General features: G+C 40.1%; 1 pseudogene; it reads right to left on the minus strand.

Moving 5' to 3' along the window:
* Positions 1–7508: 7508 nt before the first annotated feature.
* Positions 7509–34932, minus strand: LOC123460681 (annotated as a pseudogene).
* Positions 34933–72089: the final 37157 nt, after the last annotated feature.

The raw sequence follows: 72089 nt of genomic DNA on the forward strand, positions 1-72089 counted from the left end.
GAGGACTTGGACTTGATTCAGAAACTGGGGGCATCATATGATGCTGCCCACGGCAAATGGACTTACCTAGAAAGGACTATTGTACCTCAAAAGATTACAGCCCTCCTCATTAAGCAACTTCACAGGCTAACCCACATGAGTGCTCAGAAGATGAATACTCTACTAGAACAAAAGGAAACAGGACATCTATTTCTAAACAAAGGTTCAATCCTAAAAGAAGTTGCAAACACTTGCAAAGTGTGTGCTCAGGTAAATGCTGGACGAGCCCAGATGGCCCTTGGGTCTCGTCTGAGGGGACACCAACCCGGGGCTTGTTGGGAGCTCGACTTCACTGAGGTAAAACCGGGTATGTATGGTTACAAATATCTCCTAGTTTTTGTAGACACTTTTTCAGGATGGGTAGAAGCATTTCCCACCAAGCATGAAACCGCCAGAATGGTAACCAAGAAATTACTAGATGATATCTTTCCTCGGTATGGAATGCCACAGGCACTCGGGTCAGATAATGGGCCTGCCTTTGTCTCCCAGGTAAGTCAGTCAGTGGCCAAGACACTGGGGATCAATTGGAAGTTACATTGTGCATACAGACCCCAGAGTTCAGGTCAGGTAGAAAGGATAAATAAAACAATTAAAGAGGCTTTATCTAAATTAACGCTTGCAACTGGCTCAAAGGATTGGGTACAACTCCTACCCCTGACCCTTTACAAGGCCCGAAACACCCCAGGCCCTCATGGCCTAACCCCCTTTGAAATCCTCTATGGCAGCCCCCCGCCAGCTGTCACTTTCATGCTTACAGAAATTTCTAATTTTACTGATACCCCCACCCTACAGGCTCACTTGAACGCCCTACAGTTGGTACACCAGGAAGTTTGGAAACCTCTAGCAGCTGCCTATAAAGAGGCAACTAATAAACCGCTAATCCCCCATTCATTCCAGATAGGGGACTCAGTTTGGGTCCGTCGACATCAGACCAAGAATCTGGAACCTCGCTGGAAAGGACCTTACACCGTGCTCCTGACAACTCCCACGGCCTTAAAAGTAGACGGAATCGCCACTTGGATCCACGCCTCCCACGTCAAGGCTGCCCTGACAGAGTACCCAGACAGCACACCACCAAACCTCGCACCATGGAAAGCACATCGCACTCCAAATCCCCTAAAGATAAGACTCTCTCGATCTTAACATACCTCTTCTTAACTTTCAGTTTTGTGAGTAACGTCTCTGCTAGTCCTCACCTTCCCTTATCTTTGACTTGGCTAGTCATTTCTGAGGGAGGACAAATTATTTGGTCTAATACCTCCCCTGCCCCGTTATGGACATGGTGGCCCTCCTTAACCCCCAATCTGTGCGCCTTGACTGCCCATAGAAAACCTTTTTGAAGAGACTTTAAAAAAAGACTCACCGGAAGAGACACAACCCTCCTGTTAGCCCAGGATGTTACTCCAAACCTGCCAGACAGTTGTTAAACTCCACTCTATATGTTTGCCCCCAACATGCCCAGGCATCAAACTGTGGAACTAGAGTGGACTATTATTGTAAAAACTGGGGATGTGAAACCACTGGAAATGTATACTGGCAACCCAAATCCTCCTGGGATTTTATTACTGTAACTCGCCTAAATCAGGGTAACAAGATGCTTCTAAACATTACTTTCACTTCTCCCGGCAAGGCAGATAGGACATGGCTCAAAGGCCATACTTGGGGGGTCCGTCTTTACATAGATGGGCCAGACCCAGGTTTCCTCCTTACTATTAAGCTCCAATTATCGACTGACATAAGTCCAATAGGCCCCAACCCAGTTCTACCAGATCAAAAACCTATCCCCCGACTCCCACTTTCCTTGGCCCCGCCTTCTAAACCTACCAATGTTATAATTCCCCCTCCTAAAAGACCAACCACTCATCTCTATAAACCCCAGGGAACAGGTAATCGACTCTTTAGTCTAATACAGGGGGCTTATCTCTCCCTAAATGCCTCTGACAGTAACTATACCCAAGACTGCTGGCTCTGTTTAACTGCTGACCCTCCTTACTATGAAGGCATAGCCTTACCAGGAAACTTTACCAACTCCACTAACATTCCTACTCGATGTCTTGCTGTTGCGTCTCATAAATTAACTCTTGCAGAAGTAACTGGCCAGGGCTCCTGTATTGGGACCATACCCACTACTCTTCAACATTTATGTAACAAAACCACTCCTGTGTCCCCTGGAGCTTACTACTTAGAATCTCCAAATGGAACCTATTGGGCCTGTAATACAGGACTGACTCCTTGTGTTTCTGCTACTGTCCTTAATTCTACTGCTGATTACTGTGTCCTAGTCCAGTTATGGCCACGCACTACCTACCATAGATCAGAATTCATTCTTCAGGTATTTGAAAACAGACCTAGGCGGGAGCCCATAACCCTTACCATCGCCCTCCTTTTGGGAGCAGGAGGAATCTTAGCGGGGATAGGAACTGGAACAACTGCCCTGGTACACTCTGAGCAGACCCGAGCCCTACAAGAAGCGATAACCACAGACTTACAGGCCATAGAAAAATCTATTTCTGCTCTAGAAACTTCCCTTACTTCCCTTTCAGAGGTAGTATTGCAAAATAGAAGAGGCCTAGACTTGTTGTTTCTAAAAGAAGGAGGCCTCTGTGCTGCCCTTAAGGAAGAATGCTGTTTTTATGCTGACCATACGGGCATAGTCCGGGAATCTATGGAAATGCTCAGGGAGAGACTAGCCCAGAGGCAGAGATTGCTAGAGTCACGACAGGGCTGGTTCGAAAGTTGGTTTCATAAATCCCCCTGGTTCACCACCCTCTTATCCACTCTCCTGGGTCCTTTGCTCATTCTTGTGCTCCTATTAACCTTTGGTCCATGTATTCTCAATAGGCTGGTACAGTTTATACGGGACAAGCTCTCAGTTATCCAGGCGTTCGTCCTCACTAGTCAGTATCAGCCATCAAGCCAAAATGACATAAGATTATAAGTAAAAGATTTTACTCAGTTCCAAGAGAAATGGGGGAATGTAAAACCCATGGAAAAATACCAGGAGCCAAAAACAGCCCCAGATGCAGACAGCCTTGTGACCCCCAGATGCAGACAGGCATGACCACAAACTCCGCCTAATGTACTATAGATAACCCTGTCAGGATGCTTCCGAGAAGAGAAAAAAAAAAAAAGAGGATCCCCACCGACTCCAAGTCTATTAATAAGTAACCAGTAACCAGTGCTGGGACTGAAATCATGCTTCTGCTTCTGTAAACCTGCTTCTGCTCTCCCTAACTCTATAAAAAGAGACCCTTCCCCTTGCCCGGCGCGCTCAGCCTCTCGAAGGACTGGAGTGCCCGCAGGCGCCTGTGTAAACAATAAAGCTGCCTCTTGCCTTTGCATCCAGTGGCTCGGTCTTGGTTCTTGGGCGCGGGTCTCCCACCACGGAAGATTCCCCCTCCCCCGGGAATCTTACACTCACTTGTACTGAGAGACCAAAAAGAAATAACGCATAAATAATTAAACATTGTGAACAAAAGAGGAGCCCAGGTTCGGCTCAGATAAGGAACCAGCTGACTAATGTGCTGATCTTTACTTCTGTAACTCATGCTCACTTGCTCAACAGGACACTCCAGAAATACTTAGCTGTGGGGGCCTCCGGCCTCTTGCAAAAGATAGGTTCTGCAAGCAGTCTGCTGACCAGAGATAAGCAACTAGAAATGTCCCCACGCATGCCTTCTTGGAACCAATCATTTTAAAAGGTGCAATGTGATGTAACCCCTTTGTCCCCTTCCTGCTCTTTTCCTTTACAAACCCCTACTTTTAGAAGGTTGTGGCTGTCTCCCACTCCCGCTGCATCAGTCTATGTGGATAGAGACTCTGCTTAAGCTTTACATTAAAAGAAAACTGTTGCTTTTACATTCAAGTGTCTTGGCTTCTGTGGCAGTTCTCTGGGTGACTGGGGGTCTTGGCTCCTGGTCACGGCTCTTGGCACAACAGCACAACCTTGTCTACCATGTCTGAGGAGTTGACTGCCTTGGGTGGTTTCTACCCCAAGATATTGCCATGCCTAGTTCTCAGCACCCCCCAGTGATCACCAAGGAGAACAAAACATGTATGCAAGGACAAGGAGCTTTATTTCAGGCTTAAGCTTGGACTCTTGACTTCACCAATGCAGTGGATCCATACAAGAGGCCCCAGTAGTAGGAAGGTAGGGTTTTTATAGGGATTTGAACAAAGAAGGGGATGGGTACATAATTGGTTGATTCAGATAGCAATTTGTACTTATACTCTTCTGATTGGCTTAGGGTATTGGTGGGCAAAACTGGTGAGCAGGGGCTACAGGAATTCCAAGCAGGTTAGGTAACCTTCATTAAGTGGGCAACAGTAACATTTGTATGCTCCTGATTGGCTGGGGCAAAGAGGTAGGAAGGACAGGTCTTGGGTAAGTCTCAGGCATGTCTGGGGCCTGCCTAGGGACTGGCTTTGGCTTGCAACTCAGGCCTAGTCAGGGCAGCGCCATACTGAAGGCTGTCATGGCATCAGTCTAGTCTCTGGGTCCTTCAATATCTCCTTCCACCATAGTAGTGGATGTACAGGGGACCACCTGTACTTTCCTGTCTTATACTCTTTCTTTCACCCCCTGGTGAACTGCTTCTTAGGCTTTAAAGCCTTCCAAAGATTCATTAGCATAGCATTTGGCTTTCCATCATTTTCTTCCTTTAGGAACTTCAGTTCAACACAAATCTTGATACAGTTGCTGTTTGTAAATATTATTTATTTATTTATTTATTTATTTATTTATTTATTTATTTATTTATTTATGAAAGAGAAAAAAAATGAGAATGGATGCACAAACTCCAGATGAATGTGATACCATGTGCATCTGGCTTATGTGGGTGCTTAGGGAATTGAACCTGGCTCCTTTGGCTTTGCAGGTAAACACCTTAAACACTAAGCCATCTCTTCAGCCCTACATTTGCTTTTGAGTAACCCATATAGGATCCATTACCTGCTTTCTTTAAAAAAAAAATCAACTCATCAAATTTTTGGCATCTTCCAAACTTTAGTCTCTCCCACCTCTTAAAGATCATGCCCACCTGCTACAGGGGTCAGCAAAACCACTAAAGCCTCATACATATCTCAAAGTCCTTTCTAAGTCAATCTCAATTTTCTTAACTCTCCAGTTGTTGCAGGCAGTCTTGTTTGAACCAGGTGTTTCCACACTCTTGGCATGTTGGCATCTTACTCAAAGAATTGAAAAAATGCATGCAGTGAAGCAGGAAGCTTCATTAGAGAGCAAGGCAAAAATACAACTTGGTTACACTACCAAAAAGCAGTGGGCTACTTGAGCTTTATTTCCAGGAGCAGTGGTGATTGTTTGGGGCTTCTTTTTGTGGGGTCCAGGAGGGGCATTTGTTTCTAGGAGACATAGTGTAAGGTTCAGGAGTGACCAAGACCACAGAGACCACTCTGAAGCAAAGAAGGAAGCTATTATTTGGGAAAAACACAAGCTTCCAGGACTGTCTCTCAAGAGTGGAGCAGTTAACTTTGAGATTATAGGTAGTGCACTATATAAACTCTTCAGTTGGGGGAAGGTGAGGAGAGGGAACTCCTTTGTTCTTTACATTATCCATAGGGTGTGAGACCAGAAAAGTGATTTGACCTGAGATACAAAGGGGCAAGATAAGGGGGAAGAAAACCTAGACCTGGGGCATTGTTAGGCAAGGAAAGGATAATGGCTGAGTAGTTCCTTGAGGAATGTGGATGACCCATTTCCCTATGTCTCTGTTGCCCTCTTGCTGTCCTTGGTGACTCCATTTTGTCCTGACATAACACACAGTATGTTTGGCTTTCTGTTTCTATTGACAGGATTAGATTATTGTTGTCCAGCAACTTCCTCCAAATTGAACCATTCCCTCCTAGGGGAAGGAGGAAAGAAACTCAGGAGACTCGGGAAGACAAGAAGTCTGGGGAAAGGTTGAAAGACACCTCTCTAAAGATATGTAAAGGACAAATAACTGCTGGGAAGAGAGAAAAACCACCAGCTAAACTGCCTGCAGGGTGTGCAGTGTGCTCCAGAGATGCAGTTCTTATGAGTCATCATCTATGCTGGGGTGGGTTTGCTAGGGATTTAGCTGCCTTTCAGTCAGCCATTGTTCCTGTAAGCAACCCCTAACCCTGCACTGTAAGTAAATACAATAAACTCATTGGTTCACCAAAACTTGTTTTGGTGTCATGGTACTTTGGTCTGGGCCCTATCTAGGGTGAAGATGTGTGTTGACATCTCCCCAGGAAAAGCTTGCTGGGACAATTATGTAAGCCCCTATTCACTGTAAATATCCTTTCCCATGATATGTCTGATTTTACTCATATGTACTTATCCAACAATGCATTGCATAAGAAGGTAAATAAGAGAATTTAAATTTTCTACAAGTTCACTCACAGGACACAGTTCATCTCACTACCCATGTACCCGAAACTAGTTCAGGCTTGATTGATTCCTTGCTTCCAGTTTTGAGATATGTTTCTGTATTAGTCATGATTCTCTAGAGGAACAGAACCAATATAATGAATTGTATTAAAAGGGAATTTATTGGATTAGATTATGGCAGTCCAACAATAGCAGGTGGCAGGCCTGAGAAACAAGGAACTCCATAGCTGCTCAGTCCACGAGGATGGATGCCTCAGCAGTCCCAATCTGACTCTGAAAGTATGGAGGCACCTTCAAGAGATGCTTATGTGGGTGCTTAGGGAATTGAACCTGGCTCCTTTGGCTTTGCAGGTAAACACCTTAAACACTAAGCCATCTCTTCAGCCCTACATTTGCTTTTGAGTAACCCATATAGGATCCATTACCTGCTTTCTTTAAAAAAAAAAATCAACTCATCAAATTTTTTTTCAGTCCACACTGGGCTTCAGTCTATGCTTGTCTTCAGTCATCACTGGAAAGCAGCAAGCAGCACTGACAGCCAGATCTGGGGAGAGGATACTTTCCTTCCCAGAGATTCTTTTGATAAAGCCTTCCCCCCTCTGAGAGGGGCCACCAACCCTGGGGGTTGGGCTCACCCTGGGGGAAGTATTCCTCCATTAGTTAATCCTTCCTGGAAGCAACTTCAGAGACCCACTTATGAGAAATGTCTGTGGATTCCTAAACAGATCAAGTTGCAAGTTGATACAAATTTAACCATCACAAGTCCTCCCCTTGTCAACTTGACACCAAACAATATGTCCTTGTGTCATACTTAATTTCCAAATGAAGACAGTAACAAAGTCATAATTCCACCTAACTATCCCACATACAACCAGAAATGCACAATCTCTCCCCCACCATAAAAGCAAGGTTTCTTGAGGAATGCTTAGTTTCTAAGATAATAGGTCAAATACAAATTCAACAGCAGTTAACTAGCAATATGATATTAATCTGTGTTAATTACCTAGTAGAGAAATAGAAGAACAAAAGTATCTTAATATTGGTGTAGATATATATAAACACTCTTAACAAGGTAGGACAGAAATACTCATGCCATTTACAGTCCTCATTTATGTAACTGGTCATGTGGCCTTAGCTGGTATTTGTAACTGCATTCCTCTACTACCCATTCTGTATTTCCTCCACCTTCATCAAACACCTCACCAGGTCTGGGTTCTTTACCTGGAGGAGTGACCCATACCTTTATTCCTGAAGGATCTGGGTCATTTGGCACACTGCTTGATTGGGTTGTTGCAGTTGTCCATTGAGTTTGGCAGGACATGATAAGACTAAGAGATGCCCTAAATGATCTCCTGCACTCAAGACATACTCTTCCTTACCTCCATTGTGGAGGAGTACTCTAATTTCCACGGTAGTCCAAATCAATCACCCCTGCTAACACTTTAATTCCTTTCTCGACCTGTTCACTCAAGGACATCAGGAGCCCAAAGTGGCCAGGGATAAGTCTGAGTTTCCAGTTCAATGGAATGTTCTTTGTACCTCCTGGCAAAATGACTCCCCCCTCTGGAATCAAGACCTGTAGGCCAGCAGAGAATAAAGTTGTGGGAACAGGAAGAAAAAAATTGGATAATGGGCCACTTAGTGTGATGGTAAGTGAGACCTTTCCCATTACCACCCCTTGGTTCCTGGACCCATGAATCTGGGCTATAGGAGAAACAGCATCACATATAGGACACTGATTCAGAGGATATATAATCTGCTGGAGGACAGTTCCCCAGCCTTCAAAGTTCTTGCCACCTAGTTGGTGCTCTAGCTGTTTCTTTAAAAGGCAATTCCACCATTCTATCAAGCCAACTGCTTCAGGATTGTGGGGCACATGGTAAGACCAGTGAATTCCATGATCATGAGCACACTGCCATACTTCCTTGGCTGTGAAGTGAGTTCACTGGTCAGAAGCAATACTGTGTGGAAAACCATGATGATGGATAAGGCATTCTGTAAGCCCATGGATGGTGGTTTTGGCAGAACCATTATGTGCAGAAAACAAAAATGCATACCCAGAATAAGTATCTACTCCAGTAAAGACAAAATGCTGCCCTTTCCATGATGGAAGAGGTCCAAAGCAGTCAACCTGCCACCAAGTTGCTAGCTGGTCACCCTGAGGAATGCAACCATATTGGGAGCTCAGAGTTAGTCTCTGCTGCTGGCAGGTTTGGCACTCAGCAGTAGCCAAAGCCAAGTCAGCCTTAGTTTATGAGTCCATGTTGTTGGGCCCATGCATAACTTGCATCCCTGACACCATGTCACTTTGTTCATGGACCCATTGGGCAATGACAGGGATGGCTGAGGAAAGATGTTGACCACTATTCACAAAATGGGTCAGCTTATCTTCTTGATTATTAAAGTCATCCTCTGATGAGGTCACCTGATGAGAATTAACATGGAACACAAGTATCTTTATATCCCTTGCCAATTCAGGGAGCTCTATCCACATATACCTTCCCCAAATGTCCTTCTCACCAATTTTCCAGCTGTGCTCCTTCCAAATCCTGGATTATCCAGCCAAACCATTGGCCACAGCCCAAGAATCAATGTATAACCACATCTGGCCATTTTTCCATCCAAGCAAAGTGCACAACCATGTGCACTGCTTGTAGTTCTGCCCATTGTGAAGTTTTCCCTTCACCATAGTCCTTCAGAGTTGTCCCAAAAAGGGGCTGTAATGCTGCAGCTGTCCACTTCTGCCAGGTGCTCACATAACATGCTGAACCATCTGTAAACCATGCCCTTGTCCTCCCCTTCCCAGTCACTTGATCATAAGGCACACCCCATGATGCCATAGTGCATGCTTGGGGACATAAGGCATTGTAACAGCAGTAGCAACCCTAGGCAACTTTCTCATGTAACTTCTTTGTACCTTCAGGGCCTGCTTGAGCCTGATCATGGATATACCACTCCCACTTGATGATGGACTGCTGGGTTCATGTCCAACTTATGGCCTGATGGGTCAGATAACACCCAGCTCATATGTAGCTCAGGTAACATAGTAACTTGATGGTCTATTGTCAAGTGTTAAGTTTCTACTAAGGCCCAATAGCAGGCCTAGAGCTGTCTCTCAAATTCAGATGACAGCAGGACATTTCTGCATAATCCCAAGGGCATTTGCTGTGATGCACCTATGAGGGCCTGCCAAAGACTCCAAACAATATCCCTATCCACCACTGACACCTCTCAAAAATCATTGGATCTGGGGCTGGAGAGATGGCTTAGTGGTTAAGCACTTGCCTGTGAAGCCTAAGAACCCTGGTTCGAGGCTCGATTCCCCAGGACCCACGTTGGCCAGATGCACAAGGGGGCGCATGCATCTGGAGTTCATTTGCAGTGGCTGGAGGCCCCGGCACACCCATTCTCTCTATATATATATCTGCCTCTTTCTCTCTCTGTCGCTCTCAAATAAATAAGTAAAATAAACAAAAAATTTTTTTGAAAAATCATTGGATCTGCTGGAACATATGGCCCAAGTGGCACAGCAGCCTGCACAACAGCATAGACCTGTTGAAGAACTTCTCTTGTTCTGGGCCCCACTGAAAACTAGTAGTTTTCAGAGTCACTTGCTATATGGGATGGAGTAACATGCCTGAGCGAGGAATGTGCTGTCTCCAAAATCCAAATAAGCCTACTAGATATTGTGCTTCTTTTTAGTGGTTGGAGAGGCCAGGCATAACAACTTATCCTTCACCTTAGAAGGAGTATCCCTGCATGCCCCACACTACTGAACTACTGGAAATTTCACTTAGGTGGAAGGTCCTTGAATTTTGGATGGATTTATTCCCCATGCCCTGATGGTCATATGCTGTACCAGCAACTCCAGAGTGGCTGCCACCTCCTGCTCATTTGATCCAATCAGCATAATATCATCAATATGATGGACCAATGTGACACCTTGTGGAAGGAACAGTTGATCAAGATCCCTGCAAACTAAGCTATGACACAGGGCTGGAAAATTAATATAATCTTGAGGTAAAACAGTAAAGGTGTACTGCTCACCTGGCAAATTGCTTCTGGTGGTCCTTGTGGACAGGTATGTAGAATAAAGCATTTGCAAGATCAAATGAAAGCTTCATACCTGGAGATGTGTTAATCTGCTCAAGTAAAGAAACCACATCTGGTACAGCAGCTGCAGTTGGAATTACCACCTGATTAAGTTTCTGACAATCCATTTGTCATTCTCCATGATCCATCTGTCTGCTGGACAAGCCAAATAGGAGAGTTAAAGGGAGATGTGCTGGGACCAACCACCTCTGCATTCTTCAAGTCTTTTATAGTGGTATTAATTTCTGCAATCCCTCTAGCGATGCAATATTATTTTGGGTTCACTATTTCCCCTGGTGGAGGGAATCCCAATGGCTTCCATTTGGCCTTTCCAAGCATAATCTCCCTTACTCCACATGTCAAAGAACCAATGTAAGGGTTTTGCCAACTCCTACATATATCTATCCCAATTATGTATTCTGGGACTGGGGAAATAATCACAGTATGAGTTTAGGGACCCACTGGATCCACTGTCAGTCTAACATTTGCCAAAACTCCATTGATCATCTGACCTCCATAAGCACCTACTTTAAGTTGAGGCCATGATGCTATTTGGGGTCTCCTGAAATCAATGTCAGTTCAGAGCCAGTGTCCAGTAAACCCAGAAAGTTCTGATTATTTTCTTTCCCCAAGTGTACAGCTACCCTAGCAAAAGGTCACATATCTCTCTGAGGAAGGATAGGACTAAGTTTAATAGTTAAAGTTTGGGAAATTGTGGGAGGGTCCTTCCTTGAGGGGACTCAGCCATCCTTTCAGTCAAGGGGCTCAGGATCTGTAAACTGGCTCAAGTCTGGAAACTAGTTAAGAGGCCTTGATTTTCTGCTGCTATATTTCAAATTGGCCTTTTGTTTCTTTGCTCTGGAACTTTTCTGCTTGTACAGATCAAGTGGGAACTTAGTAGGCTTTTTATCTATTTCACTCCTGGAAACTCCATGATTAATCAGCCAGTACCAAAGGTCTACATGAATCATATAGTCATAACATCAGTTTCCCTACGTTGTCCATTACAGTAAACAAGTTCATCTCACCTTTGGAGATTCAATGCTGCCACTTGGCCCTTGTTACTCCAAGATCCAGTTAGATCCATTGCATCTAAGTCACCTAATGAACCACTACAGCTCCCATTATGATGTCTTCTTTACATAAAAAAAACAATGATTGGGCACTGTAAGTAGGCTCATGGTCCCCACACAAATCCATTTCTAATAGTCTTAGTGAAGGGCACATCTTCTGGACCCTCCCATTGTTGAGGAAAAGATGAAATTACATGGAAAATGCATTCCACCCTTCTAAGTTCTCTATGCCTTTTAATCCCTTCAACATTAAGCCAAGGAATATCAGGCAGTTTAAGCTCATTCACAGTAGGGCATCTTTGGATCCATACTTCAGCCAACCAAATAAACTTTTCATACCTCTTCCAACTGCATGAGCTGCAGTGTTAAATCTAAAATCTCTGCTCAATGGGCCCATTTCAATAAATTCAGCCTGATCTAATCTTATATTAATTCCACCATCATCCCACACCCTTACTATCCATTCCCACACATATTCCCCATGCTTCTGCCTGTACAACTCAGAAAGCTCCTGAAGTTCTTTAGGGGTGTACCTCATCTCCTCTTGAGAGGGTAAAACTTCAGGGGTGTAGGTAGGAGGGGGATGCAACTGCCCCTAAAGAAGGGGAGGTCATACTCTCATGCAAAACAACTGAAAGTTCTGAGAGTTCAATGTCCCCAGATTCTTCAGCATCTTCCCACACATCCCCATCTCAAGTTATATGATTCCACTATTTTCAAATCAGTGCCCTCACTTTAATTTCTGATAGTCTGTGAGGCTGGGATTTGAGCTTATGTTGCAAGTTAGCCTACCTCACAATGAGAGTTTGTGTTTGGTTTTATGTAATTTGAGCCCTGTTCTGGCTAGAAAGGAGACTCTCCTCCAGGGCACCCTTAGAAACGTTCAGATGATGTATGTGAGTCTTAAGGTTTTTTTTTTTTTTTTCTTTATTAGCTCCTGCTTTTCTCTTTATAGTTTATCCAGAGATGATAGACATAACCATTAGCATCATTCATCTTACTTTTCCACAAATATTCAAAATTCTAGATACAGAGTCACTAAATTTCTTGCTCTTCACAAGATATGACTCAAGATCACCAAATACATCTATCTCATAGGGTTCTTTAAATACTTCACACCATGTATTGAGTGCCCTCCTTATTACCAGTAAAAATGCTTTCCCTATTACAAGTAAAAGCACTCTCCTTACTACCAGTAGAAATTTTAGTAGCACTGAAGTTGGAGAGCACCCAGCCTATTAGGAAGCTCCATTCTTACAATTCTGTTTCTCTAGAACCACTCCTGGTACCACAATATGTATTAGTCAGGATTCTCTAGAGGAACCGAACCAATAGAATGAATTGCATTAAAGGGGAATTTGTTGGATTAGCTTATGATGAGAGGATCAAATTGGCTGCAGTTTACAGCTAAACCTAAGTTTCAGTTTCCCAGAGAGGCAGACAAGACTTCTGGGAAAAACCATAAACAAAGGGCTGTTAATCAACAGTGACCCTGACATGTGGCAGGGAAAAATAGTCACCCAGAGGCCTGAGTCCTGAGTCAGTTCCTGCAATACCTCTGGACTATGACCAAAAAAAGGACTTGCCTGAGATAGCAGGCTCCAGGGCTGAGTCAGTTCCTTCAAATTCTCTAAAATATGTCTAAACATCTCCAAAGATGGTAAAATCTGGGCCACAGCCAATCAAAGGTGTACAAATGTAACTGCTGCTTGCTTAACCAATCACATTAGAAGATGACCTAACCCTCCTAAAATTCCCCTAGCTGTGTTTAAAGGGGCCTGCATGCTTCTCTCAGGGTCACCATTTTGTATGAATGGTTGACCCCCGCATGCTGGTTGATTCTGCAGAATAAACACTCTATGCTTTTACATACTATTTGAGGCTGGGGAGTTTCTTCCACAATTCTCAGACCCTTACAATTCCAACAATAGCAGGTTGCAGGCCTGAGACTCAAGGAACCTGGTAGATGCTCGGTTCACGAAGCTGAATGCCTCAGTAGTCCCAATACAGCACTGAAGGCCTGGAGACTTCTTGGAGAGCCACTGGTCTCCAGTCCATGCTGGTCTTCAGTCAACACTGGAAAGCAGAAAGCAGCACCCACAGCCAGTTGGGGGGAAAGGGTACTTTCCTCCCCAGAGCTTCTTTAGATAACCCCCCCTCCAAGAGGTCACCAACTCTGGGGGCAGGGCTCACCCTGAGGGAAGGATTCCTCCTTTAGTTAATCCTTCCTGGAAGCAACCTCAGAGACTCACTTATGAGGAATGTCTGTGGATTCCTAAACATATCAGGTTGACACAAACTAACCACCACAGTTCCAGAACATATTTTAATAGAAACTAATCAAGAGTAGTCAGCAAGTGGTATATAAGGGAAAAGAGACCTAATTTATTGTTTAGAGAGCTCAATGCAGGTGGGGGACCTCATATTGCCAAGTGCATTGTGAGGAAAGCAGGCATATGTGTAGCTCAAGCCAAGCAGAGTCCCAGGTTGCTAAGCTATCCTTAGGCTTGCCTATCTCACTGTGAACACAGCCTTGTCTGGCCCAGTGGACTAAGTATCAATCACTGTCTCTCTGAAGGCCCATTTCCTCAGTAACTCCTGTCCTTTCTCTATTGTTCTCTAGAACATGAACCAGTGCAAACTAAGTGTCCTTAATGTTTCATATGTGCCAGCTTCTCAGGAATCAATTTCTCTCACAGTGCCACAGATTATGCAGCCTTGTTCTTAAAGAGGGTAGTTATGCTTATCAGTTTCTCTACTTTCACCACAGTCAGGCATGACCCCTTTTTGACTCCATATGCCACAGGCTCTCTTGTTTCTTGTTTTAACATTTTTTTTCCAATTCAAATAGCTCAGAAACAGAGTATTCCCTGATTATCATAGCTTCCTGAGGTGGGCCAGTATTAAAGCCCCCATCTGAATTCTGTGTTACAGATTTCCCTTTCCTCTGAATTAAAGGTCTGACATGAGATATATCTTATATTATTTCTATTTCAACCCTTCATCAAGTTTTTGGATCCCAGAGGGAGTATTTAGCAGAGATCTAATTTGTACTCTTTTCCTTACTTCCACACCTATTCATAAGAAAGAGCAAACCAACACCTCCTTCTCATTCTTTTCTCTATTTCTCCTGTCAATTAAGAGGGTAACATCCATGTGTTGTCTTTTTTCCTTCTTATTGTAGTTCCTCCCTTGCATGGGCAAGTTCTTTCTAAGTGCAAATCTCAGCCTCAGTTGCATGTCTTACTGCCAAGAGCAAGGCACATGTGATTGAATCCACCAAATGGTTGCAAGCTCATATATTCTAGTCTGTCAGCCATCTTTTGAGGTACCCCATGCTTCCATGGGACTCATGCATTCACTAGGAAGGGTTGGACCATATTGCGCTGAAGTAGGTGGTCACTCTGGAATTCCTTCTGTAGTTGCATGTCATTTTCCTACAGCAAGGACAATGCACCTGTCACAGCAGCAAGATGGGATGTCATTCCATGCCACATGGGAGAAGAAGCCATATCAGCATTGACCCTGGGTCTGCTTCACCCCCAGACAGCTTAGCTTTAATTCCACATGTCATCCACCACAGCACAGATATGAGTGCTCCTCGCCCACTTTTCTTGAGTTCCTCATGCCCCACATTCAGGCACCAAGTGTGCACACTTTTCCTGGAAATGATCAAACATCTACTCACCTAGATAGAGCACCAATAGAAACTAAGAAAGCATTCTACCCATGTTTATCTCCATGAATCATTAACTCCATGAACATGGGTGAGGGGTAACATACAGGAGCATAGACAACTATAGACAGTTACAGCACTGAAGAAAAAAATGTACGTGTCTGTTCCCCCTTCAGAAGAGGTAGCCCCAACAGCCATTAGAGTATTAGGAATACAGCTCAGTCTGACTTCTTCAAGCTTAATGGGGCCAATGGGTGAGGCAGTTGGGGTAGCCCTCCAGTGGGTCTATTCTGTAGGGCCCCAAAAGTTTACTGGTGGTCTTATAGAGTGTGAAGATACCTGCCCAGATAAAGACTTTGGTGGGGGGGGAAACTGGAGAAATCAGGGAGAAGCCGGCATTGGGTAAATTGTGGTTTAGAGAGGCCCCCAGACTGTGGCTCCCAACAGTAAAGAGTTCCAATTGTGAGTTAGGAGTACTTATCTTTCAAATCCAGATGAAAGGAGAACACTTTCTCCATAACATCTTTACCATTACGGAGAGGTGCTCCCTCCTCTTCTGGTAAGTATGTGGCTGGGTTTAGGGTTAAAGTAGCCTCCACTTGAACCCAGGGTTCCTGTTCATGTAGAATTTCAGATCTTGGAGGATGATCCAGGGAACCCAGGTAGATGGCATTGGACTGTCATAGAACCACCTGAGTGTGGGATAACTGTAGATGAGAGAATACTAGGTTGAGATTGCAGTTAAACACACAATGTCCCCCAAATAGCAGAACTATTACCAGAAATGATAGGCATGATTCTCTTTCATCATAAAGATCTAGAAATTTACCATATGGTGTGGTCTGTACCTGTTCCTATAAAGCAAATGAAATATTAGCAGAATTAACAAGAATATATATATGTATATATATATACACACACATACATCATTTAAATTTAATAATGGTACAGATGCAATTGAGTCACAGTGAGCACATCAATGTAAAGTTACATTCTGAGCTGTGATGATTAAATTCTTTAAGATATACCTTACTTCCGGGCTATATTTTTCCATTGAGTGCTTAAAACCAAGTTGGTGGCCAAAATTTAATTTTATATTGTAACTTTGAAGGTCAATTGTGGTTTTTAAGGAACACTTTTAGGGATCTGAGAGGAGCTCTATGGCTCTCTCAGCATTTGTGCTCTCTGCTGGAATGAGTCAGGGCTGTGCTGACAATGTGGCTTCCCTTCCCTTGGAAGCATTAAGGGTGGCCCCATCTGTTTTGACTTTCCCTCTGCAGATTGTATATCGATTGGAATCCATTCCTGGGTCTCCATGTCTTCCCTAATCAAGAAGATAGGTGGCTTACCAAGAGCTTTAGGACCTTCTAGAGAAAGATGTGTCCCATTATCTTCTGAGCCCTTTTGACCTGGAGGGGTTGGGACCAAAATATTGGGTACCCTTTTAACCCTAAATTTCACATTGGTTGTTAAATGCAAGAGAAAACTGAGAATATACAGTATGTCTGCAACTTTTGTCTTTAACAAAACAGATCTACTTAAAGCATCATAGTAGAAAAATAAAAAACCTTAACATTCAGTTGTAACATTTAACATACATTGTTTAATGACACGGTAAACAGTTGTTTCCTAGTTATTCCTTTTTTTTTATGGGGGGCGGGTTTCGAGGTAGGGTCTCACTCTGGCCCAGGCTGACCTGGAATTCACGATGTAGTCTCAGGGTGGCCTTGAACTCTCAGCAATCCTCCTACCTCTGCCTCCCTGAGTGCTGGGATTCTAGTTATTCCCATTAATTCTATCTAAATTGGGTCAGTCTCACCTTAGGCACCTTTCAAGGTTTAACTATGGTCCCCCTTTCTTGAAAAATCAGGGCCCATTATTACCTCAGAATCCCTCTGAGGTTTAATTGCAGTTCCCTTTTCCTGCCTGATCAGAGGCCAGTGCCACCTCAGAATCCCATCCGGTCTTTGGATGGAATCTCCTGTGTGGAATCAGCCTGTGCCAGTCCCTGTCTGTCTATCCCCCATCTCAATTCAGCTGGTGAGAGCACCAGTCCCAACCCTTGCAGTCCTCTTTTGGCCTCCTGGAAGTAAACCTTGTAACCCTTTTGAGGTATGCATTTCTCTGTTCCATGGGTCATAGGCAAGTTACAAGGCCTAGGAGTGGCAGCCCCTATGACCAACTGGGATATGGCAGCAAAATCTTGCTGGGGCCTCCAGAAATATAGGAATTTCTGGGTGTCAAGAAAACAGCAGCCTGTCAGGTGAGAGAGAGGAAGTTTATTTATGCCAACAAACTCCTTAATGGCATAAGCCCTGAACTCAAGTTTGTTAGGGATTTTAGAGTATAAGCAAGCAAATGTTACAATAGCGCATATGTGACAATTGAATGAACAGCTTACAAAAGATTTACAAAATCTGAAGTTTGGGAAATAAAAATTACAATGGGGTGTATGTGACAGTTAAACACGCAATAAACCACTTGGGACAAGGGCAGCCTCCATTGCCATACCCCTTCATTCTTTTCTTATCTCATCTTGGGTGCTTTCCGCTTTCCAGTGTTCAAGTTTTTTGCAGCATATTTCTACTGCCACTACATTATAAAAATATCTTTCTGAACCTTATCCTCTGGTCTATAGACCTTATTCATTGAAATCATAAAATAAGAATTCAGGAACACTCCAAAATTATTGGTGCATTGGCAGAGGAACCACAAAATTATTATATCATCAGGTTCTGGGTTCACAATAGAGAACTCTGATACAGATAGTGTTTTGGGGACTCTAGGTTTTCTTTAATGCCAGTGAAAGAGTTGCAGGGCTCAGAGTAAGAGGGAAGGGGACTCTGAAGCAGGAGCAAAGTGGAAGTAGAAGGGTACTCTGAACTACCTCATGCAAGTAGAGAGGAATTTTTAAGCCCTTTGGGGGCAAAGAAGGAACAGGGGAATATCCTGCATTGCACTGCATGGGGTGTAGGAGAGAAGGATTGAAAGGCCTGCAGTGAGCAGGTTGGCTCGACTCCCTGTTGAATTCTTTTGGGAAAGTAGCACTGATAGCTGGGAAGAAGTTGCCGCTTTTCCTCTCAGTTCTGATGCAGGAAGGCTTAGTCAATTACCATGATAGAGGGTGAAGAGTCTATGATCCCAGACCTAGTCTAAGAATTCAGGGAGGCAGGAAAGACAACTCTTGAAATCTCATTTTCCATAAAAGAAGGTAGCTTCAGAATTCAAGCCTTGTTAGAGCATAGCTGGTAGAGAGCTCTGAGACTCACACCATGCACTGCTTCTGGTTGGTTGTTTTGTCCTAGCAGCAAAAACATTGACTGCTAAAATGGCCTATTTATGCTTGGAGAGGGGCAGGGCATCATGAGGCCCTCACGGCCTTCATGATGGACTGTTATAGGCCCAATCTTATGTAGGTCTCCTGTGGATAATCACAGCTTCTGACAGTTCAAGAGGATAAGGAGCATGTTGTATATGTATGACAGCATTCTACAATGTCTGTCTGGCTGTAGTGGTCATAGTCCACAAGTCCATGAGAGCAATAGGCAGCAGACAGCAGTGTAGATCTTATTCCTACTCCAGCATTGTCCTGGTTTTGGTAGGCTTTGGGCTCATAGTACAATGCATCTTGATGGCAATTGTGGTCTTAGTCATGACATAGAAGTCTGAGTATGGCTCATAAATGGTAACTCTAGCTATAACTAGGGAGAATACTGTAATGCCTGACCACGGGTTACTAATGGTATCTAATAAGTGAGAAATCTGAGCCTACTCTAGGCCAAGAAAGAGGATTTGAGATATATATTATTCTTCCTAGGAACTCTACTGGCTCTTTCTAAGCAATACTTAGTGTAGTGCAGGGACAACTGAGCTTGATCTACTGGCTCTTTCTAAGCAATACTTAGTGTAGTGCAGGGAAAACTGAGCTTGATCTACTCTTTAGTACTGAAACAATAGTAACAACAATAGGAGATTACTGGAAAATCAGAATCCAGGGGTTGGAGAGGTGGCTTAGCAGGTAAGGTGCTTGTCTGCAAAGCCTAATGACTAAGATTTTATTCCCTAGTTCCCACATAAAGCTGTATGCACAAAAAGTGGTACATGCATCGGGAGTTTGATTGCAGCAGCTAGAGGTCCTGGTGCACCCATTCATTCTCCCTGTTCTCTCTCTCCCTCTCTCCTTGCAAATAGATTAAAAAATATATCTCTTTAAAAATCGAGACTGGAACAATCCATTGCTAAAGTAGTATACTTTACTGAAAAAAATAAGAAGTCAGCTTAGAGGTTTTGGAGTAGGTAGAAAGAAAAATAAAGCCAGAATACCAATACTAGAGTAAATATAATCTGTCAATGTCCACATAAAATTGCATATAAGCAAATATCAATAATTTGAGGAGGACTTCTGGGTAAAATGGCAGCTTAGGAGAACCAGCCTAGGGAGGGATTTAAGTAAAACCCCAGCAAAATACACTCTTCTTCTGAAAAGTGAAGGTGTATAGGTTATTCTTAGGCACGGCCGAGCAGTTGGAGAGATCAAGACCCACCACAAAGGAAGAAAATGGCCAGAGTCCCGCTGAGGTGATCACAGCCCACGATTGGAGTGCACCCATGCAGGACAGTCCCACCAGGCAGGCCAGGCAGCGGCAGAAGCAGCAGAGATCAAGCAACAGATTTTTCAACTTCATCAGTCTTCTTGCAAAGTTAAGAAATCTGAAGGAAAGACAACTGAGATGAACTAAAGAGCTACTGAAAGTGCAAGCAACTCCAGAAGTCCGAATTCTCCCATCCCCCACCATCAAAACGGTGAACCTCCAGCATTCGTCCCCAGTGGCAGCTCATCCAGCAGAGCAGATCAGAGGTACAGCTGCACAGTACAATACAGAGGGATCAAGGCAGGCACTCAGAATTGGTGAGATTGGAAGCCAAAAGGTAACAAGGCTGACTGACCAAAAAAAAGGTACACAGTCCCGCAAGAGCTAATCTCTCTTTCCTTGTCAGGGCATGATATGGGATATATATTCTTGGATTGCTTTACCATTTTCAAATAACCTGTATTTGGGGGTTGAATTTTATTGCCTTTGGTATATATATAAGTATATCATTTTGCTTCTGTCATTATTGGGGGCAGGGTCTGATCCAGATCCAGATTGACCTGGAAGCCAATTCAGAACAGAAATATCTACCTCCCAGCTGATAAGATTAAGGGTGTAGAACAACACACACCCTCAGGGATTTTCGCTTTATATGACTATCTGTTTGTTTTAATCCCCACAATTGCATACTTTGTGCTGGTTTTTACTGATTGTGTATATTACTCAATTGAAGTTTAGAATTTGCCAGTAAATTATTCCACCCATTCCACTAGGATACTTGCTTAGCAAGCAAACTCATAACCTAGGATTACTCCTGTGGCTTGATTGGTGGACAAGAGCTACACCTGGCACCTGAGGGTATATAGAGTATACACCTGGCACCTGAGGATACATGGAGGTGGACTGCCATATCTGAAAACACTATAGATAAGTAGAACCCAAGCATCAAATGAATTCAGGATACAAAAGTCACTACAATATAATATAAGAAACTGAAAGAATAAATTTAACTAAGGAAGTGAAGGAGCTCTACAATGAGAACTTTAAAACACTCAAGCAACAAATTGCAGAAGGCACAAGGAAATGGGAAGATATCCATGTTCTTGGACTGGAAGAATAAATATTGTGAAAATGTCAATCTTGCCAAAAGCAATCTATACATTTAATGCAATCCCCATTAAAGTTCCAATGGTATTCTCCACAGGAATAGAAAAAAAAATTCATTTGGAAGCACTAAAAACCTTGAATAGCCAAAACAATTTTGAGCAACAAAAATAAGGCTACTGGTATCACCATACCTGATTTTAAGCTATATTACAAAGCCATAGTACCAAAAACAGCATGGCATTGGCACAAAGACAGACATGTAGATCAATGGAACAGAATACAGGACACAGATGTTAATCCAGACAGCTACAGCCATCTGATTTTTGACAAAAATATTCATTGGAGAAAAGACAGCCTTTTCAACAGGTGCTGCTGGTATAACTGGATATCTATATGTAGAAAGATGAAAATAGATCATTGTCTTTCTCCATGCACAAGAATCAAATCCAAATGAATCAGGGACCTTACTATCAGACCTGAAACTCTGAAATTGCTAGAGGAAAAGGTAGGGAAAACCCTTCAGCATATTGGCATAAGTAATGACATTCTAAATATAACTCCAATTGCTTGGAAAATAAAACCACTAATCAACCACTGGGATCTCATGAAATTACAAAGCTTTTGTACAGCAAAGGACACTGTGAATAGAGCAAAGAGACAACCTACAGAATGGGAGAAAATCTTTACCAGTTACACATCTGACAGAGGATTAATATCCAGAATATACAAAGAACTCAAAAAACAGAACAATAAGAAATCAAATATTCCAATCAAAAAATGGGCTATGGAACTAAATAGAGAGTTATCACCAGAAGAAATACAGATGGCATATAAACATCTAAAAATGTGTTCTGCATCCTTAGCCATCAGGGAAATGCAAATTAAAACTACCTTGAGAGTCCATCTCTCTCCCACCAGAATGGTTACCATCAAGAAAACAAATGACAATAAATGTTGGTGAGGTTGAGGTAAAAGAGGAACCCTTCTGCACTGTTGGTGGGAATGTAATCTGGTACAGGCATTGTGGAAATCAGTGTGGAGGTTCTTGAGACAGCTAAAAATAGATTTGCCTTATGATCCAACTATAGCACTCCTAGCCATATATCCTAATGACTCTTCTCACTACCTTAAAGATACTTACACAACCATGTTTATTGCTGCTCTATTTGCAATAGCTGGGAAATAGAACCAGCCTGTTGCTGTCCAGTTCGCATTGCTGGTAGAAATCACCCAACCAAGAGTAGCTTCTGGGAAAAAGAGGTTTATTTTGGCTCACAGGCTTGAGGGGAAGCTTCACGATGGCAGGGGAAAACGATGGCATGAGCAGAGGGTGGACATCACCCCCTGGCAAACATAAGATGGACCACAGCAACAGAAGGGTGTGCCAAACACTGGCATGGGGAAACTGGCTATAAAGCCCATAAGCCCGCCCCCAACAATACACTCCCTCCAGGAGGCATTAATTCCCAAATATCCATCAGCTGGGAACCTAGCATTCAGAACACCTAAGTTTATGGGGGACACCTGAATCAAACCACCACACAGCCTATATGTTCATCCACAGATGAATCGATAATAAAGATGTGGTACATCTACACAATGGAGTTCTATTCAGCAGTAAAGAAGAATGAAATTTGCAGGGAAATGGATGGATCTGTAATGATTATACTAAATGAGGTAACCAAGGCCCAGAAAGCCAAACGTCATATGTTCTCTCTTATATGTGGATCCCAGCTACAACTGTATAGACTTGTGTGTGATCTGGAACCAATAATCTGTAGCAGAGGCCCATCAGCTAGAAACAGGCTGTAAGGGATGGAGGAGAGGGAAGGACTTAAGAGGATGGTATTGTATATATGTAAGAAGAAGAACAGATTACAGAGAGGGGAAAGGCCTAAGCGAGGTTGGAGGAAGTGATCATATAAAAGAAAGATGGGGGGGCATCAATCAAAATTCAAGATATGCCGAATAAGACATATGAAAATCTACTTTTTTAAGTAATGGCACATCCAGCGGCCATAGATTGTTACTTGAGAGTTTTCAGTGCCTGGGATAGGATACCTCCCAGCAAGTCATTGGCCAGGGAGGTCTATGTTGCCTAAAAAACATTATAGACTATTGCCAAGGACATTGGTTCCCAGTGAGAAAAAGGTAGTAAGACCCTATTGCTGAAGACTTCACATGCCTGAGTGGCAAAGTCACTGAGAAATCAAGCTGGTGTTGAGCTGAAAACCTTCTCCCTGTAGCCCAGCCAACTGAAAGCTGGAAAAAACTGCACTGTATGCAGTCTTATGGGAGACAGAAGTCATCAGTGGTGAAAACAGTGGACACTAGAAACCTCTAGTTTGGCCAGACAGGCCAAATATCTGAATGAGTGGAATAGTGGCATGTCTTCTCTGGGAGAACCAATGGCTCTGTGATTGGACTGAAGGCCCATTCTATGGGAGGGAATATGTGCCTGGTACTGAAACCTAATCAAAAGCCTATGGCAGGAGAGGTCATGAGCCTTAGGGGTATAAAGCCCGCTCTTGTCTGGATAAATGCATATATTACTCTCACCAAATGCCCTGAAATCACTACACTTAACATTCATACTCATATATTAATGCTACTCTCACTTCTGGTTAGAGAAGTTTCTCTTTTCAGATGGCGATGACCACTGGGATGACCCAAAAGGCAACATAGTGCTGAGAAGAAGGGACGGAGGAGTGTCCAGCACTGTAACATCTCACACCCTTCAAGGCTCAGGGTCCATTGCGGAAGAGGTGGCGGAAAGAATGGAAGAGCCAAAGGAAAGGTACCACTCGCTACATACAACTGTCCAGACAGAATTTGGATTTGATATCCAAAACCTCACAGTGCCTAGAAATACCCACACAAGACCCTCATTATAGGAGGAAAAGATGATGACATCAAATTAAAAGAGAGGCTAATGGACAGAGGGAGGGGATATGACAGAGAGCAGAGCTATGGAAGGAGAAAGTGAGGGAGGGGAGGAGAGAGGAGGGGAGGGAGGGAATACCATGGTTTGTTGTCTGTATGTATAGAAGTTGTCAAGAAAATATACATACATATATACAGTTTGAGGAAAGCATAGCTGCACCAAACAAGGTGACAGTAACTGACCAGCTAGAGAGATAATAGTATGGGATAACTCTCAGAAAATTGAAAATATTCCTTTTTTGGAAACTCAATGAGCTTGAAGAAAATACAGAAACACTTCAATACTTAAACAGAGAAACTTGGCAAAGGAATGAAATTTTTAAAAAAGTGAGAATTCTTGAACTTAAGAATATGCTCGGAACAAAAGACATGATAGAAAACATCAATAATAGTATAAATCTAACAGAAGAAATGAGTAAGCAAAATGGCAGGCTATTTAAGACATAGCTGGAAGGCAAAACAGGAAAAAATGAGGAGCAATGAAAAGAGCCTGGAGGAAATCTGAGGCAGGATTAAAAGAGCAAGTATGCAGGTTCTCAAGATCCAAGAAGGACACAGTAATGCCAAAAGGGCAAAAGGCATCTTCAAAGAAAAATAACAAAAACTCAAACAAAGAAAAGTAAAAATACCTAGGTATAAGAATATCAAAGGGCACCAATCAAATATAACTTAACCAAGCTTCCCTCAAGGCACTTATAATAAAGCTTTCAAAGGTGAAAGATAAGCAGAAAATTCTTAAGACTCTAAGAGAAAAACATAACACATAAGAGCACCCAAATTCACCTGAATGTGTTGTTTCTAAGCAGAAAGCCTCTAAGCCAGCATGAGCTTTTTGTAGTACTGAAGGGGAAAAATGTCAACCTCTATTGCTGTGCTGACAGAACTTGCTCTTTAGAAAAAAAAATGAAATAATCTAGGTAAGCAAAAGCTGAGAAATGTGTCTGTACCCGCCAATTCCACAATAAATACTAAAGGACACTTTCCAAATTGAAAGAGACACTTAAACAAGAAGAAAACTTGGGGAGGTATCAAAGTCACTGACAAGAGTAACTATGCAAATAAAGTCATAATTCCCTAATATTGTAAGCATAGAACATAAACCAACCATAATGTTAATGAAATGGTAAACAAAATTAAAATAATAAGCACATTAATATGTTAAAAGATAAACAGCATAGTAATATGTAAAATAGCACATCAAAAATTGAAACAGATGGGCTGGAGAGATGGCTTAGTGGTTAAGTGCTTGCCTTGAAGCATAAGGACCTCGGTTCGAGGCTCGATTCCCCAGGATTCACAATAGCCAGATGCACAAGGGGGCGCATGCATGTGGAGTTCGTTTGCAGTAGCTGGAGGCCCTTGTGCACCCATTCTCTCTCTCTCTATCTGCCTCTTTCTCTGTCACTTTCAAATAAATAAATAAAAATCAAGAAAAACATTAAAAAAAAAAAAAGAAAGAAAGAGTCAGGCATGGTGGCACACGCCTTCAATCCCAGCACTCGGGAGGCAGAGGTAGGAGGATCACCTTGAGTTCAAGGCCACTCTGAGACTACAGAGTGAATTCCAGGTCAGCCTGGGCTAAAGTGAGACCCTACCTCAAAAAAAAAAAAAGAAAAGAAACAGAGCTAGAAATGTACCTCAGTGAATAGCCCTTGCCTAACATGTGCAGAACTGTAAATTTGATCCCAGAACCACAAAAAAATAAAATGTGGTGAGATAGAGTATAATTTTCTTTTTAGTATTGTTATAGTCAGCTTTGTGCTGCTGGCAGAAAGTACCTGACCAAAAGCAGCTTATGGGATAAAGGGTTTACTTTGACTTACAAACTCAAGGGGAAGCTTCTTGATGGCAGGGAAAACCGTGGCATGAACAGAGAGAGGGTGGACATCACCTACTTGCCAACATTAAGTAGACAACAGCAACAGGGACTCTGGACCTGAGCCCAAGCCATTGACAACAGAAAGACAGATTTGGGGTTGGAGAAATGTCTTAGCATTAAGGCACGTGCCTGTGAAGCCTAAGGACCCAAGCTCCATTCTCCAGGTCCCACATAAGCCAGATATACATGGTGGCACATACATCTCAAGTTCATTTGCAGTGGCTAGAAGCCCTGGCATGCCTATGCTACCCCCCCCCTCATCCTCTCTCTGTCCTTAATAAATAAATAAAGAAAAAGAAAAAGAAAGACAGATTCAAACTTTTCCCAATCAAGAGTCATCCTGGGGGACAAGAAATCCCCCGGTTTTCTTCCTCACCCTCCTCCTCCTCCTCTTATTCTTCTTTCTCCTCCTTACTTTTCCTTATCTCTTTTCTCCTTTTTGGCTATTATTATAGTGGTATTTATATTTTAATTAAATTTTTACATCTATTGTTATTCAATTCCACCTCTTTTTCTTTCCTTTTGTAACTCTTTTATGATCGCACTCCTATTACAGGAACTATAGTCATACTGACAAAAGGAGATATAGCACTTGGACGAGTTATATATAAATTTTTATGGGTCTTTTGCCTCCTGTTCTTTCCTTCTCTTTTATTGTTCCTTTATTTAATATCTAATTTTATGGACTAGCATTTTTCTCCCCTGGTGTCTCCTTCTCTATTTTTGCTTCTTTTCTCTCTTCATGAGACAAGCTCTTACATATGGCATGGGCAGCTCTGGAGCTACCTGCCTCCATCTCCTGGTCACTGATACTCTATAGGTTAGCAGATTGTGTTTCTTTTTCACTTTCTCCTCTCATACTACCATTAACTGGAGCTTCCTTATCTCTTACTTTTATTGCTCCCCCCTTGTATTTCCTTTTTTTCCTCCTGTTTTTCTAATTAGAATTGCTTACCATACTCTAATTATTTTCCCTATATTTGGTAACTAATATCTGAGTATATATCACAGTGTCCTTGTTACTCTAAGCCCTAAAAATTATTGGCATGGAAAGGTGATTGTTGTTAACTGAATGTTATGATAGTTTCAAAGCAGATTTAGCCATAAGTTCTGGCTGTTTCTAAAGTTGTTATCTATACTCAAATGGTTCTCAGGATCATACCCAGTACCCTAAGCATGTGGGCTAAGGCTTTAAATACTGAGCTAACTACCACTCCAGTGAGAAAAAAACTACACCCCAAGCCAACCACAACCTACTCCCACTTACACATTGGAAATACTGCAACTGAAAGAACATGGTTGATTTCCAATTAATTACCTAATCCCAGATGCACAAATCTCTATTCAGAAAGGTAAACGATGTGAAAATCAAGGCAACATGATTCCTTCAAAATTTACTTCTTTTTTTTTTTTTTTTTTTAGCTTTTTATGCACATGGTCACTTTTGGTGTCTGGCCTAAGTGCACTGTTTGGGAATTGAATCCAGGCCAACAGGCTTTGTAGCCAAGCACTTATAATCACTTAAACCATCTTTCTAGCCCTTTTTTACTTTTTTATTGAAACTTTCATCCATTTACACAATGTACCCTATACCTTGATCATAATACTCTCCCACCAGCCTTATTTGTTCCCCTTTGCTCATTTCCCTTCCAATGAACCTCCTTTTTCTTCCCAACTAGTGTCTCTTCTATTTTGATGTCACTTGTGTTGGGCTTCTCTATCATCCATGACAACATGTTCATGGGCCCAATGTCATGGAGGTCTTATGCAGGTAATGACAGCAGCTGTAAGGAAGTCATGAAAGCAACTAGCCACTATGTCTAGAACACAGCTTTCCAAAGCACTCCTTCCCTCTCTGGCTCTTATATTCTTTCTACCACCTCTTCCACATGGTCCCTTAGCCTTGGGGGTTTGACAGAAATGTTTCATTTATTACTGAACACTCAATTGTTACTTCTCAGCAAAATGATGGGTTGTAAGTCTCTCCAGTAATTGCTGCAATCTGAAAGAGAAGTTTCTCCAACCAAAAGTAAAATCAGAACTAATATATCAGCCTAAGCCTAAGTACTTAGAAGGCAATTTGGTGGGAATAATACACCTATTTAGCCAAACAACTGTACTAGCTTCCCCACAAGGGAATCTTCCCAACCATTGGCTTTTGACTAGGTTTTCAATTTAAAACAATATCAAAGGTGAATTAAGAGAGATTAGCATAGATTCCATTGAAATACAGAGAAACATTTAGAGACTACTTTGAAAACTTATACAAAGCTGGAAAATGTCAAAGAAGTAGGTCAATACCCTATGACCAATCAAAATTAAATCAAAAGTGTATAAACAACTAAAATAAATCCTCAATGCCTAACAAGATTGAAACACTAAAAAGCCTGCTAATAATGAAAAGCCCAGGACCAAGTGAATTCACTGCCAAATTCTACCCAAAGGTGTAAAGAACAAAAAACACAAATACTCCTCACACTATTATATAAAATAGAAAGGAAAGAATTCTACCAAATGTGTTATTATATCAAGCCAACCCTTATAACAAACCCTGAACAAAGACATAACAAAAGACAAAACTATAGACCCATTTCCATGACGAACATAGTTGCAAAAATTGTCAGTAAAAGTCTTGCAAATTGAATTCAAGAACACATCAAAAAGATAAGGACTGGAGAGATGGCTCAGCAATTAAAGGCACTTGCATGCAAAGCCTGATGGCCTGGGTTTGATTCCCTAGTACCTATCTAAAGCCATATGCACAAAGTTATGCATGCATCTAGAGTTCATCTGCAATGGCAAAAGGCCCTGGTATGCCCATACTTATTCTCTCTCCCTCTCTCTCTCTCTTTCTGTCTGTATTTTTCTCTCTGTCTCTCCCAAATAAATAAATTATTTTTTAAAAGATCACTAAGTTGTTTTCATTCCAGAGATGCAAGGTTGATTTAACATAGCAAATCAAAACTATTCAGCACATATATAGATTTAAGGACAGATTCCACATGATCATCTCAATCGACACAGACAAGGCCTTTTGACAAAGTTTAACATCTCTTTACTAAAGTTCTAAAAAATCTAGGAATAAAAAGGAACATGCTTCAATATAATAATTACAAGCTTATAGCCAACATTATACTAAATGAAAAAAATCAAAGAATCTTTCCTTTACAATTTGTAATGAGACAAGAGTACCCATTCTTTATATTCTTAATACAATTTCAAAGTCTTAGCTAGAGCAGTAAGACAAGACATAGAATAAAAAGATTACAAATAGGAAAGGAAAAGGAATTATTTCTATTTACAGATGGCATATTTCTATATGTAAAAGACTCAAAAGACTTCAAATTTTCAAGGAAAGTAACTTTTCTATATATCAATAATGAACTCACCAAGAAAGGAATCATGAAAAAAATTACAATCACAATATCTACAAAACAAATAATTTGGACTAGATCTAACCCAAAAGGTGAAAGACCTCTACAATGAGAACATCAAGACACTGAAGAAAGAAATTGAAGATGATGATAGAAGATAGACTGTGCAGGATGGAGAGATGGCCTAGCGATTAAGCGCTTGCCTGTGAAGCCTAAGGACACCAGTTCGAGGCTTGATTCCCCAGGACCCACATTAGCCAGATGCACAAGGGGGCACACGCATCTGGAGTTCATTTGCAGTGGCTGGAAGCCCTGGCGCGCCCGTTCTCTCTCTCTCCCTCTCTCTCTCTCTCTCTCTGCCTCTTAATCTCTGTGTTACTCTTAAATAAATAAATAAATAAAATTTAAAAAATAAAAAAAGAAGATAGACTGTGCTCACAAATAGGCAGAATTAATATTATGAAAATGGGTATATTACTAAAAGTTGTCAATAAATTCAAGGAAAGTTCCATCAACATCCTAGTAATATTCTTCACAGAAGTAGAAAAATCCTAAAATTTATGTAGAAATACGTAACAGTTTGAAGAGCCAGAGAATTCTTTAGCAGAAATTAATATCAAAGGTATCATGATACTTGATCTCAAATTTTATTAGTGAGCTTAGAAATAAAACCAACATGGTATTAGCATAAAAACCAGCATGTAGACCAATGAAACAGAATATATGTCCCAGGGCTGGAAAATGACTCAGCAATAAAAGGTTCTTGCTCACAAAGCAAGCCTGACAGCCTGGAGTTGAATACACCAGTACCCAGATAAAGCCAGATGCACAAAGTGCATACAGAATTTGTTGGCAGTGTCAAGAGGCTCTGGTTGGTCTCTCTCTCTCTTCCTCATTCTACTTGCAAATAAATAAATATAAACATAAAAAAGAATATAAGATCCCAAAAATATACACACAATTACAGCTACCTAATTTTGGACAAGCCTATAGAAACAAACACTAAGGAAAGGGCAGCCTTTTAAATAAATGATGCTGGGAAAACTGGGTTTCCACAAGTGGAAGAATAAAAGTAGGCACATATTCCTTATCTTGCACAAAAATTCTTTACTATAAGACCTGACGCTTTGAAAGTACTAGAGCAAACCAAGCTAAACACCTCAAGATATAGTCACAGGCAAGCATAGTCTCAAAAAGACTCCAAAAAGCACAGGAAATAATCCTAAATATTAACAAATAAGATAACATGAAATTTATCTCCTCTACAGTATAGTAAGCAATAACTCAAGTAAAGAGACAGCTTCCCATATGGGAAGGAATAATTTCCAGCTACATGCACATCAGACAGAGGATGAATACCAAGAAATATAATGACTTGCAAAATTTAAACACCAGAAAACCAAATCACTCAATAAGTAAGTGGGCTAATGAACTGAATAAGCGGTTCTTGAAAGAAGAAACATAGATGACCAATAAGTATTTGAAAAAGTGTTAGCCATCAGGGAAATGCAAATTAAAACTGCTTTGGGATTCCAACTTGTCCAAGTCACAATGGCTGTCATCTAGAAAACAAATGACAAGTGCTGGTGAGGATGTGGAGAAAGAGAAACCCTTATTCATTACTGATAAGAATCATTATAGAAGCTCCTAAAAAAAAAAAAAATGGAAAGATAAGCGTGTGGTGGCACACACCTTTAACCCCAGCACTTGGGAGGCAGAGGTAGGAGGATCGCTGACAGTTCAAGGCCACCCTGAGACTACATAGTTAATTCCAGGTCAGCCTGGACCAGAGAGAGACCCTACCTCGAAAAACAAAACAAAAAAAAAAAAAAGACACCACACAGGTACTTGTTTATCTATGTTTATTGCTGCTCCAGTTCTCAAGAACCAGGATGTGGAATAAGCTTTGATGTCCATCAATAGATGAATAAAGAAGATATCATACATAAACACAATGAAATTTTATGCAGCTTGAAAGAAAAAATGAAACCACAGTATGTTTAGGAAAATAGATGCAAACAGAAACCATTATGTTAAATGAAATAAGCCAAATTTTGAAAGACAGATACTATGACTTGTCATATACAGAATCTATATTTAAAATTATATACAGAAATATATAGTTACATGTTTGTATATTCATGTGTATTTATGTGTCTGTGTGTATATGTCTAAGTGACAAAACTAGAATAGAGGTCATGAGACAGAGATGAGATCCCAAGCAGATGGAAGATAGAGCAATAGAATAAAGGTTAAGGAAGCAAAAGTTGAAGCTAATGGGAAAGGAGGTGAAAGAAACCAGCTGGAAAGGAAAGAACACAGAGGACATGGTATAGGGGGAGGGGAACATTGAAAACAAATTGTAGCAGCACATTTGTATGAAGGTGTTGGGCTGAAGCTCATTTGTATGCTAACTTTAAATTTAAATTTTAACAAATAATTCTGAAAATAAACAATGACAAAGCATTTTTACCATCTATTGATACTGCCTCAGTGCCAAGAGTTCTCCCTTCATATTTATAATAGAAGATGTTCAGTACTATTTTCTTGGCTTACCATAGTTACACCATTTTACTATAATGTCTCCATAAATACCCTCCCCAAACTCATCTTTAGTTATAAAAGACAATGCTTTATATGCTTCAGGTAAAACCTTTTTAAGCATACTTTTTGCCTTAAAGGCAAGTATTATCATAGCATGTCAGTGAATATTTGTTGGGGAGCAAAAGAAAATAGCTCTTTTCTTTTTAACTTTATTAGAATTCTTGAACAGTTTTTTAACCTCTCTGGAATATTTCAACTATATTGAAGTCATTTGTTACTCTGGGTTTTAATGTCATGTTTCTTCCTGTAAAACAATAATTTTGTCATTTATTACCTTTATTTCATTCCTTATTAAATTTAGACTGGGCCAGCAGACTATTAGAGACAATGAAATAAAATATTTTTTTAAAATGAGATTTGCCACTCTTTTAAAAATGAAAAAGAGTCAGGGTAGATGGCTCAGAGGTTAAAGGCACTTGCTTGCAAAGCCTAACAGCCAAGGTTCAATTCACTAGCCACTTACATAAACTTGAACAGGCATATATTTGCAATAACAAGAGACCCCCACACACCAATAAATAGATTAATTATTTTAAAAGGAATGATTAGAGCAAGTCATGATGGCTCACACTTTTAATTCTAGCATTCAGGAGGCTGGGGTGGGGAGGAGTACTATGAATCTGAGGCCAGCCTGAGTTCCATGTCAGTCTGGGCTACAATAAGACTCTGGTTCAAAATCAATTTAAAAGGAGAAAAAAAAAAACCTAGACATGTTGGTTAAAATAATAATTGTACCAATTTCTGTTCATTTCTGAGTCAAGTTAAGCACTTCAATACCAATCAGACTCTCTTCCAATTCTTTGAATAGATTACAAAGGAGGAAAGTGGATCAATCATCACAGTTTCTTTTTCAAAGACAAGCCCAACCAAAAAACTTTAGGGGGAAATTATCCCTCCATCCAACTAGCAAAAGAGCAACAATGAAGACACATCCCATCATGATGGATAATGTAATTTCCTAATACAGACTTGAAGGATCTGTAGTGCAGGAACTCATGATACTGTTGGTGGAAATGAGTTCTCTACTTAAAGCACTGTCAGTAGCTTTCTTCTGACACAGAAACCCACCCCAGCACTGTGAAAAAAGAAATATTTTGGAATCAGACCTGCTTCCAATCCAAATCCCTAGTAGTTATGTGAACATAGCATATTCCTTTATCACCAATGAGAAAAGACATGGAAATACACATATATACATATCACATTCACCAAATGTGAAATAAATATGACAATATTGATTAAAACTGGAATTTTTATGATTCAATTAGATATTGTGCAAAAAGATGGGCCTTTACAGCTGTTGATAGTCATATTCTATGAAAACTATGTTCTTTACAATATAACTGGCATTGTGAAAAGAACAGCATCCAAAAACTTCTAAAATACTTAACACATGGTTTAATTTAAATGTTAAGTAAGGTTTAATTTAATAGAATATTAATATAGACTTCATTTAGAATTACTTTAATTTAAATATCAAAAAATAGGCCTTCCTGTGCCTCCCTGGAGTATGGACTCCTGGACTAATCACTAACAGTCCCCAGCCCTGGGCATTGGGTAGGCCACCCAGGGTCCAGGTGCGCACTCCTGCCCTTCCCCCCATGTACAACCCTGGCCCCTACTCACTGGAATTTGGTGCTGACCTCAGTCCACTTCCCTGAGTAGGGCAAAGAAAAGAACAGAAAGTATACCAACTCCTGAAGACTGAACAGCATACATTTGCAGTCAAATGCTCTATCACTGAGCTATACCCCCAGAACAGCATACATTTGAACAAATGAATCAGTCATTGAAAAATCGAAAAGTTCCTAGAACTGAATGATGATGGAAACATGAGATACCAAAACTTATGGGACATGATGAAAGCAGTCTTAAGAGGGAAGTGTAAAACTCTAAATGTCTGCATTACAAAAATAGAAAGATCTCATTCGAATGCATACACACACACACACACACACACACACACACACACACACACACACACAATCTGTATTGGAGCATAATCTGACTGGGCACATGGAGACTGGGCTAGAGTGGCATTGAAGGTGGTACTGTGGGCATCCAGAATGTGGTCTTTATATTCCTTCTGCAGTTTACTGTTACAATTGCTTTAGATCCCACTTCCAGACACAGTTTTTACTCTCTTTGCTTTCAATATCGTCTTTAAGACTGAGTCTTACCCTTGCATCTTCTGCATGACTCCAGTTTTTTTCTGACTCTGCTGGAAGCTTCTTCCACCTCTTTACAAGCAGCAAGCAGGCACTGCAAATGTCTCCCAAGTCACCCTGCAACCCAAAACATCTTGGAAGTCCTCCTTTTCATAACGCTTGCTGTCAGTGAATGGAGAACTGGTAGACTTTGCTCTGCAAATACAACTTCAGTGCATCTCTGGCTTGTGAAAGCCAAACATCTTTTCTTCTGGGCAATGGATTTCCAGAATCAGAGGGGTCCCCACAGTATTCTCTTCAATCTGCTGCCTGCACCAGGGTCTCACTCCAGCTCAGGCTGACCTGGAATTCACTATGTAGTCTCAGGGTGGCCTTGAACTCATGGTGATCCTCCCACCTCTGCCTCCCAAGTGCTGGGATTAAAGGCATGTGCCACCACACCTAGCAAGTTTTCATATTGTGTTTAAAATATTATCAACTATCAAGTCACCAAGCTCAACTTTACCCCTCTACCATGTAAAATTACATAGCAAAAGCAAATGACTGGGGTATTTTAGATTATCTAAGACACTGATTCCTTCCAACTGTATGTACAACTGAAGTCTGATTTGTTAAGTTAAAGATACACACTTTGAATTAGATAAATATGCTTGATACATTGTAAGGAAATATATTGTAAGGAACTATAGAAATTATCCCTGAAATTATAGTATATATTGTAATAAGTAGTAAAACAGTTACCTATAAGGAAGATATTTTTTACTAAAATGCTTTACCAAGAGATTTTCTAAACTTTTTCCTAGCAGTACCTAAGAAAATGATAGCTAATGATCTTTTCTATTTATTTCACTCTAAAATCTGGTTTATGAAGAGAGGGAAAAATATTCATCAATAGAACTATCTAGTGGTATATATGATTTACAAAGCTGAATATGCTCAAAATTTCTAGTCTCCTATTTAATCTCCATTATAAAAGACATACCTTACTTGCAATTTGCCATTCTATCTCCATGTTGACGGAAACTCATATTGTTCACTTACTTTAGAAAGAACTAAGGAAGAAGAAAAATAGAGAGAAGCCGGGTGTGGTGGCGCACGCCTTTAATCCTAGCACTCGGGAGGCAGAGGTAGGAGGATCACTGTGAGTTCGAGGCCACCCTGAGACTGCATAGAGAATTCCAGGTCAGCCTGAGCTAAAGTGAGACCCTACCTCGTAAAACAAACAAACAAAAAGAGAGAGAGAGAGAGAGAAGGAAATAGAGAATGAATAGAGGAAGAGACAAGAAAGGAACATAAGGGGAAATTAATTATATGCTCTTAGTCTGACATACTTTCCATGGTGACCCCTTCATCTTCTAAAGATAAAAATGAGAGCTATGCCTCACTTACCTTCTCTTAATAGTCCAAGTGCCTAGAAAACAGTTCCTTTCATTGTGAATGCTACTTGTGTTTTGTTTGAACCATTTGTTTACCAAACACAATAACATCTAACCCTTTTCCAGCCATGGAAAAAGACAGTTTAGCAAACCCTTTCTGTTTTTGACTCAGGATTACTCTTTACACAGGCTAGGGCAGCCCAGTTGGCTCCCACTCCAGGAGGTAGATCTCCTCCTTTCAAACATGCAGAGGAACATAAGCTTTGTATAGTGATTGCATTTTCAAGTAACAAAATTGTTTGCACAGATGTTATTTGTGATTTGCTATGGCATTGGAGCACCAATTACTGTTTAACCCAGTTTTGTATTTAACAATATAATAGAATTGTTGATTGAATGTTTGACCTACCACATCTCAACCATTTCACCTACATTCAAAGAGGCCTAAAGTAATTGTATACTAAGTGAAAGAGATTTCTCTCAGAGGGAGCCCATAACAATGCTACTACTAAACCCTGAGCCTGTGGCCCACTTTACTCTGCAGTTTGTTTTTACTGCATCCTTGACCCCCATGCTCACAATGGCCATCATGGTTAATTGTAGTCAACATTTATGGCACATTCTCTACTTTTAGGAGCATTCTTGAGAAAATGCTCAAGATTCTCAGGTAAAAGTAGTAAAATATGTTTAAACTATGCATAAACAAGTGAGATGATTTTGTGGACTACAGTATTCAATAAAACCAAAGAATAGAAGATGAAGATTAGCCCCATAAAGGATGGAGACCAGGTCAAAAATGCCACACCCCTAATTTTGCCTTTATTTGTCTCTGCATTGATTACTTTCACCTTTTCCTCACTATGTAGTTGGTAAACAATAAACTTTACATATTCAAAGTATAGACTTAATAAAATTTAATGTGTGTGTAATTGTGCATTATAAATATTTGCTGACTCCATTAAATAATTGTAATAAATCAAGATTTATCAGAATTTAAAACTTCTGCTCTTTAAATAACACTAATAACAAAATGGAAAGACAGCCAGGTGTGGTGGCACATGCCTTTAATCCCAGCACTCAGGAGGCAGAGGTATGAGGATCACTATGAGTTTGAGGTCACCCTGAGACTACACAGTGAATTCCAGGACACCCTGAGATAGAGTGAGACCCTACCTCAAAAAGCCAAACCAAAAGAAAAAAAAAAAGGAATGACCAGCCCTAGACAGGAAGAAAATATTTATAAATTACAAAGGGCATGAACTATGGGAAAGAACTGCAGAAGTTATTCTTATGGATCTTACAAATAACTTCCGAGAATATGTCTTCAGGATGTTTTCTTCTGCTAAATTCCTGTCTTATTACTTGCCCTGAGTTAATTTTGTAACCATGTAATCAGTCTGCTTAGAACAATGTAACTGATTTACTAGGCCTTAGATTATTTTTGCCCTTGTAATCAATATTGACAAGAAATTGACATGCTGAGGAGATCTTAAGCAATTCTCTTTGCCCTATCTCTTCAGTGACTTGATTGTACTCTTGACCAAGAACTGTGTTTGTGTGTGTGTGTGTGTTATGCTGTTGAAAGTAATAGATATTAAAAGTAATGAATTACCTATAGAAGTGGTAAAGCAAGAGGTGGGCTCAGAGTGATAGCATTTATGAAGAGAGCGTGCTCTGGATCAGCAGACTTCAAACAGTCCTGTTCTTAAACCCCTTCCTTTGAGCAAATACTTAAGGATTTTTTTTAAATCGAAGTTCTTTGTCCCCCACTCATGTGTTGCCTGTCCTTCAATCACATAATGCTGCTTTCTCACAAATTGCTGTTTGGACTGTTTAATAAAAACACCAAATGAGCTTGCCAGAGAGAAGCTTCAGCAGCAGGAGTAGCAGAAATAGCGGGCTCACTCTTTAAATGACTCATTTAAATGGTTTAAATGACTCCAAGGATCATTGTCTATATTACAATGCATATCACAGTTGGGCAGTAAATCATATATCCATAAAAGGCTTGTGTTCTATAATATATAAATAAATCTCAATACACAATAACAACAAGGAAAATAATTTTAAAATAATAAAAACAAGTCAATAGAATCTTTTCTCCAAATAAGTATGCAAATGAATACATAAAAAGATGACATTAGTTATTTGAGAAACGCAGATAGTACAAAGATGTATTACTCTGGCCCTATAAGAAAAGTTAAAATTTAACAGATTGAGTATTGGTACAGTTAGAAGCAAAACTATCTGAATGTACAGACAATATCACATACTTATCCAACTCCTATTTTCCAGAATCAATTTCTGTTTTGGTCAGGTATTTAGCTATTATTAAAATCAACCTCCAACCTGGGTGTGGTGACACACACCTTTAATCTCAGCACTTAGGAGGCAGAGGTTGGAGGACAGCCATGAGTTCGAGGCTACCCTGAGACTACATTCCAGGTCAACATAGCTAGAGTGAGACCTTACCTAAAAAAACAAACAAACAAACAAAAAAACTCCAAATCTCAATAGCTTACAATATAAACTTAATTCTCAGGGCTGGAAAGATAGCTTAGCAGTTAAAGTGCTTGCCTGCAAAGCCAACGGACCCAGGTTTGACTCCCCAGGACCCATGTAAGCCATGTGTACAAGGGGGCGCATGCATCTGGAGTTCATTTGCAGTGGCTGGAAGCACTAGTGCACCCATATTCTCTCTCTCTCTCTACCTGCCTATTTCTGTGTCTCTCTCTCAAATTAAAAAAAAAATAGTTCTCATCAGCATGAAATCATCCATGGTCTTGTGGCACTCTTGGAGTAGTTCTCATCCTGTGCTGATTAGGAAGTGAGGTTCTCTGCATCCCAAGGTTTCATTTCCTACAGTTATTTTTTACCTGGCCTTATGGGTAGGAGAGAGCATGAAGCAGAAATTTCTATTGTGAACCACATAGGAGTTAGTCTCAGAAGTAACACAAATCATTTCTGTATACAGTCTATTCTCTGGAACAAACCATATGGCTAACCTAATTATTTTCTATTACAAATAGTTGACAGTTAACTCATCTCAGTTATTTTCTTTGTGCTTTCTAGTCTCTTTCCTGTAGCTTTCTGAGAAAACTTTTTCTAAGCCCTTGCCTTCTCTTTCTCTACCTAATACCTCCAGCCAGTGACAACTATTTTAGTTTATTGAAAATTTTCATTTGTTATATTTTCCACTTTCCTTTTAGTCTTAATCTTTCACAGTTTCATGCAATGCTGAGGATAGAAGCCAGGGTCTGATGTATGCTAGGCAAGTGTTCTACCACTGAGCTTCATTCCCAGTCCACAGTTTCACATTTAAAAGGCTGATTTATCTACACCCTCTTCCAGTCTTAATGAGTATGACATTTTGATAGTCCTGTTTGTAGCTGAATGCACTATTTGGGAAAGTTGTGGAACCCTTAAGTGGAAGAGACTTGATGGAGGAAGTAGGTCACACGTCTGTGAGGCAGATTGAGGCAGCCTAGACCCACTTTGTGTTCTCCCTCTTTTCCTGATTATATAGCCAGCCCACCATGCCTTACCCACTGTAATGGATTCTATCTTCTCAAAACATAAGCCAAAATAAATGCTCTCACTTCTTAAGTTGCTTCTGGTCAGATACTTGTTCACAGCAATGTGAAAGTAACCAATACCACATATGAACTCCTCTTGTCATTAAGATTCATAAAGCAAACAAAACTTTCAAGGGTCAAGGTGTAAACATCTCACAAGTATAAAGAAGCTCCTGAGACAATATTCACAAGGCCTTCCCAAGGTTTTATAAGCAGTGAAAATGCTGGGGAAGAGGGGCTTCTTCAACTGGCTGAGCTGTCTGGAGGTTGTGAGAGGAGCATTAGAGGTACACCTTTCTTGATTCTCACCCATGCTGGCTGCTTCAGCTGCATTTGAATCATCCATGAGCCTCATAAGTAACCTTTTACCCATGCTCTGAAAATAAGTAAAATAAACTCATTGGTTTGCTAAGTTGGACTTCGGTGAAATTGTTACTTTAAAAAAATACATTTTTAATGTTTTTATTTATTTGGTGGGGGCAAGGCCTTTGGCCACTGCAAATTAACTCTAGACAAATGTGCTACCTTGTCTATCTGGTTTATGTGAGTCCTGGGGAATTGAACCTGGGTTCCTTGGCTTTGTAGGCAAGTGCCTTAACTGCTATGCCATCTCTCCAGCTGCAACATTGTTACTTTAATCTGTGCTGGGTTCATATCTGCAGAGGAAAAGTTAACGGTTGTATAGAGTTTTTCCTCTGGGCATAACATGATACCATCTTGGAGTGGAGAATGCTCTGTCCCAGTAGCCATGGCAACTTTGGGGAAGAACAATACAATAATAGCCAGGTTTCTGACCACTCTCTAGTTGAAGGAGGAAGAGAGGGTCACAAGACCCTCAGGTGAGATTCTAGCTACTGTTCTCTCCTGCTCTCCCCCCAGCTGCAAGTGAGCTTAAAAGAAACTAGATTATATAGGAAGTAGAAGGTTAACTAGACAGAGGACAGCATGATGCAGCTTCCATGAGTTTACCATGCAAGAAGGGGTGGGACATTGAGATCATGCATTTGCCTTTGAGTCATCCATACTCTAGTATAACCTTCCCCTGTTCTCTGTAAACAAACCCAGCAAACTCACTGGTTCACCAAAATTGGATTTTGGTGGAACCATGCATTAGTCTGTCACCTGAGCAAATCTGGAGCAAATAAACATATGTTCACATCTCCTTGGGGACAAAGTTTCATGCAACATTAACACAACACAGTTTATTTTCATTACAAAGTGAAACTAATTTCTTTATCACATATAAAATTTAATTTAGGGCTGGAAGAATGGCTTAGCAGTTAAAGGAACTTGCTTGCAAAGCCTGATGGCCCAGATTCAGTTCTCTAGTCCCCATGTAAAGGCAGATGCACAAAGTAGCATATGTGCCTAGAGATCATTTATAGTGGCAAGATTCCCTGGTGTGGCCATTCTTTATTTCTCTTCCTCTTTCTTTCTCTCTCTCCTTGAAAATAAATAAACAAAAACATATTTCAAGTTTAGTTTATACAGCTGAGAATATAGGTCAAGGAGAGAGCACTTGCCTAGGATAAACAAGGTCTGGGGCTCATTTCTCAGCAACTAGAAAAAATTATAAATTATAATTTTTAAACATTCCTTGAGCATAAAAACATAGGAATGCAATTTAATTTTGAGTGGTACTCTTCTGATGATTATTTTTTATGAAACATAATAATCCTCTCATGAATTATTAATTGAAATATGGTTAATGGATTTTATTTAGCTTTGTTTGTCTTGCTAGTCTTCATTATTTGTTCTAATAGGTTATATGCTATTCAGGTTTCCTCTGAAAGGGAAATTACTCTAGAGAAATAGACAACCTAAAATAACCCAGATAATGATTTGCCCAGACTAACAAATCAGAGATCCTACAGAAAAGTTACTGTTGGGTCAGAATGGGCTCCCAAGATAGAGTCACCAAGGACAGCAGAATGGTGACTGAGGCATAAAGAAGTAGGTTATTGTGATAGTTAAGGTGTTGTCAACTTGATCTGTTTAATAATCCACAGGTTCCTTCTAGGAAGGCTCAACTAAAGGAAGAAGTCTTTCCCCCAGGGTGAGCCCTTCCCCCAGAGTGAGCGGCCCCATTCAGAGGGGGACTTGATATAAGGAAACTCTGGGTAAAAAGAGTTCCTTCCTTCCTTCCTTCCTCCCTTCCACTTGGTTGCCGGAGCTGCTTGCTACCTTCCAGCATGGATTGAAGACCAGTGCAGACTGAAGACCAGCATCCACTAAAGACACATGTGGATTGAAACCCAGCGGCTCCTCAGGAAGCCACCAGGCTTCCCCGCACCTTCTGCAGTGCCGGGTCAGGACTGCTGAGGCTTCTGGACACGAGGACTGAGCAGCTACCAGGTTCGGTGATTCTCTGGCCTGCAACTGCTATTGGACTACTGTAAGCTTATCCAGTAAATCCCCTTTTTAAATAATTCATTCTAGCAGTTCTGTTCCTCTAGAGAACCCTGACTAATACAGTTATCCACATTCCTCAAGAAACCACTCAGCCATTATCTCTTCCTTGCCTAACAATACCCCCAGGTCATGGTTTCCTGCCCCCTTATCTCATAAGTGACCTGGTCACTGTGCTGGCCTCACACCTTAGCTATTTTAAATGACTAATGTAATGATCTTCCCTAAAGGAACTTTTTCTATTCAACTTAACAAACAGGTTCTTTTTCCTTTTTCACTTTACCACAACTGAAGAAGCCCTATGAAGCCCACTGCCTGAAAACTCAGGTTGGCTGGGCTCCTCTCTTGTGAGTCAGCCCTGGCAGCTCATGCTTTTCCTGAATAAAGCTTTCATCTTTGCCTCAAAGTGGTTTGTGTGGTCTTGGTCATTCCCAAACCTTACCAAATATTACCAAAATATTACATGCATTTTTTTCAGTAGTTACTGTGATAATGATAAAATATTGGTGCTTTTGTTTCTCTTGATTTAACTGTTGAACCCTGAAGACAGAAAACTATTAATGCCAAGAAATTTATTTAACTATCTTTAAGTTATTTCTGCTATCTATGCCATAATACCATAATCTCCATTTTTATTGCATGTATATTAAAAGGAAAATTCCAGAAATAAATAATTCTTAAGTTTCAAGTAAGTGTCATTCTGAATAGCTGGAAGAAGTTATACTACCCACCTTGTCCCACCTGGAATATAAATCATTCTTTTCTTCTGAGTATCATTGTATATATTTGACTCACCTCTTAAGTCACTCAGTAGTAATTTCAGTTATCAGATCAACTGTTAAGGTATCATGCTATACTGCTATAAATTTTTTAATTTAATAATGGGCCCAAAGTGTATAAGTAGTACTGCTGTCAATTTGGATAGGTCAAAGAGAAACTATAAAGGGCTTTGTTTCCTCTCTAAGCTCTTGCAGGCTGAGTTCTAGTCTCTCTTTTCCCTGTGCCATCTCTATTCCCTGGTAAATTGGTTATTGGAAAATTTAGATGCAAATTTTTTCCTTGAACTCCCTTTGTTTCCAAACTGCCTTTGATTGTATATTGGTGAATTCAGGAGCCAGATCATCACTGTCTCACTCTATGTTGCCCTTGGCTGCCAAAGATTGGCCAATGATGAGTTCATGTGCCAGTTTCTCACAAGTACCTTCTCTATTCCTCTCAGGCAACAAATGATTCATTATTGATACAGAGAATCCAGTGCAAGTCAAGGTACAGCATACACACACACACACACACACACACACACACACACACACACACACCCTATTAAAATACCCAATTAACACAGGTTTGCCAGAGGGGCCCTGACTAGATGCTATGTCCATATAAGTGTCAACAAAAACCAGGTAACATGAAAAACCCAGCCAATATATTTCCTGGAAAAACTAACAATCCCCTAGTAGAGGAATCTCATGAAAGCTGCTTAAAGGATAGTCCACATAAAGAAATCAAAAGAATGAATATAAATATGCAAAAATAAATAAAAAGACTCAAATAAACACATTAATGAAATCTTGAATAAATTCAAAGAGGACACATATAAGTGCCTAATAAATGCCAAGAGAAAAAAAAAGCATATGAAATCACAAAGTCAAACCAGGATATGAAAATGGAAATTAATAGAGAGATGAAAATCCTAAAGAAAAACCAACATAAAATAAAAGTAGAATTAATCCAACAAAAAGCTCCACGGGGGACAGAGAGATGGCTTAGCAGTTAGGCACCTGCCTGTGAAGCCCAAGGACCCCAGTTCGAGGCTTGATTCCCCAGGACCCACATTAGCCAGATGCACAAGGGGGCACACATGTCTGGAGTTTGTTTGCAGTGGCTGGAGGCCCTGGCGTACCCATTCTCTCTCTCTCTCTCCCTCTCTCTCTCCATCTGTCTCTCTCTGTCTGTTGCTTTCAAATAAATAAATAAAAATAAACAAAAAAAAATTTTAAAAGCTCCATGGAAAGTTTTGACAACAGAATGGAACCATATGGAAGACAGAATATCAGGTCTTGTAGACAAAGCAGAAGTACTGGATTGAATCAACAAAACCAATGGGAAGCTCAAAAAACACATTAATGGTACATTAGAGATATGTGAGACATCATGGAAGACAAATGTTCAGATAATGACATAGAAAAGAAGAAATGTAGACCATTGAGATAGAAAATAGTTTCATAAAATAATAAAGAAAAAATTCTCAAATCAAAGGAAAGAGTACCCATCTAGGTACAAGAGGAATACAGAGCTCCAACTAGACAGGACAAGAAATGAAACTACCCATGTCATATTTTATCCAAAATACTAAAAACACAGAACAAAAAAGAATACTGAAAAGAAAAACCTTAAGCCACTTATACAAGAACTCCTATAAGAATAATAGGCAATGGTTTTATTTGCAAGGAGAGAAAGAAGAGAGAAATATGAAGAAGAATGTCAGGGACTCCTGCCACTGCAATCTCCAGAGATATGTGGCACCCTGTGCATCTGGCTTTACATAGGAACTAGGAAATCAAACCTGAACCAACCCAGGCTGGAAGGCTTTACAAGCATGCAATCACTGAGCAATCTCTCCTGCCCTCAAGGCACTTTCCAATGTAAATTATAAAAGTAGAAGGACTTAGGGTAGTATATTTCAAGTATTGAAAGATAACAGCTCCCAAACAAAACTACTATACCCAACAATATTATCTCTCATAATAGAAGGGAAAAGAAAATCCATAAATAAATCAGGCTAAAGGAATTTGTGTTAAGCCAGCTCTACAGAAAATACTGGACTGAATACTTCACACCAAAGGGAAGAATAAACACATTCAATAAGCTACAAGAGGGCTGGAGAGATAGCTTAGTGGTTAAGGTGCTTGCCTCTAAAGCCTAAGGAGCCAGGTTCAATTCTCCAGATCCCACATAAGCCAGATGCACAAGATGGCACATATGTCTGGAGTCAGTTTGCAGTGGCTAGAGTCTCTGGAGCACCCATGCTCCCTCTCTTTCCCCTCTCTCTATCTTGAATAAAAAATAAATAAATAATTTTTTTTAAAAAGGCTACAAGACTGGGAAAATGATAGCCAGTGCTAGAATAGTTATTAACCAAATGTCTTCATTTCATAAGAAAAAAATAAATACCACAAAAGTATCAACATTCCAGGGATTAACTCATATATTTCAATAATAACTCTGAGCATTAATTGTCTCAATTCTGCAATAAAGGAAACAGACTAACAGACCAGGTTAGAAATCAGGATCCTTTTTATTTTATTTATTTAATTTATTTATTTTGGTATCTTCAAGAAACTTACTTGACTTCCAAAGACACATGCTATATAAAGATCAAAAGATTAAAAAAAAGATACCCAAGCAGAAAGATCTAGGGAACAAACTGGTGCTCTAAATGTGTGGAAATCTATACTTCAAACCAAAATTAGTCAAAGTATTGAATACTGGATGTGGAAAGACTAAAACTGGGGTCAGGGGAAATAATTGAACAGCAGAGAAGGGTTAACCAAAGTTAAATACATTATGAAAAAAAGCCATAGGGTAGCCTGTTTCTTTGTTAGATAATTTCAAAATATAATTAAGATATTTAAAACTAGAAAGAGGGCTGGAAAGATGGCTTAGCAGTTAAGGCCCTTGTCTACAAAGTCAAAGCACCCAGGCGTGATTCCTCAGGACCTTTGTCAATCAGATGCACAAGGTGGCACATGCATCTGGAGTTCGTTTGCAGCAGCTGGAGGCCCTGGAGTATTCATTCATTCTCTCTCTCTCTCCCAAAAACAAATAAAAATAACATACAAAAATTAAAAATAAATAAATAAAAAGAGAGGGGGAATTTTGAGGAAAAAAATTCCCTGTTTAAGTGTACATTGCTGCTCTTTGAAACCATAGGTTGTGGCAGGTAATCCACAGTACCTGGGAGGGGATAGTTCCCAGTGAGTTGTCAGATCAAGAAGGCCTCCAAAACTGTAGCCTATTGCCAAAGCTTTTAGTTGCCCACCATAAGTATATAGGCCCCACTGCTGAAGACACCATAAGCATCAATCACAGGACACTGAAAAATCAAGCTAGAAAGATGCTGAAAGCCTCCTCCCTCCTGGATAGCTGAAATAGTGCTGGAAAGTGCTATTCAGCCTGCTTGAGAAGATTAGTCACCAAAAGGTGTACCCAACTATGGATCCACCCTGTGATATACAACTAGCTGGGCAAGAAGTACCTAGTAGTACAATACAGGCATAACTCAGCTGCTGTCTAATTATACATGAGACTCATTCCTTGAGAGGGAAGTCATTCCTGAACTGAAAACCTAGCCCCAAACCTATGGCTGGGAAGGTCATAGACCTATGGAGGAAGCTATAACTGTTGGTTGGCTAACAGGATATGTTGTGCCCATCAAATATCCCTCTAATTTTTATGTTCCTGCCATATATTAGTGCTGCTATTATCTTTGGTCAGAGAAGCTTCTTTTGCAGATGATGGTGACTATAGGGAAAGATAAAACTTCACCACACTATTGAAACTAAGTGACGGTTGAATGCTCAATGCTAAATGAGACATCCTTATTATACCCTCCAAGACTCAGGGACTACTGCATTAGAGGAAGCAGGAAGAATTTAAGAGCAAAGGTTAGGGAAAGATATTTTAGGAGACTCTGTTCTGTCTTTGTATCCATCACTTCCTAACCCCACAGTGACTGCCATTACTTGCAAAGAAGTCCCACAATATTGAGCTCATCAATATTTTGACATGGATGGTGGAGGTAGGAAACAAAGGTTTAACACAACAAAATGTTAAAATGAATATCTGTGCAGAAGAAAGTTCAGTAGAAGGGAGTAGGGGGAGAGGAACAAAAGAAGGTACTAGAAGGGGAATATGGTCAAACTATGTGCTCAAGTACAAAAAATTATCAAAAATGTTTAGGGTCTGGAGAGATGGCTTATTGGTTAAGGTGCTTGCTTCCAAAGCCAAAGGATCTCAGTTTGATTCCACAGGACCCACGTAAGCCAGATGCACAAGATAGCACATACATCTGGAGTTTGTTTGCAGTGGCAAAAGGCCCTGTCTCACCCATTCTTTCTCTCTCTCTTCCTCTGCCTCATTCTCACTCTCAAATAAATAAATAAATAAAAATTTAAATACCACTTGGTTATACCATATATATATATATATATATATATATATATATATATATATATATGTAATTTTGTCATCCATAAAGAAAGAACAAAGTTGGACTTCTGGTTAAGATGGTGGCATAGGAACCATGCCAAAGCAGCCTAGGGGAGAAAAAGCCAAAAAAAAAAAAAAAAAAAAAAACCCAAGCAAAATATATACACTTTTACTAAAAAGTAAGGTGTATAAGAAATTAAAATGGCAACAGAGAAGTAGAAGAGATTTGGAGCATCCAGAGCCCACACAGGCAGGCCAAAGCAGCTCCAGCAGTGGCAGCGGTGACTCCAACAGTGACAGCAGCTCCAGAAGCAGCAGACCCAGCAGGGGCAGCTCCACCAGCAGTGGGGACAGGTACACGGGGCCACAGCTGCCAGGCCTGGCTTGAGCACCAGAAAAAGCCAGTGCCCAGCTCCAGTAAACAGAACAGCAGTCCAGCAACCCAGCCAGCCTACTTGAACCCAAAGTGAGCCAAAGAGGGACTCAAGCAGGAGCGCAGCATAACTGAGACCAAAATCATCCCCAAAGGTAACTGGGATTACACCCGGTCAGTACCCGCCTAATAAACTTGGTATATAGCCCTGAACCAGAAGTGCTAATTACACCTTCCATATCAGGATAAATTATATGTTAAGTCTCATGGATGGACAGATTTGCCTTTTCTTTTGTTTTGTTTTGTTTTTGTTTTTTGAGGTAGGGTCTCACTCTAGCCCAGGCTGACATGGAATTCACTATGTCATCTCAGGATGGCCTTGAACTCACAGCAATCCTCCTTTCTCTGCCTCCTGAGTGCTGGGATAAAAGGCATGCACCACCACACCCGGCTCAGATTTGCCATTCTTAAATAAGCTATATTTTGGGCTTGTTATTCATTGCTTCTTGATTTATAGTGGCTTTCTCTCCTCTTCTGTTATACATTAGGGAAGGTTCTCACTTGGTCACAAGCTGACTTGGAACCCTCAACAGACCAGAAATCTTATCTCCTTCTTGATAGAGGATGTAGTTGTCATAATGTGTTGTTTTTTATTGATTGTACACATTGTTTAGTTAAATTTTAGAATCTATCTGATTTTGTTCCACTCAGCCTACTTGATTACTCCCATAGCAGGCAAACCCAACACCTAGGTTCATTATTTTAGATACTCTGAGCATCTTAAGAGCCACATCTAGCACCTTAAGCTCCTACCCTGAAGATATATAACAACAGACTGATTGACATATCTAATAATACCGAGCTAACCAGAAAATAAAAGCATTAACTTAATCCAAGATGCAAAAATATATACATTATAACATAAGAAACACCAAAAATCAAGACAATATAAATCCACCAAAAAGAATTAATGCAGCAGAAATGACCTCCAGTAAGAATGAGTTAGAGGAAATGCCTGAAAAAGATTTCAAAAGAAAGATTGTAAATATGCTCAAAGAAGTCAAAGAAGGAATGAAAGAGAAAATCAAAGGAATCAAAGAGGAAAACAAGGAATCAAAGAAGACACAGGATACCAATTTAATGAAATAAAGAGGTCAATACTAGAAATAAATAAGGAAATAGAAATAATAAAGAAAAACCAGTCAGAATTACTAGCAATGAAGAACACAGTTAATGAAATAAGAAACTCCATAGAAAATCTCACCAGTAGAATGGATGAAGGAGAGGACAGAATATCTAAGCTAGAAGACTAGGTAGCAGATCTAATACACTCCAACAAAGAGAACGAAAAACTAATAGAAAAGTATGAATGGGATTTTCAAGATATTTGTGACAGTATGAAAAGATGAAACATAAGAATTCAGGGTATAGTAGAAGGAGAAGAATTTCACTCCAAAGGCATAGTAGGTGTCTTCAACAAAATCATAGAAGAAAACTTCCCCCAAATTGGGAAATAGATGCCAATGCAGACACAGGAATCCTTTAGAAGACCAGCCAGACAAAACCTGGAACGAACCTCTCCTAGCCATATTATAATCTAACTACCAAACACACAAACCAAAGAAAAAACTTTGAAAGCAATTAGAGAGATAAATCAAGTTACCAACAAAGGCAAGCCCATCAGGATTACAGCAGATTACTCAACACAAACTTTAAAAGCAGAAGGGTTTGGAGTGATGTATTCCAAGTTCTGAAAGATAACAGCTGTCAACCAAGGTTACTTTATCCTGCAAAGCTATCCAGTCAAATAGAAGGGGAAATAAGGACATTCCACGACCAAAGCAGACTAAAGGAGTATTTGAAGACAAAACCAGCTGTACAGAAAATACTTGAAAGAATCCTCCATGCTGAAGAGAAAGAAAAGCACATATATAAGGAACATGGAAAAAACAAACAATACTCAAATACTAGTTAACACAAGAGAGCAAAGGCAGAACCAGAAGAACTACAAAAAAAATGGAAAACATAAATACACACCTTTCAATAATGTCTCTTAATATCAATGGTCTCAATGCCCCAACCAAAAGACGTAGATTTGCCTACTGGGTTAGAAATCAGGATCCTACCATTTGTTGCCTCCAAGAAACCCATCTTTCTAAAAATGATGGACATTATCTTACAGTGAAAGATTGGAAAACAGTGTTTCAAACAAATCTGCCTAGAAAATAAGCAGGTGTTGCTATCCTAATATATGACAAGGTAGACTTCAGTTCAGCATTAGTTAAGACAGATAAGGAAGGTCACTTTATATTGAATAAGGGCAAACTCCAACAGGAGGACATTACAATCCTAAACATATATGCACCTAACATGGGGGCTCCCAAATTCATCAAACAAATGCTAAGAACTAAGGTCACAGATAACACCAAACACAGTGGTAGTGGGCGGCTTCAACACCCCACTCTCATCAATTGACAGGTCCTCCCAGGAAAAAGTAAACAAAGAGGCATCTGGACAAAATGAGGTCATAGAAGGAATGGACCTAACATATATACAGGACATTTCATCCAAATGCTGCAGAATATACATTCTTTCCAGCAGCACATGTAACATTCTCTAAAATAGACCATATATTAGGACACAAAGCAAATCTTAACAAATACCGGAAAACTGAACTAATTCCTTGCATTCTATCTAACCACAATAGAATCAAACTACAAATCAACAGCAAGAAAAGCTATAGAGCATAGACAAAACATGGAAACTAAACAATACATTACTAAATGATGAATGGGTCAATGAAGAAATCAAGAAGGAAACCAAAAAATTTATAGAGGTAAATGATAATGAAAACACAACATACCAAAATCTCTGGGAAAAAATGAAGGCAGTCCTAAGAGGTAAATTTATAACTTTAAGTGCCTATATTAAGAAATTAGAAAGGTCACAAGTAAATGGCCTAACACTTCACCTTAAAGCCTTGAAAAAGAAGAACAAGGCAAACCAAAAATCAATAGACAGGAAGAAATAATAAAGATTAGGGCAGAAATTAATGAAACAGAAACCAAAAAAACAATCCAGAGAATCAATGAAACAAAGAGTTGGTTCTTTGAAAGGATAAACAAGATTAATAAATCCTTAGCAAATCTGACCAAAAGAAAGAGAGAAGAGATGCAAATTAATAAAACTAGAGATTAAAAAGGCACCATCACAACAGATACCAGAGAAATTCAAAAAATCATAGGGACATACTATAAAGACATATACTCCACTAAGTGTGAAAATCTGAAAGAAATGGATGATTTCCTTGATTTATATAACCTACCTAAATTAAATCAAGATGAGAATTATCACTTAATAGACCAATAACAAGTGTGGAGATCCAAGCAGTTATCAAAAATCTCCCAACTACAAAAAGTCCGGGCCCAGATAGATTCACTGCTGAATTTTACCAGACCTTCAGGGAAGAACTAACACCATTGCTTCTTAAGCTTTTCCATAGAATAGAAAAAGAAGGAATCCTACAAAATTCCTTCTACACATCCAGCATCACCCTGATACTAAAACCAGGCAATGATAGAACAAAAAAAAGAAAATTACAGACCAATCTCCCTTGTGAACATAAATGGAAAAATTCTCAACAAAATATTCACAAACAGAATACAATATATCAGAAAGATCATTCACCCTGACCAAGTAGGCTTTATCCCAGAGATGCAGGGATGGTTCAATATACGCAAATCAACAAATGTAATATATTGTATAAATGGATTGAAGGACAAAAATCATATGATCATCTCATTAGACACAGAAAAAGCATTTGACAAATTCCAACATCCCTTCATGATAAAAGTCCTACAGAGACCAAGAATAGAAGGAACATATCTCAATATAATAAAGGCTTTTTATGACAACTCTACAGACAATATATTACTAAATGGGGAAAAACTGGAAGCTTTTTCACTAAAATCAGGAACAAGAGAAGTGTGTCCACTCTCCCCCCTTTTATTTAATATAGTACTGGAAGTGTTTGTCATAGCAATAATGCAAGAGACACACATAAAAGGGATACAAATTGGAAAGGAAGAGATCAAGTTATCATTATTTGTAGATGACATGATTCTATGTGTAAAGGACCCTAAAGACTCTACCAGCAAACTGTTAGAGCTGATCAAAACCTACAGCCATGTAGCAGGATACAAAATAAAATACACAGAAATCAGTAGCATTCCTACATGCTACCAACAAGCACACAGAGAATGAAATTACAGAATCACTCCCATTCACAATTGCATCAAAGAAAATAAAGTACCTTGGAATAAACCTAACCAAGGAAGTAAAGAATCTCTACAATGAAAACTATAAAACACTCAAGCCAGAAATTGCAGAAGACACTAGGAAATGGAAAAACATCCCTTGTTCCTGGCTCGGAAGAATCAACATTGTGAAAATGGCCATCTTACCAAAAGCAATCTACACATTTAATGCAATCCCCATCAAAATTCCAATGGCATTCTTCACAGAAATAGAAAAAACAATCCAAAATTTCATTTGGAATCACAAAACAACTCAAATATCTAAAATACTGAGCAACAAAAATAAGGCTGGCTTTGCATATCTTTGTGCAGTTTTTTTTCTTTGTGGTCTTAACTGTTTTCATGATTTCTGTAGGGGAGCGGCTGTGACCAGTACTAATCTTGAGTACAGCTTATTCTTTTTCTATCCTCAGATTGTCTTTCTGAAATGTCATTTATCTTCTACTTCTTTGTTGGGAAAATAAAATTTCAGTTGTAGCAGATGCTGCATGTAAATGGTAGCAGATAATGGTTGCAACACGGATGATGAAAATTTCCATGCCAGAGAGCTCTGCTGGGCTTTAATTTTTATATACAATTATGATAATCAGCACATTGGAAGACTCCAAGCCTTTGATTTTTAAAGATTATTTTTACCCTTTATTACTGCTTATTGCACCATTGGTTCCATAATGTAAATACTATACATAGAACAAATTAAATGTCAGATTTTTTATTACCATAGTTCATGTTAATAGTGGGGCTTTCAGATGTTTAGAAATACTTATGGTTAACATTTGATGAAAAAAATACTGGATGGCATTATAACTCTAGAATTAAATTTTAAGGGATTCCCTGATATTTATCCTATCTTTTTATCTGAAGTAATAAATAAACATGATCTTGAAAAAAAAAATAAGGCTGGTGGTATCACCATACCTTATTTTAACCTATGCTACAGAGCCATAGTAATAAAAGCAGCATGGTACTGGCACAAAAGCAGACATGTAGATCAATGGAACAAAATAGAGGGCCCAGATGTAAGTCCAGGTAACTATAGCCACCTGATAGTCGATAAAAATGCCAAAAATACCCATTTGGGGAAAGACAGCCTCTTCAGCAAATGGTGCTGGGCAAACTGGATATGTATCTGTAGAAGGATGAAAGGAGATCCTTCTCTCTCGCCATGCACAAGAATTGTCCAAATGGATTAAAGGCCTTAACATCAGACCTGACACTCTGAAACTGCTAGAGGGAAAAGTAGGGGAAACCCTTCAACATATTGGCCTTGGCAAAGACTTTCTGAATATAACCCCAATTGCTCAGGCAATAAAACCACAGATTAACTGCTGGCCTCATGAAATTACAAAGATTTTGTATGGCAAAGGACACTATGAATAAAGCAAAGAGGCAATGTACAGAATGGGAAAAAAAAATCTTTGCCAGCTATATATCTGATAGAGGGTTCATATATAGGATATACAAAGAACCCAAAAAAGTAAATAATAAAAAAATCAAACAAACCAATTACAAAATGGGCTAGGGAACTAAATAGAGAGTTCTTTAAACAAGAAATACAGATGGCATATAAACATCTAAAAAAATGTTCTACATCTCTAGTCATCAGGGAAATGCAGATTAAAACTATATTGAGATTCCATCTCACTCCTGTCAGATTGGTTACCATCATGAAAACAAATGACCATAAATACTGGCAAGGATGCAGAAAAATAGGAACCCTTCTACACTGTTGGTGGGAATGCAATCTGATCCAGCCATTGTGCAAATCAGTGTGGAGGTTCCTAAGGCAGCTAAAAATATATCTACCATATGACCCAGCCATAGCACTCCTAGGCATATATCCTAAGGACTCATCTTACTACCTTAGAGATACTTACTCAACCATGTTTATTGATGCTCTATTCATAATAGCTGGGAAATGGAACCAGCCTAGATGTCCCTCAATGAGTGTATGATGAAGACATGGCACATTTACACAATGGAGTTTTACTCAGCAGGAAAGAAAAATTATGCTATGAAATTTGCAGGAAAATGGATGGATCTGGAAAGGATTACAATAAGTGAGGTAACCCAGGCCCAGAAAGCCAAATGCCATATGTTCTCTCTCATATGTGGATCCTAGCTATAGATGACTGGACTTCTGTGTGATTAGGAAGAAAACTCAGTAGCAGAGGCCAGTGATCTAGAAAGGAGATATAAAGGGAATAGAAAGAAAGGGAGGGAATATTTAATAGGATGGTATTGTATATATGTAAGTAGAAGAATAGACTAATAAGGGTGAAAATGCCTAAGTGAGGTCAGGGGAAGAGATTGAGTAAAGGAAAGGTAGAGGGAGGGCTAAACAAAATCTAAGAGGATATAAATAAATCATATGGAAACCTACTTTTTTGGATGATGCAACACTCAGGTGCTGTAGATTATTACTGGAAAACTTTCAGTGCTAGGGATGGGATATCTGTCAGTGAGTTGCTGGCCAGGGAGGTCCCTGATGCCCCCAAAACATTACAGGCCATTGCCAAGACACTTGGTTCCCACCAGGAATAGATGGTAAGACCATACTGCTGAAGATTCCACATACTTGGGCTGCAAGGCCACTGAGAAATCCTGCTGGAACTGAGCTGATAACCTCCTCCATGTAGACCAGTTGACAGAAAGCTGGAAGAAGCAATTCTGCATGAAGTTCAATGGGAGAGAGATAATCACCAGTGAAGATACTCAACAGTGGACACTGCAAGCCTTATATTTGGTCAGCCAGGCCAAACAAACCAACAGGTTGCAATAGTGGCACATCTGTCATGGTGGAAACCAACTGCCCTCTAATTGGACTAGAGGCCTGATCCATGGGAGGAAATACATCTCTGATACTGAAAACCTACAACAGGGGTAGTCATAAGCCCTAGGGATGTAATGTCTGTTACTGTCTGGCTAAATGTATATACTATGCTCATCAAGCTGCCTGGTAAGCACTTCTCTTAATGTTCATACCCATATATTAATGCAACCCTCACTTTTGTTAGAGAACCTTCTCTTTCAAGATGCCAGGAACCTTGGGATGACTCAGAAGGCATCATGGTGCTGGGAAGAAGTGACAGAGGCATGCTCAGCACTGCAATATTTCTATCACACATTCCAAGGCTCAGGGTCTATTGTGGAAGAGGTGACAGAAAATGTAAGAGCCAAAGGAAGGGTAGGACTCTTTGCAATGTGCTGCCCCCATATACTGAATAGCCTGGATATCCATGACCTTGCAGTGCTTGACACTACCTACATGAGACCATCATAATAGGAGGAAAAGATCATGACATCAAAATAAAAGAGAGACTGATTGAGAAGAGGAGGGGATATGATGGAGAATGGAGTTTCAAAGGGGAAAGTGGGGGAGGAAGGGCATTACCATGGGATATTGTTTACAATCATGGAAGTTGTTAATAAAAAATAATTTTTTAAAAAAATACAATTTCAAGAAATAGTAACGAGGCTGGATAGATGGCGTAGCAGTTAAGACCAGTTGGTGATGCCTAAGGCACCAGGTTTAGTTTCCCAGTACACATGTAAAGTCAGATGCACAAGGTGTCTAGAGGCCCTGGTGAACCCATTCTCTCTTTCGATCTATCTATCTATCACATATATAGCCTATTTCTCTCTCTCAAATAAATAAAATATGTTTTAAAAATAAATAGCAACATTCAGAATCTGGGTAAGCTTTTTGTATTTGTTTTAAAAATGGTCATATTATTAAGTCTTAAGTTAATAGCTAACATTTTAAAGATAATTGTTAACTTCCAGTTGTGACATCAAAATGTAAAGAGTGGTCTGGAGAGATGGCTTAGCGGTTAAGCACTTGCCTGTGATGCCTAAGGACCCTGGTTCGAGGCTCGATTCCCCAGGACCCACGTTAGCCAGATGCACAAGGGAGCACATGCATCTAGAGTTCGTCTGCAGTGGCTGGAGGCCCTGGCATGCCCATTTTCTCTCTCTCTCTATCTGCCTCTTTCTCTCTCTCTGACTGTCACTCTCAAATAAATAAATAAAATAATAAACAATTTTTTTAATGTAAAGAGCATTGCTTACCCAACTGTGGTCTCTTTCATGACAGATTTATCAAGGTTCATATCCAATTCAAACAAAAATAAGAGGGTTATTTTAAAAAAAATTTTGTTATTTTTATTTATTTATTTGAGAGTGACAGAGAGAGAAAGAGGCAGATAGAGAGAGGGAGAGAGGGAATGGGTGCGCCAGGGCCTCCAGCCACTGCAAATGAACTCCAGACGCGTGTGCCCCCTTGTGCATCTGGCTAACATGGGTCCTGGGGAGTCAAACCTCGAACCGAGGTCCTTAGGCTTCACAGGCAAGCACCTAACAGCTAAGCCATCTCTCCAGCCCAAGAGAGTCAGTTTTTAATATTTTATTTATTTATTTGCCAGGGGGAGAGAAAGAGAAGGTGGAAGGCATGCCAGGCATCTGGCTTTATGTGGGTGCTTGGGAAATCAAACCTGGTGTGGCAGCCTTTGCAAGCAAGTACATTTACTGACTGAGCCATTTCCCTAGTACCAAGAGGGTAGTTTTAAAACTAAGATATTTGGCTTACCAATGAACTGGTTCTACTTCTATTGATTGACATATCTTTAGGTATATGTGGTTAAATAGTCCCAGTAAAGATTTTATTTGGTAAGTCACTGTCTCAGTTCTGAGTTCATAAGAAGTCCCCTAGGTCTCAGGAATGTGGGATGCCTCACCCTCATAAACAACTGTCCTCACCTGAGTGGTTATTCCTAGAATTCAAAAATTAAGACAATGCTGGGTGTGGCGGCACACATCTTCAATCCCAGCACGTGAGAGGCAAAGGCAGGAGGATTGCCATAAGTTTGAGGCCACCCTGAGACTACATAGTGAATTCCAGGTCAGCCAGAGCTAGAGTGAGACCCTACCTCGAAAAAAAAAAAAAAATTAAGACAAATGCTTATCTCTGTCATCAACTTTCCTTGAGTGATTAATACCTTCCCCACAGAGGTATATAGAGTAACCAAATATGCTTTAAAACAGAGATTCCAGGCTGGAGCGATGGTTTAGTAGTTAAGATATTTGCCTGAAAAGCCTAAGGACCTGGGTTCAGTTCCCAGCACTTGCTTAAACCCAGATGCACAAACTGGTGCATGTTTCTGGAGTTCAAATTCATAGGATCAAATGATGATGAGAATATAACATACCAAAACCTTTGGAACACAATGAAGGCAGTCCTAAGATGGAAATTTATAGCTCTAAGTGCCTATATTAAGAAATTAGAGCTAGGGGTGGTGGCGCACGCCGTTAATCCCAGTACTCGGGAGGCAGAGGTAGGAGGATTGCCGTGAGTTCGAGGCCACCCTGAGACTACATAGTGAATTACAGGTCAGCCTGAGCCAGAGTGAGACCCTACCTCGAAAAACCAAAAAAAAAAAAAAAAGAAGAAGGAAAGAAATTAGAGAGTTCACAAATAAACAATCCAATGTTTCACCTCAAGGCCTTGGACAAAGAAGAAAAAGGCAAACTGAAAATCAGTAGACAGGAAGAAATAATAAAGATTAGGGCAGAGCTGGGCGTGGTGGTGTACACCTTTAATCTCAGCACTCAGGAGGCAGAGGTAGGAGGATTGCCATGAGTTCAAGGCCACCCTGAGACTACATAGTGTATTCTAGGTCAGCCTGGGCTAGAATGACACCCTACCTCATAAAATTTTTTTTTTTTAAAAGTTAAGATTAGGGCAGAAATTAATGAAATAGAAACCCCCCAAACAACCCAAAGAATCAATGAAACAAAGAGTTGGTTCTTTGAAGGAATAAACAAGATTGATAAACCCTTAGCAAATCTGATCAGAAGAAAGAGAGAAGAGACAAAACTTAATAAAATTAGAGATGAAAAAGGTACCATTACTACAGAAACCAAAGAAATTCAGACAATTATAAGGACATACTGTAAGAATATATATGCCTCTAAGTTTGAAATTCTGAAAGAAATGGACAATTTTCTTGATTCATATGACCTACCAAAATTAAATCAATATGAGATAAACCATTTAAATAGACCTGTAACAAGAATGGAAATCTAAGCAGTTATAAAAAGTCTCTCAACTAAAAGAAAGTCCACGTCCAGACGGATTCACTGCTGAATTTTACCAGACCTTCATGGAAGAACTAACACCACTGCTTCTCAAACTTTTTCAAAAAATAGAAAAGGAAGGAATTCTACCAAACTCCTTCTATGAAGCCAGCATCACCCTGATACCAAAACCAGACAAAGACAAAACAACAACAACAAAAATTACAAACCAATCTCCATCATGAACATAGATGCAAAAATTCTGAATAAAATATTGGCAAGCAGAATACAAGAATATATCAGAAAGATTACCCAATCTGTTCAAGTTGGCTTTATCCCAGAGATGCTGGGATGGTACAACATATGCAAATCGATAAATGTAATACATCATGTAAATGGTCTGAAAGACAAAAATCACATGATCATCTCAAAAGATACAGAAAAGGCATTCAACAAAATCCAACATTCCTTCATGGAAATAGAAGGAACATACCTCAACATAATAAAAGCTATTTATGACATAGTGCTGAGAAGAAGGGACAGAGAAGTGTCCAGTACTGAAACATCTCACACCCTCCAAAGCTCAGGGTCCATTGTGAAAGAGGTGGCAGAAAGAATGTAAGAGACAAAGGAAGGGTACCACTCTTTGCATGCAAATGTCCAGACAAAAATTGGCCTCAATATCCACGACCTCGCAGTGCCTAGCAATACCTACACAAGACTCTCATAATAGGAGAAAAAGGTGATGACATCAAATTGAAAGAGAAACTAATGGAGAGAGGGAGGGTATATGATGGAGAGCATAGTTATGAAGGGGAAAGAGGGAAATATCATGGCTTATTGTCTGTAAGTATAGAAGTTGTCAATAAACTATATATATATAAACAGAGATGCCAGTTCAGGTCTTGCTTTGGTTGCTTTTTTTTTTAATTAATTAATTAATTTATTTATTTGAGAGTGACATACACAGAGAGAAAGACAGATAGAGGGAAAGAGAGAGAATGGGCACGCCAGGGCTTCCAGCCTCTACAAACAAATTCCAGACGTGTGCGCCCCCTTGTGCATCTGGCTAACGTGGGACCTGGGGAACCGAGCCTCGAACTGGGGTCCTTAGGCTTCACAGGCAAGCGCTTAACCGCTAAGCCATCTCTCCAGCCCTGGTTGCTTTTTTAAACAAAAGCAATTTCTGGGTGTTTGTTAAATCATTATTAAATAGATTAATTTAAATCTGTTGGTTAAAAAAATGTCTCCAGGGCTGTTAACATTTTTTACCTGTATTCATATTTAAAGATAAGGTATACATACTTTCTGTGTTCTTTATTTTCATTAAAATATAATTATTTGGGGCTGGAGAGATGGCTTAGTGGTTAAGCACTTGCCTATGAAGCCTAAGGACCGCAATTCGAGGCTCAGTTCCCCAGGACCCATGGTAACCAGATGCACAGGGGGCGCACACGTCTGGAGTTCATTTGCAGTGGCTGGAGGCCCTGGCACGCCCATTCTCTCTCTATCTGCTTCTTTCTCTCTCTGTCACTCTCAAATAAATAAATAAAAATAAACAAAAAAGTTTTAAATATATATATATATATATATATAATTATTTGTACTGGAAAGATGGTTTAGCAGTTCAAGTGCTTGCCTACAAAGCCTAAGGACCCATGTTCAACTCTCCAGATCCCACACAAGCCAGATGCAGGGGTGAAGCAAGTGCAAGGTCACACATGCCCACTAGGTGGCACAAGGGTCTGGTGTTCATTTGCAGTGGCTGAGGCCCTGGTGCCAATTCTCTCTCTCCCTCTCTCTCTCTCTTTCTCTTTCTAAAATAAAAAGTTAAAATATAATATTTTACTTTACTTTAAAATACTTGAGGGCTGGAGAGCTGGCTTAGCGGTTAAGCGCTCGCCTATGAAGCCTATGAACCCTGGTTCGAGGCTCGGTTCCCCAGGTCCCACGTTAGCCAGATGCACAAGGGGGCGCTCGCGTCTGGAGTTCGTTTGCAAGGCTGGAAGCCCTGGCGCGCCCATTCTCTCTCTCTCCCTCTATCTGTCTTTCTCTCTGCGTCTGTCGCTCTCAAATAAATAAATAAAAAATGAACAAAAAAAAAAGTTAGAAAAAAAATAAAATACTTGAGAGAAAAATTAATTTGGCCTTATACAATGTCACCAAGAACTTAGTTGACATGTTAGACAAAATAACTAATCAGTAACATATATATTTATGAAATATATATTTTGAATATGTTTTAAATATATTATTTCTTATGTTTATTTTTATTTCATTAATGTTTTGGGGTTTTTTTTCCCACTCTAGCCCAAGAAGACCTGGAACACCCTCTGTAGTGCCAAGCTGGCTTTGAATTTACAGTGATCTTTCTACTTCTGCCTCCTGAGTGCTGGGATTAAAGTTATGTGCCACCACACCCAGCTTATATATGTATATTTTTTAAACACATACATGTGTGTGTGTGTGTGTATGTGTGTGTGTGTGTATTCATTTTTCAAGGTAGGGTCTCACTCTACAGCCCTGGCTGACCTGGAATTCACTACGTAGTCTTAGGGTGGCCTCAAGCTCACAGTAATCCACCTACCTCTGCCTCCCAAGTGCTGGGATTAAAGGTGTGTGCCACTAGCCCTGGCCTAAATACTTATTTTTAACATACATTTTAAAATATATTCATAAATATTTAAATAAATATACTTAAATACATATTTTTAAATTTTGGTTACTTACTTGTTCTTAACCACCCAACAGAAGAATGCAGCCTGCCTTCTTTTCTGAATTCTAACTCGGAAAGCACAGCTTGTCCTCATTTTCCCTTTTCTTTCCCCAGTTGGCATGCCACTTGAAAGCATGCTTACTTTAACACTTTAGGGCTTTTCTACCTTTTTATCAATAAATCTTCTTGCCTTGCTCATACTCATGCTTACATTGTCATGGTCATGACACAAAGAAGTAGACAGTATGAAAATCTGCAACAAGAGATGAAGATGCCATCTCCTGTCATCCTAGCAAACTTGATCAGGCAACTGTCATAATTGCCCCTCCAAAAGGTTTAGAATACCATGTAATGGAAACCTACTTCTTCACTAGCTAAATAATATTATGTTAAAAAATACAGTTTGGACATAAGTTCCCTGTGAGGGTGAGTAATGTTCCCAGAAGCTATAGATTGCAACAAGAAAATTTCAGTGCCAAAAATAGGATACATTTCAGCAAGTTGTTGGTCAGGCAGGCCCCAGATGCCCCGAAAACATTACAGGCTAATGCAAAGGCTCTTAGTTTCCCAGCAGAACTAAATGGTAAGACCCTATTGCTGAAGACTCTTCATGCTTGGGCTGCAGGTGGCTGAGAAATCAAGCTAGAGCTGAGCTATAAGCCTCCTCCCTGACTAGCTGTCAGAATGCTGCAAAGAGCTATGCATCCTATTGGGGTAGACAAATCAACAGTCTTAACCAGCAGAGGACCCTATAAGCTTTATGGATGGCCAGACAGGCCAAATGTACCAACTGGTGCAAGGGTGGCATGTTTTTTATGGGGGAAACTAACTGGACTCTTATTGGAGTTGAGGCAGACTCCATAGGAAGGAATTATGCCTGAAACTGAAACCTAATCAAAAGCCTATGGGTTGGGAGGTCATAATTGCTAGAGAGTAAACTACTACTGTTGTCTAGCTAAATAGATATATTATGGCCTCCAAACTGTCCTCTAAATACTTAAAGTTTTTGTCCAAAAATCAATACTATCCTCACTTTGGGTTAGAGAAGCTTCTCTTTTCAGTTGGCAATGACCACTGGGAAGACTCAAGATTTATCAAAGTGATGAAAAGAAATGACAGTGGAGTGTTCAGCACTGAAACATTTCTATCATGTCCTCCAAGTTTCAGAGACCACTGTAGAAGAAATGAAGGAACAAATGTAAGAGCGAAAGGAAGGGGAAAACTGCTTTGCAACACTGTCTTCCAGACACAAAGTGGCCGTAGTATTCATGACTACACCGTGGCTGACTACCTATACAAGACTTGCATAATGGGAAGGAAAATAATGAAGAAGAACTAAAGATGGTTCAGTGGTTAAGGTGCTTTCCTGTAAAGGCTAATGACTCAAGTTCAATTCCCTAGTCAGTACACACACAAAGCCAGATGTACAAGGCGATGCAAGTATCTAGAGTTCGTTTGCATTTGCTTGAGACCCTGGCACACCCACATTCCCATTCTCTCTCTCTCTCTCTCTTTCTCTCTCCTTCTCTCTCTCTCTCTCTCTCTTTTCTCTCTCTCTCTCTCTCTCTCTCTGTGTGTGTGTGTGTGTGTGTGTGTGTGTGTGTGTGTGTGTGTGCTGAGAGCGGTGGTACATGCCTTTAATCCCAGCACTCGGGAGGCAGAGGTAGGAGGATTTCCGTGAGTTCAAGGCCAGCAAGTTCCAGGTTAGCCTGGGCTAGAGTGAGACCCTACCTCAAAAAACTGATAATAATAATAATAATAATAATAATAATAATAATAATGACATCAAATAGAAGACAGACTAGTTGAAAAGAAAGGATTCAGTGGAGGGGGGATTTGGGAGGGGAAAAAGGAGGGTGGTGGAAGGAGATTTTGTCTATATGTACCGATGTTGTCAATAGAAAGTTTAAAAATAAAATAAAATAATAAAATACCATGTAAAAGGAGGAGAGTACAGCTATCAGAGTTATGGGCCCTTCTTATGGGCTAATCCAGCTAAGCCTATTAGCCAAGAGGTCAAGAGACCATCCCACACCTAAAGACATGCTAAAGAGGTGGCAGGAATGGTTACGCCCTTAATGAAATAATGTAAGGCATCCAGAAGCCTCTCCTTCAGAGCAGTTGCTTAGAGTCTCACTGCTAACCCTGTCTGTTTTTTCTGAGTTTTAACTTTCCTTTTATGTCTCCTATTTCTTCTTTATAGGATGGCCAAAATCCTAGGCATGTTTTTCTTGATACTCTGTAGCTTTTTCTCAATAAATTTCTTTCATTTTACTCACTCCTATCACCCATGTGCCTAAGCTTTCAGGCCACGAGACAAAGGACTTGAAAGAAAATTTGCAGTATGAAAATCTGTAGTGGAGCGATGCCTAAGATGCATTATTGCCTACAAGTCCTGAAAACACCCAGAAGAAACTTGGATGTTTACCCATTTAGAGTAGGATCTGCCTTGCAAGAATTCTTGGTTCACAAGTGAACAAACTGAGATATTTGTTCAATGCTGCTGTGCATAATTGATTCTAGATTTTCTTGATGGAAGATTGTGGCATTCAAAGTCCCTGCTGAACAGAGTTCTTTTGAGGTGCTTTGGCTTAATTACCTTTCGTAAAATATTCATGAAGTAGAAAAACAACAAACAAAGGCTATTCATTCTGACAAATTCTCTAATATTTCAACCCAAGTGACACAGAGAAAACACAAAGAAAACTTGACACAGAGAATGATATTTTATAAAACAAATCTTGACCGTTTATTATTATTAAGATATAAAACATAGATTATGGCTGCTCCTTAGAGAAAAGAACTAAACCTTTTGAGCTAATTATCGACAACCATCTAAGGACAAAAATAGTAAAGGTGAAGTTTGGGGGGAAAATTACTTTTGAAACAAATACTTCAGGACCATTTTTCTCGTTACCATAGTGACTTCATTCCATTTGATTAATGTTCTCTTCCCAAACCCTTTCTGGTAGCATACTTTATTTACAGACCCACACACTTTAGTTGAAATCTTCACTATCTATCAATTACTTACATATTTTATATACTTATGTAAATTCACTGATAATTCATTGGTATCAATCTGCTTTGACATTCCAACAGCAATAGGAAGGTTTGAAAGGTTGCTTTCCACCCGAGACAATGTTGCCTCTATTCCCCAGGACATTTGGGGTTGTTACAATTGGCAGAGGTGAAGAGAGACATTTGCTACTGGCCTCTGGTCATAGAAGCTAGGACACTGATAAAATATATCCCCATGCACAGGACAGGTCTCAACAACACGTAATTATCTGCTTTGAAAAGTCAAGGGTTGGGCTGGGGAGATGTCTCCATGGTCAAAGGTATTTACTTGCAAAGCCTCACAACCTAGGTTCAATTCCACAGTATTCAAAAGAAGCGGGATACGTGAAGTGTACATGCAACTGGAGGTTGTTTGCAGTGACAAAAAGTCCTGACAAAAAGCCCACATTCTCTTTCTTCCTCTATCTTTCTCCTTGCAAATAAGTAAATAAATAACACACAAAAGAGCAGATAAAACTAGTATCTATAGTGGTAGGGTTGAGAAACTGAAACAGAATGAGTAGAGGGTCTGTTGAGGCCTCGGGCGAGAACTCATCTGGCATCACTGTCAGCGCATTACAGTAGCCACAATGTCACAAACCTAACCAGATTCAAAGGGTTAAGAAACACATTCCAACTTTCAGAAGAAAAACCACAAAGAACTTATAGACATCTGTTGTCTACTATCAATTAGTTTAGGTCAGGGAGTGTATACAGACTGAATGGTAGGTGGATGCCAGGAGCCAGCAGTGCAGATATGGGGTTAGACAAGGTTGAGGAACTCAAAGATAGTTGACGTTTCAGAAACTTCAGTGAGTCAGTGGGCAGTATGCTGTAGTTAAGTGTAACAGGGTGCTAGGGGTCCAAGAAAGTCCTTGAACCCAATACCCTAGGTTTGCTCCTAATTTTTTAAAATATTTTATTTCTTTATTTATTTTTTTGTTCATTATTTATTTATTTATTTGAGAGCGACAGACACAGGGAGAAAGACAGATAGAGGGAGAGAGAGAGAGTGGGCGTGCCAGGGCTTCCAGCCTCTGCAAATGAACTCCAGACACGTGCGCCCCCTTGTGCATCTGGCTAACCTGGGACCTGGGGAACTGAGCCTCGAACCGGGGTCCTTAGGCTTCACAGGCAAGCACTTAACCGCTAAGCCATCTCTCCAGCCCATTATTTCTTTATTTATTTTTTTATCCCATGTCCAGGTTGTGGAAAGAAAAGAGAAAAGAAAGTTCGAGGAGCTCCTGCCATGTGAGGACCTGGAGGGATTAAAGGAGCCCAATGTAGAGAGTAAGGACTAGGGTTCCTCCAGGCTGGGCCTGGGCCAGAGCCTAGCAGAGCCAGCCCAGGCCCAGTGGAGGGAAAACCTCACCTACAGCTGGAAGTGATCAGAGAGACTGCCTTCCCTTTGTAAAGGTATTTATGACCTTATGGGGTGGGCTGTCTTCCAGTTCAGGTGAACCAGAGGGCCAGCTGGTTGGTTAGGGCTGGGGGCTATCTCAGGAAGAGATTAGTTCTGGCACCAAGTCCCGGGGGCTGAACTTGACCAACCACAATGTCTAAATCATATAAAAGACCTCCCTCCCAGGAGGGGATCTGGCTGTTTGTGGAGAAATAGGTCTGGAGTACTAGGCAAGAGATAAGAACTCAGATCATCTTTGATTTCTAGCCAGTGCAAACTTCCCTGCGCTTTTCACTTTCAGGAGTCCAGTCACCCTAACTCTACCCCCACTCTCCTAAGAAGGCAAGGATGAGGTAAGAAATTAGGACCTGGCATTTGAAATAACTGCAGAACAACTAGGAAGAGATTTGACAAATTTATTTTACATGATTGTGAAGTGCCAAGAAATTTAGCAGTCAATATGGATTAAGTATAACCTAATAATTTTAAAAGTTCAATTTCAAAGTTAATGAAAAATAATGTAGGTCACCACTAAGGCCTCTTGTAAGTCTGCAAAAGGGGGGAGGGCTATATCACACAGCAAACACAATAGTCTATAAAACTCTTTGTAGTTACTATGCACACACACACCCAAGTTCCATTCCCACAGTCTCTTCTCAAGCCTTACCCTCTCTTTTCAAGCCACCACTTGATTTCCTCCCTGAGCTTCCTTGGATCCTGTGTTGGAAGATTCAACCATTCAACCGTGGTCATTTATTTGTATCTTTCTCTGCTTTTCCCTCTTACCTCCCTGCTCAACAAAACGTAGAGGCCTCCACAGCACATACATATCCTTTAAAAGTAACTTTCAGTGGAGATCAGTAGTTGATTTATATTTTTTAAATTTTAGCTTTTGTCCAGCTATGTGAAGAAAAAAAATGATTCCATGGTACTTTCTTTTCTGGAATAGGTCTCTTCATTTTCCAGTTTAAATGAGCAAAAAGCTGTCAGACCTAAGGCTTGACCAATATTCTCTTCAAACTCCAGGCCACCTCCCCTGACAAATAAGCTACAAGAAGAGCAGCCCCACACAGCTGGAAACTGGTGCAACACAGAAAATCAGCATTCATCCTGCTTCAGTATTTGAACAGCAGTCTTGCGGTGAGGCCCAAAGTCCTTAAATTCAGAGAGGCAAAACAAACAACTTTCTGGAAGGATGTGAAGATGTAAGACCACTGCTTCTTCACATATCATCTTTTCCCAGTGTTGAATGCAGAGCAGTTCTTACCGTGATTATGAAGACTGTTTACTGTGTATCCAAGACTGCAGTGCCTCTCACAATGCCACCACCGCCTTCCTTCTCTGCTTCCTCTGAAGCAAACATGAACATACTGTATTGAATATTTTATTAGTTCCTATAATTAAAAATCAATTTTCCTTTCCCATCCCCTTTCATGGAAATAGCTTCCCTCTCCACACAACTTTTCTTCTTCCTGAACTACAGAGGAAGAAGAAGGAAAAAAAAAAAAAAAAAAACCTGAAGTTGAATAATGTCCTGGATGCAAACACGTCTGTTGTCATAGGAACAGCAGCAGCTGAGCAAGGAGAACTACTTGTGGCTGCAACATTTCCAGACCCATTACCAAACCTGGAAATGAATTCAGTAAACAGAGACAACAATGGCCCAGTGAGAGAAAATTACTTATTTTATTGGGAGGAGACAGACTGCCAGGAGACCTCAGGAATCAAAAGAGGTATGGGTGATGTGGATAAGATAATCGGTCCTGCTTCCTAATTACGCAGCTGTTTTTCAAAAGGGAACAATTTGCAACTACCTTGCCTACAAGAAGACTATCAAATTATCACCTCCTGAGTTTCCTCAGCTGGTTCCCCCACAGGCCTGCTAATGAGGGTAGGGTACCACCTTACTTGGCACCTTAAAAAGATCAATTGGCCCTTTTACTGATTGTAAACATTATTGCTTGTCCCCTGGGTTAAAGAGTATCTTTTAAAATGTTGTTTTCCAGTTAACCTTAAGAAAATTTAGTGTCACACATATTTCTGAGCTCTTACCAGCAAGAACTGAGGACAGTGTACACCATGGGTGCAGAGATATCTGTGGGAGCCAGAAGTTGGTATTTTCCACAAGTGCCCTGGAGTGAACAGCATGAAGACTATATGGAAGAAACCACCTGCAGTTCTGCTTAGATAAGGACCAAATGAGACACAGGAATCAGGCAAGAATCATGAAGCAATAGGGAAAAAAGAAAAATAACAGGACCAGATGGGCGTGGTGGCACATGCCTTTTATCCCACACTCAGTCAGTAAAGGTAGGAGAATCACTATGAGTCCGGGGCCAGTGTCGGACTAACCAGTGAGCTCCAGGTCAGCTTGGGCTAGACTGAGTAGGGTGAGACTACCTCCAAAGAAAAAAATAAAATAAAATAAAACAGAAAGAAAGGAAAAGAAAACAGGACCCTGGAGCAGGAGGAAACCCATCACCAAAAGCAAACACAATTGTGTGGTGTGCTGTCCACACACTCTCATAGCCTCAGATACTGAAGTCCCCCTTAAAAGAAAGTAATTCCCTACATATCAGTGACAAACTTGTAGCTGGAAGGTGAGATAGAGCATGTCTCAGACTAGGAAGCTTCTATAGATTTCTGCGTCCCACATAGATACTCCTTCAACAGAAAGGAGGTATGGCCAAACTTATTTGAACTATGGTGAGAGGGTGGCAGACCTCTATCTAGGCACAGGCCAAGTACACAGAACAATACAGATGCTGGGAGAGGAAATATTGACTAATGTTATGATATTTTCTATTTTACTTTATTCTTTTTAATGGTTTTATTATTATTATTATTATTATCATTGTTATTATTATTAACAAAATGTTTCTTATGGACACATCATGTGTTGGTATCCTCTTTTCCCTCATCTCTGCCCTCATTCCGTTTGGGACCCTCCCCAGTGGGGTTGCAAGTATTCCCCATGGGATTGTGGTTTATGCCTTGTGAGAACAGCAGTCTGTTATTTTTATTGGGGGGGGGGGAGGAGGAATACCTCTGGGCATGATATCACAACCCTCTTACAATGGCTCTTACAATCTTTCCACCCCTCTTCCACAAAATTTCTTGAGCCCTGGTGGATGAGTTTCAAGTCTACTTCAGCTCTTAGGAGCCTCTGGATCTCTGCTTTGGGAGGTGTTGAGTATCCTCAGGGTCTGTCTTCTACACCCTGACTCTGATTATCAGGCTCAGCATGAAAGTAACATTCTTGCACATCTCCCAGCCTCCTCTGTAGTTTTAGCTGATGCTTGGCAGAAGTGTAAGGGGTAGTTTAACCTCCTCTGGTCTCCCTACCTTCTGAAAAAGAAGAGATAATTCAAGGGAGAGTGATGATGAGGGTTCCTCTTTCCCACATCCTCGCCAACATTTGTCGTCCTTAGATTTTTTAATGTTTGCCATGCTTACTAGAGTAAGGTGTAATCTCATGATTGTTTCAATTTTCATTTCCCTAATGGTTACAGATGTTGCACATTTTTTTAAGTGTGTGTTACCCATTTGTATGTCTTCCTCTGAGAACTCTCTATTCAGTTCTCTGTCCCACTTTTGGAGTGGGTTTTTTGATTTTTTTATTGTTTACTTTTTTGAGTTCCTTGTAGATTCTAGATATTAGGCTTCTGTTAGTGATATAGCTGACAAAGATATTCTCCCATTCAGTGGGTAATTATTGGCTCTGCTATGGTATGTTTGTACAAAAGCTTTCAAGCTTCATGAGATCCCATTGGTTGAATGATTAATTTCCTGGGCTACTGGGATTTTGTTTAGGAAATCTTTCCCCACTTTTATATTGTGAAAAGTGCCTCCTATTTTTTTTTTTCTTCATGTATGAGAAGAGTTTTAGGTATTATAATGAGTTCTTTAGTCCATTTGGACTTGATTTTTGTGTGTATAGAGATGAGTGGGAGTATTTTCATTTTCCTACATATGGTCATCCAATTTGTCCAACACCATTTGTTGAAGATGCTGTCTTTTCTCCAGTCTACATTATTGGCTCCTTTGTCAAAGATCAAGTAGCTATAGTTACTTGACCTAAGGTCTGAGTCTTCAATTCTGTTCCATTGGTCTATGTTTCTGTTCTTATGCCAGTATCATGCTGTTTTTGTTACTATGGCTTTGTAATATAGCTTTAGATTGGCTATAGTGATACTTCCAGAGGTGTTTTTTTGTTTTTTTGTTTTTTGTTTTTGTTTTTGTTTTTGTCCCACTGAAGATATGTTTGGATATCTGAGGCATGCTGCCATTCCATATAAATTTTAAGATCACTTTTTCTATCTCTATGAAGAATGATGCTGTTATTTTTGTTAATATTGCATTAAATCTGTGTATTGCTTTTGGTAAAATTGCCATCTTCACAATATTAATTCTATCCAGGTCTTTCCAACTTCTCAAGTCCTCCTTGATGTCTATCTTGAGGGGTTTTTTTTTAAATGTTTTCATTATATAGGTCTTTCACATCCTTTATTGGTGTTATTCCAAGGTATTTAATTTTTTGTTCTTAGTGAAAATGGGGCAGCCTCACTGATTTTTTTTTCTCTGTATATTTGTCCTTTTCATATAGAAAGGCTGCTAATTTTTATGCATTGATTTTGTATCCTGCCACTTTACTGAAGAAATTAACCACCATTAGAAGTTTTGAGATGGAGACTTTCAGGTTAATTATGTATGGAATTGTTGCACTCAGGTTCACATTGCTGGCAGAAAACACCTGAAGAAGAGCAGCTAGTGAGGAAAAAAGGGTTTATTTGGACTTACAGACTTGAGGAGAAGCTCCATAATGGCATGGGAAAATGATGGCAAGAGCAGAGTGTGGACATCACCTCCTGGCCAACATCAGATGGAAAACAGCAACAGGAGACTGTACCAAACACTGGCATGGGGAAACTGGCTATAATGCTCATAAGCCTTCCCCCAACAATACACTGCCTCCAGGTGGCATTAATTCCCAAATCTCTACCAGCTGGGAACCTAGCATTCAGAATACCTAAGTTTATGGGGGATACCTGAATCAAACAACCACAAGGGTCATGTCATCTGCAAATAGTGCTAACTTGAATTCTTCATTACCAAGTTGATTCCTTTGTATTTCTTTCTCCTATCTTATTGCTTGGGCTAGTACTTCCAGGTCTATGTTGAAGAGAAATGGTGAGAGTGGGCACCCCTGTCTTGTTCTAACATAATAACAGAAACATAGACCAATAGAACAGAATTGAAGACTCAGACCTTAAGTCAAGTAAATACAGCTACTTGATCTTTGACAAACATGCCAATAATGTAGACTGGAGAGAAGACAGCATCTTCAACAAATGGTGTTGGAGAAATTGGATGACCATATGTAGAAAAATGAAACTACACCCACTCATCTCTACACACACAAAAATCAGGTCCAAATGGATTAAAGAACTCAGTATAAGACCTGAAACTCTTCTCCTACTTGAAGAAAAAAATAGGAAGTACTCTCCATGATATAAGAGTAGAGAAAGACTTCCTGAACAAAATCCCAGTAACCCAGGAAATTAAACAATATTCAACCAATGGGATCTCTGAAGCTCAAAAGCTTTTGCACAGGCAAATACACCATAAGCAGTGCCAATAGATTGCCCACTGAATGGGAGAAAATCTTTGCCAGCTATACCACTACAAAGAACTCAAAAACTAAACAATAAATAAATCAAACAATCCACTCCAAAAGTAGGGCACAGAACTGAATAAAGAGTTCTCAGAGGAAAAATTACATATGACTAACATACACTTAAGAAAATGTGCAACATCCATAGCCATTAGGGAAATACAAATTAAAACAACCATGAGATTCCACCTTACTACAGTAAGGATGGCAAATATTAAAAAAAAAAAAAAAATCTAACAACAAATGTTGGCAAGGATGTGGGAAAGAGGAACCCTCATCCACTGTTGGTGGGGATGTAAACTTGTACAACTACTAGGGAAATCAATTTGGAGATTCCTGAAAAGGATGAACTTAGAGCTACCAACAGACCCAGTTATTCCCTTACTGGGCATTTATCTTAAATGCTCTATGCATCAATACAGAGACATTTGCTCAACCATGTTTATAGCTGCTCAAATCATTATAGCTAAGAACTGAAGTTTACCCTGATGCCAATCATTGGATAAATGGCTAATGAAGTTGTGGTACATTTACACAATGGAATTATACTCAGCAATAAGAAAAAAACTGATACAGTGAAATTTGTAGAAAAATGGACAGACCTGGAACAGATCATACTCAATGAAGTCACACAATCACAGAAAGACAAAACACTGCATAATGTCATTTATCTGCGGTTGGTTCCTAATCTGGACCTGCTGGAGTTGCTATCATAACAGATAGGCAACTCAAGGCACAGACAATAGGGATCGAAGGGCTTGAGGGGAGGGGAAGAGGAAAAATAAGCCAAAAAAAAAAATGAACAGATAGTATAGAAATTGTTATTCTTGGAGATAGCCTAAAATATACAATCCTCAAAAGGAATAAGGGGGGGACTCTGAAAAGAGTTCTGGTGAGGGATGAAGCCTAAGCTTAAAAGAAATTTTCTTTTTCTGTCTCTGACCTGAAACTCCCAGCACCAGAGACCAGTTGCTACCCATATTGAGCTATTGACCAGAGAGACCTATAAAGTTCCCAAATCAAGACAGCTTTCTGTCAGAGCACTTCATAACATGCCTGAGGCAAAAGCTAAGACCCTATTATTGAAAACATCAAATGCTCTTGACCCAGAGTACACAGAGACCTGGCTAGAAGCTGGAGGAAAGTCAGTCTCCAGACAGTTAGTCTGTCTAGTGCTAGAAAGTGCTACATGAGGGAAAATAGCCAACAATGGTCTAAGCAACCAGAGTTCTAAACTATTCAGAAGCAAACATCCTGACACGTTGTAAATGCCAGTACAATAGGGGCACACAGCCTCAGTAGGTAACCAACAGGTTTTTGATTGGCTTAAAGGCCTGCTCAGTGTAAAGGAACCCATATCTGAAATTGGGAACCAGATCAGAATCCTATGGCGACAAAGATTATATTTGCCAGCTTTCACTGGTCTTTGGCTAAAAGAGTGGTTACATACATCAAATTCTCCCTAAATTAATAATGTTTATCCCATCTAAACTATGCTGACTTCTCTGTCTCTTGGGGAATGTCTTCTTCTTTTTCAGAATGTAGCAAGACCAGAGGAGAAAAACTACCCCTCACACTTCAGCCAAGCCACAGCTGAATACACAGAAGAACGGGGAGGTGAGCAGCAGTGTAGCTTCCATGCTGTTCTTGATGATCAGCACCAGGGTGTAGGAGACAGACCCTGAGGATACTCAATACCTCCCAGAGTAGGACTTAAACCTCACCCACCATGGCTCAGGGAATTTTGTGGAAGAGAGGGCGGAAGATTGTAAGAGCCATAGGATAAGATATCATGCCCAGAGGCATCTCCCCCTCCCCCCCAAAATAACTGACTACTGCTCCCACAACTCATAAACTACAACCCCATGGGGAATACCTGAAACCCCACTAAGGAGTGTCCCCAGAGGAATGGGGGCAGGGACATGGGACAAGAGGGTACCAACACATGATGTATCTATATGAAGCACCTTGTTACTAAACTC

The sequence above is a fragment of the Jaculus jaculus genome, chromosome 5, assembly GCF_020740685.1.
Source record: "Jaculus jaculus isolate mJacJac1 chromosome 5, mJacJac1.mat.Y.cur, whole genome shotgun sequence".
Taxonomy (NCBI): Eukaryota; Metazoa; Chordata; class Mammalia; order Rodentia; family Dipodidae; genus Jaculus; species Jaculus jaculus.